The 72,089-nt window shown below is 47.0% G+C and overlaps 1 protein-coding gene across 1 annotated transcript; it reads right to left on the bottom strand.

The window, feature by feature from the left end:
* Positions 1-34,202: 34,202 nt before the first annotated feature.
* LOC120839914 lies at positions 34,203-69,176 on the bottom strand. Its single transcript, XM_040210315.3, has 2 exons — positions 69,002-69,176; positions 34,203-35,036 (listed from the first exon to the last, which is right to left on the bottom strand). The coding sequence occupies exons 1-2, from the start codon at positions 69,174-69,176 to the stop codon at positions 34,207-34,209; spliced, it is 1,005 nt and encodes a 334-aa protein (XP_040066249.2). The 3' UTR covers positions 34,203-34,206.
* Between the last annotated feature and the right edge of the window lie 2,913 nt (positions 69,177-72,089).

The raw sequence follows: 72,089 nt of genomic DNA, 5'->3' as shown, positions 1-72,089 counted from the left end.
TAAGACAAGAGAAGGTCAGCAATGGCGGCTGTAATCTGGCGCGTGTGTAAAGCGTCTATAGCATGACTCTTTTAGAAGCTCCGCAAGCACGGTACCCGATGCAGAACGCTGTGATCCTGGGTTCAATCCCCATCCCTGCCCGTTTCGACCTGGGTGAACACTGTACCTGCATGCGTGTGGCCTTGTATTACTACTGCGTGATGCACATTAAAGACCCCAAGTTAGCGGTTGCACTCCTCTGGCTAAATGCCTAATCTACAGCTGAGACACCAGACACCCATTGGGGCTGACGAACGTCCGGTTGTGTAAACATGCACCACGTTAATATTATGCACCCGAGCAAGAAACGCGCTTTCCAAACATCGTGCGCTCGAGCCCGTGCTTTTCACAAGGCTGCACAGAGCTATTGAAATGAAAGTACAAATAAACGAGAAGCTCCGGACGCGAAATGTCAGACATGGCATCGAGGCGCCCGAGGCAGAAAATCGAGTTCCAAAGCGAGAGCGTCTTAAAACAGCTTCTCATTGACTAGTCCCTTCGTTAAACAAAGATGAGGATCTTCTCAATTTCGGCTATTACAGCGGAACGTGACGTACGCCTTTCAACAATCCTTGAGCGACTTGCTTCTAGGAAAAGCCTTGTAGAGCTTACAGAAAGGCGACACTTTCGCTAATTTTACTAATTCATAGTGCAGATTACAGAAGTCAAACCCTCTCCCCCTCCCCCCCCCCCTTCCCCCCCCCCCCCAAAAAAAAAATAAATAAATAAAAGGCTGAAACACAGGCACAAGAGGAGGGACACACAGTTAAACATACCGTCTGCGACGTTTGCGTCTCACCAGCTGACCGACGCTCTTACTATTACTTCAGTACTTGTACCTTAGCTGAGTTGTATACGTATTCCGGAAAATCCAAGTCAACCTAAGATGGGGCGAAACAATATTTACGTTAGTAACCAAAATTAACTATCTAAAGTTTAAAAAGTATTAGTGTTATCTACAACAGCGTATCTTAATGGCATGTTCCAATAGTAAGCTTTAGGAAGACACTTCTGGCGAACTATAGAGCAGTACGTGAACGTAAAAGAGCCCTTGAGAGTTTATTGCACAATGAGCGCGTTATCGCACTCAGCGTGGTCGGCTAAGGCACCGAAACGACCCAACTACTCACTCTCAAAGTCACAAGTCGCGCAGCGTAAACATAGTTTCCGGGTTGACAATAAGGTGTTTATTGGTCAAGATATGGCGTGCGACATTTATTCCAAGTGGATTTGGGTTAGGGAGGACTCTGGGCGGGGGCTCTTTGCTCCAAAACAAAACGGTAGAAAACCAAGGGGCTTACACCTCTTTACACCGACCAAAAGGGGCGAGACATCGTTTGCTAAAGTTTGCCGCATTAATCAGCGGCGATAAAAAGCGGAGTTGCACGCTGTCTTGCTGCCGCTGTTACCAATCGTGACCGGCAGCGGAAATGACGACGCCAGAAGGGGCCTCTACTGGCTTCCGGTTGTCGTTAAATGGCACGGCGAAGGGCGATTTGCGGGCCCGGCGCGATAGCTGGATAAATGGCGGTTTTATTGCAGTGGACGTCGGGTCTGTTATAAGGAGAAAGAAAAAAAAAAAGAAGAAAGGTTAGAAGTACGTGAAACTGCCGGGGCAGCGACGTTAAAATTGCTGGTTAGGTGCTAAAGAAATGTATCGTTGCTGACGAAAAAAAGAAAAAGAAAGGTGCTATCCTGTTTAATTTGGTAGTTGCATAGCTTTGCTGACGTTTATTCATTCCAAGAAAATCTAACCCGTTGACTTTGCTTAAATACACTCAATAGGTTTAACGTGTAAATCGACCGACCTTACTAAGCCTTCGGCGCATGCCTGAAGGCGCCATTACTTTAGTTCACAGGAGGCAGGAGACGGTGCCCGAGATGGTTCGTTCCTTCTCATGCTCTACACGCGCAGAGCTCCAGCGAGGTTGTCATACGTGCAAACAGACCAAAGTTCCCTCGATGCAATGCGGCAGCGGTGGCGCAACCGAACTGATCGGTCCACGTTGCAAGAAACACATTTGGGTGATGCCAATCGCCGCTCTCTCCGGGCAGGAGGCGCGAACAGACTGTGTTCGGATCTAGTCTCGAACCACGACTGGTTTGTTTCTCGCCGAGGTAGAGGGCGCTACGACCAAGAGGCCCACGGGGAAGCAGAAGAACATGTAGGAGATGCCCGATTTCACGATCGGCGAACGGCGCGGTGATGGCAATAAGATGAGCAGACGTCTGAGGAACAAACTCTTCATGCTGATGTAATGTAAAAGAAGTGCTCATATAATAGGAAAGAAGCTGATAAATGAATGCCCTGATTCGGGCGCCACCTATCTACGTTCAAGAGAGGCGCCAGGCGCGCCGAACATAATCTGGGCGCTTCGTTCGATCAAGTGGCATCACCTAAAATGTGTTTCTTGCATCGTGGATCGGTCTATTGGGAGCCCGACCTTCAAAGTATACAAGGAAGCGTCAAACTCGCGACAGTAATTAGCTCAAGCATGGCCTCTTATCACGTATTAGTAGCAGAAAGGACTGCCCGGATATAAATATACTCTAGAAAAAGAAGAAGAAGCAGAACAACTACAACACACACACACACACACACACACACACACACACACACACACGCACACACACACACGCACACGCACACGCACACGCACACACACACACGCGCGCGCGCTCACACACATACACAAATATATATATATATATATATATATATATATATATATATATATATATATATATATATATTGCCGCGCGCAAGGCTGAGAAAGCAACGCTCGGTCACGGTCCTCCAGAAAGTTCCCGTTTATTCATGTACCGCACGTAACTTCTATCATTTATCCCTGCTTTTGTTTTCTAGAAAGTGCGTGTTCATTCTCGCCCGATCACGCGACGCTCGAACCGCTTTCGCCGAATCTTCGAGATAGCGGCGCACTCTAGATAAGAGGCCGCCCACGACCTTGTCGAGTGAGTCTCGCCCTAGCGCTCGATTCTGCTGACACGCCGACTTCGACGCCCGCGACGCTCTGCTTTCTTCTGTTTCCTTCTTTATTTTTGGCACAAGTTCGCCACATTTAACGTTTATTTATTTCTGTTTATTTCTTGTTTATTGGTCACGACTCACCACCCGTGACATTCTGGTGGAGGTGCGGGGTACCGCATGTTCGTGCAGCGCAGCCCTCCGAGTTCCCGCAGTACAAGTCCGAATCCAGGCTCCCGAGGACCCAACGAAGACCAGATCAAGACTCGATCAAGTCGCCGCACCCAAGGGCTAAACCCGGAATACGGACTTCTACCACCCAGGACCAGGCAGCCGACGATGGCCAACCAGTCGCAGACCCCCGCCGCTCCTGCCGTCGTTGCCTCGACGTGTGCCTGCTGCCTCGACGTGGCCTGTCGGCCACGTCGAGGATCTCCGAAACTACGCCGAAATCGCCGCCATTACTGATGAATCCTCGCCACCTCAGCAAGACGGTACGTCGCCAGCGCAACTCGACATCGACCCTAAGCTTCCGGACCCGAAACGACGGCAGCTGATTAACCTCCTCGCCGAATACCGTGACTGCTTTGCGACGTCGTCGAAGGTACGCCAAACAGCCGTTGCGAAGCACCGCATCATTACCGAGGACGACGCGCGCCCTGTGCATCGATCACCGTACAGAGTCTCCGTTAAAGAAAGGGAGGTAATCCAGGAGCAAGTTCAAGAGATGCTGAACGACGACATAATCCAACCATCAAGCAGTCCGTGGGCCTCTCCAGTCGTACTGGTTAAGAAGAAGGACGGAACGCTTCGGTTCTGCGTGGACTACCGGCAGCTGAACGCGGTGACGAAGAAAGACGTCTACCCACTCCCCCGAATCGACGACACGTTAGACCGGCTGCGCCACTCTCGATACTTCTCATCGATGGACCTGAAGAGCGGCTACTGGCAGATCGAAGTCGACGAACGGGACCGAGAGAAGACAGCTTTCGTCACGCCGGATGGGCTGTACGAGTTCAAGGTAATGCCCTTCGGACTATGTACGGCGCCAGCAACTTTCCAGCGTGTTATGGACACCGTACTGGCAGGACTGAAGTGGCAGAGCTGTCTGGTCTACCTCGATGACGTCGTGGTGTCTTCCAGCGACTTCGACGAGCACTTGCGACGACTCCGAGCTGTTCTTCAAGCCATACGGACCGCTGGACTCACCCTCAAGCCGTCAAAGTGTCGGTTCGCCTATGACGAACTGAAGTTTCTAGGTCACGTGGTTAGCAACGAAGGCGTACGCCCAGACCCTGAGAAGACTCGCGCCGTCGCGTCATTTCCAGTGCCGACAGACAAAAAGGCCGTGCGAAGATTCCTTGGACTTTGCGCCTACTATCGTCGCTTCGTTCGGGATTTCGCACGGATTTCCGCACCGCTCACAAACCTCACGAAGGACGCCGAGAGGTTCGAATGGGCCGAGAAACAACAGCGGGCATTCGACGAGCTGAAGCGACGACTCCAGACGCCTCCGGTTCTTGGACATTTCGATTAGGATGCGGACACCGAGATTCACACTGACGCAAGTAACGCAGGACTTGGCGCGGTACTAGTTCAAGTACAAGAAGGCACCGAACGAGTCATCGCCTACGCAAGTCGTACACTGTCCAAGGCAGAGAGAAATTACTCCACGACTGAGAAAGAATGCCTTGCGGTCGTCTGGGCAATCGCGAAGTTTCGTCCGTACTTGTACGGAAGCCCGTTCCGCGTAGTCACGGACCACCACTCGCTCTGCTGGCTTGCGAACCTCAAGGACCCGTCAGGACGCCTCGCTCGGTGGAGCCTCCGGCTACAAGAGTTCAACATGACTGTGGTTTACAAGTCAGGACACAAGCACAGCGACGCTGACTGCCTGTCCAGGGCCCCTGTCGAAACACCTTCCGGCAGCAGCGACGACGATGATGACGAGTGCTTTCTAGGGGCAGTGAACACCGATGACATGGCACGACGTCAACGAGACGATCCAGAGCTGCGAGCCTTAATCGAGCACCTGGAAGGGCGCGGCGGTACCGTACCCCGTGTTTTCTCACGAGCCGTGCCGACCTTCACCATTCGACAAGGTGTACTCTACAAAGAGAACTTTGGGAACAACAACTCGCCGTGGCTGCTGGTAATCCCGACCGACCTTCGAGGGGAGATCTTTCAAGCATGTCACGACGACCCGACGTCCGGACACCTTGGATACAGCCGGACACTGGCCCGTATTCGTGAAAAGTATTACTGGCCCAAGCTCCCCAAGACCGTCCACCTGTACACACAATCATGCCACGAGTGCCAGCGACGCAAGAAACCTCCGACGAGGCCGGCCGGACTCCTGCAGCCTATTCCTCCTCCAACTGCACCCTTCCAGCAGATCGGAATGGATCTACTTGGTCCTTTTCCGCCTTCGACGTCGGGGAACCGCTGGATCATCGTCGCCACAGATTATCTCACACGGTACGCCGAAACGAAAGCTCTTCCTTCGGGGACTGCTGTGGAAGTTGCCAAGTTTTTCATTGAGTCCATCGTCCTCCGGCACGGCGCTCCAGAAGTTCTGATTACAGATCGCGGATCATCGTTCATGGCACAACTGACCCAAGAAATCTTCCGACTCAGTCACACCAGCCATCGTCGTACAACTGCGTACCACCCGCAGACCAACGGGCTGACGGAGCGACTCAACAAGACAATCGCCGATATGATCTCTATGTACGTCGACGTAGAGCACAAGACGTGGGACGAGGTGCTGCCCTACGTCACGTTCGCCTACAATACGGCGGTTCAAGAGACCACTGGATTCACCCCTTTCCAGCTGGTACGTGGTCGGAAGGTAACGACCATGCTGGACGCCATGCTGCCCCATGAGCCATCTGACAACAAGAGCGACGACGCCCAGGCGGTTGCTCAACGCGCCGAAGAAGTTCGCCAGCTCGCCCGACTCCCGATTCAAGACCAGCAATGCGTCGACGCCGGCCGCTACAACCTTCGTCGCAGGGACGTCCACTTCCAGCCCGGAGATAGGGTGTGGGTATGGACGCCCATCCGTCGCCGCGGCCTCAGTGAGAAACTGCTGAAACGGTACTTTGGACCATACAAGGTACTTCGTCGCCACGGCGAGCTGAACTACGAGGTGATGCCCGACGGAACACGAACATCGTCACGCCGCCCACCACGACCTGAGGTCGTCCACGTCGTGCGCCTGAAGCCGTACTACGCTCGATAGGACTGTGGACCTTTTGTGCTCCAAAAGACTCTTTAGTTTATCGTTCTTTTTTTATTTTGATTTGTTTTACACTGCATCGGGGCGATGCACTTTTAAAGGGGGGAGTAATGCCGCGCGCAAGGCTGAGAAAGCAACGCTCGGTCACGGTCCTCCAGAAAGTTCCCGTTTATTCATGTACCGCACGTAACTTCTATCATTTATCCCTGCTTTTGTTTTCTAGAAAGTGCGTGTTCATTCTCGCCCGATCACGCGACGCTCGAACCGCTTTCGCCGAATCTTCGAGATAGCGGCGCACTCTAGATAAGAGGCCGCCCGCGACCTTGTCGAGTGAGTCTCGCCCTAGCGTTCGATTCTGCTGACACGCCGACTTCGACGCCCGCGACGCTCTGCTTTCTTCTGTTTCCTTCTTTATTTTTGGCACAAGTTCGCCACATTAAACGTTTATTTATTTCTGTTTATTTCTTGTTTATTGGTCACGACTCACCACCCGTGACAATATATATATATATATATATATATATATATATAGATATATATATACCGGGTGTTTTTGCGAAGATTTTCAAAAATCCTAAAAATTAGGGCGCTTGAAAAAACAAGAAACACTTTTCAGGAACAAACTACCAGCCACGGTGGACGTCAGGAATTGCCCAAAACGTACTAATTAACCAGCTAATGAATTAAAATGTGTTAATTAACTTTTTAATTAGTGGGAATAGACATATGATTCCAATTAGAAAATTGCTCAGTGATATTGAAAACCATTAAATCAGTCATTTTCAGAAAGACTTTGAGCGCGTGATAAGAGTAATAGCGCACTAAAGTTACCACACGTGGAGCAGGTACAAGGCTGGGGCTAGATAAGAGGCGGAAAAATCGCGCGGGCGCCTTATATATATATATATATATATATATATATATATATATAATCGATAGTGTTTTTATGTTTGATGTGTGACCTAATTGCCAACAAGATTATATTTGCCCGGCACCAAGGAGTTTTTAATGCAATAATATAAAACTCTTTACATGAATAATTAAGTGCATAGAAATAGCAGAGTCGTAACAGAGATACATTTTACGAACTCACGAGTCACAGATATCGCGAGAGAACTTATAGGCCAGTGTTTTAAGAACTTATAGCCAGGTAAAACGGTGTAATCATTGAATCTAGCATTAAGAGGCACAGCAGCGTTCCATCATGCACGAACTGTGTATAGTTAACGAGCGTCTGTCAGTATCTGTCTGCGCGCGGTAATAGAGTGTCTGAAACACTTAAAATGGATCAAACTAAAAAAAAAAAAACCTGCTCGCGATTTAAGTTATATTAAAACGATAAGAATGCTTTCTCTGTAGCTTTTTTGGTCTCGTTGTTTCCTTTAAAGAAAATTATGGAAACCAAAGTAGTAATTCTGCCAGCTCAGCGCCCGCGCAAGCAACGCGAGCAAGCAAACGCACAATCGAAACGGGATCGAAAAAAAAATATTGGATTTCGCTCACCAAAGGCGCTGTTGAAACTTGATAGCTACAGGGTAGGCAGGCCTATTCGCCAGTGGGAAAACTCTGAACTGAACGGAACGGTGCTTTTCTGATTTATGCTTGACTCTTGTGGCTTTCGTGATTGCGTGTTGTTGGCGGTCGGCGCGATGCAACAGTTTTCGCGATAAGTATATTGTTACTGTCGCATGTGCGTGTTGCCCAGGTCCCAGGTCGCTCTGAATGCAACCTACGCTACCGCGTGAATCAGACATTGTGCGTATAACAACGCTTATCAGAACCGCAGTCCTTCCATCACTTCCCCGAAAAAGGTCGAGCCTCATGAAGCCCGCACACACCCACGCATCGGCGCAGGTTTGTAACGTACCCTAGTTATTAAAATTCGAGGCAAACCATTTTTGAGTCCAATGCTCGCCTGCTGAAGCCCGAGTGCTGTGCGTTGAGCTGGCACATGACACTGCACGACCTGTCGTAGGCCGCCATATTTGTCCGATGGTGGCGACCTCTAAAGGTCATTGAAGTTGCGAATACCTAAAACCCCTTGATGTACAGGGAGTTCTCAAGAAAAGAGAACATTGTTTTTTTGGTCCAGGTAAATAGACTATGCTTCGCAGAAAGCTCCAACTTCATTGGTTGGGATAAAACGCGAAAGTTCGAGAAGATGACGTTGCCCGGATTAAAAGATAATTGAGAAACACGAAATTTCTCTATGAACCCAAATCTACCTAAGCCTAATATCTTCAATACAAAAAATGATATCGTAAACACTCGTGGAATTCATATCAACGAAAAACACTCGTGAGCAAGAAAGAGAGTACTGCTCTCTTTCTTGCTGGTAAGTTTGTTTTACCAAAATAGTTGTTGCAGGCGCCCACAATGTAGTTTTTTTTTGTTTAGCCGAAATTAGGATTAGGTTGACGTCGGCTAATAGGGAAAGTTCGTTTTCTCCATTACCTGTTGATCCACAGAACGTCCTAACTTTCGTATCTTATCTCAGCCGTAGCGTCGCATTCTCACGGAGTTTGAGAATTCCGCGATGCATAGTTTATTTACCCGGGCCGAAAAACGCGGTTCTATTTTCTAGGAAACTCCCTGTACTTTGTGCTCGTTTTGGAAGTAGGGTTAAACCATGGTGGGTCAAACGCGCACATTCACGAGGCCCGTTCCTCGTGCAGCCGTCGGAAGCAAAAGGCGGGGCAGCACTGGCTCGCTTTACGTGCCCCGCACGTTGGTAAATAACTGTTGTCGGTACTTGTGAGAAACGCGAAGCGTCAACTTTATCAAAACCTTTTTACATATAGACGCTCTCAGGCAGCTGTGCATGGCCGCCGCCATAACCGACCTTAAGTTTTTGTTCCCGCTTATTTCGTTCGCTCCACTTCATCATTACCACAGCAGGACAGGTTATTGTCATTTTAAGTGTTACTTCGTCCTTCTCTTCAGCATAGGCCTTTGTGGGGGGCTCGTCAATGGTCGCTTCAGTGGCTCGGCATCTCGGTAAGACAAGAGAAGGTCGGCTATGGCGGCTCAATCTGGCGCGCGCTGAAAGCGTCTATACTGGGTGCTTCGCCGAACGTCGACCATAACGTTTCTGCGCTGGACTACACATTGCCAGAGTGCACAGGCAAACAATTAGTGCAGTATTGGCACTCGCAAAGGGGTCAATTTAGGGAGATAGGTATCGTTTCAGTTAACGAAATATTTTATTATATACGTGTAATAAACTTTTTAATTAGTAACAATAAAAATGGGGCTTAAAATTAGAATGGGCTCGGCATCATCGAAAACCACTAGATTTGTCACTTTTATTAAAACTGGAGGGTGCGAGAAACATGGTAATGGGGGTGTAAAAGTACTGCTTCTTTTAAAGGGGCAAGGCTGGCGTGGCGGCGATGTGGATAATAGGAAAGTAAAAAACCCACGCGGGCGCGTCGAAGTTCATTGATTTTTAAAACAAAATAAAACACGAAAAAGTACGGGCTTTAAATGTTTCTAAAACATTCAGATTTAGGAGTTTTCAACGATGTCCAGAAGGTTTCGATTTGTAACTATATGCTGCTGTTTTTTTTTTTTTTTTCCTCGTTAAAGTTATTTTTGCCGAACGAATTAAGAACTTGCTTTTCCTAAACATGCTAAACGTAGCGTGCCATGAGCGAATTCCGCGTTTTAATTTACGCCATGAGTGCGGCGCTGTAATCGAATCTGGCTCGCTTTGACCTCTGTTCCGGTGGACGCTAAAAAAAGTTTGTTTCGGGCTAGATTGTTATTTTACATCTTGAGTTAAAAACAGAGCAACTAGGGAATGACCAAGAACAGACGGGACTCAGCGCTGAGTCCTGTTTGTTTTTATCCTTCGTCCTTGTCCAGTCGCGCTGTCTTTACCTCCAGATGTCCGGTGGACGCGAAGGTGTCTTCGTTTCGAGGAGCAGATTTCCAACTGCAGCGCTCATAGTCGTTCTGTATTCGCTATCACTGACTGAATTGATCACGCACACTAAATTCGCAGCAGTTCTGCGTTTTTTTTTTTTTTTTTTTTGTGTGTGTGCCCGGTTGAATTAGTTTGTGATAGCGAACCCCCGAAACAAAGGGGCGCCGTGACCATGCTCTTTTGGCAATTCCCAAGTTCCAGATATGTTGGAACCGCGGTGTGGCAATCACGTTCCCCAGTTCCTGGATGATAGAATTCAACGTAAATATTTTCGCAAACGTTTCTTTTAAATGAAATGTTATTGCTAAGGTATAATGACGCTCCTATATTTGACAAAATTTGGATCACTCAGGCATTCGAAACCTGGCCGCTTTATGCTGTTTCACGTTAATCACACCTACATGACGACAGACATTATAGGCACCGGCGCGAACCCCTTTAGACAGCGGAACTTGCGTAAAGCGTCGGCTGCGGTCGTACTCGGAGTGAAAAGGAGTATGATAGTAATGCTTCTCTAGAGTGAGACGGAGTAGAACACGACCACGATTTCGCGTAAGAATCTGAACTTGGTGACCTCACTCGAAGTACGAGTTCTAAGCGAGTGAATGTCTTTTCTCGCCTTTTTAGCCCTTTATCCCGGGATGTAAGAGGTCTGCCTCTAGTGTCTGGGATGGACAGGTATTAGCATCAAAGCACAAGGAAACCAGGACCAGTACCGTATTTTTTTCGGACTATAGTTTGCGGACTATACATGTTTTAACATATCCCTTTCACCCGGGGCAAACTATATCTACAAATACGGTCTATACAAGATTTTTGTTCTTGGTCGTTCACTCTGATAAGAGGAGAAGTATTTCGTGAATAACAGTATATTAATGGTGATTTATGTAGGACTCAGGCTTCTTTGCGAGCTAATACGGCAGGATCCGGTCCAAGGTGTGCTGCGTATGATACTTTTTGAGTTCGGATTGCTACACTTGGGCGTGCGATCTATGCACGGCGTGCGAACAATGCACGGGAAGGAGGGGACTATAATTGTAAAGCCTTTTAGATTTGACACGAAAGGTGCCCCTGCGGAGTATACGCCGGGTGCTGACTATGCGGAGGGCAAGTTCGTCTGCTTCTTGCGCAGGGAAGAGTGGTGACGTCAGAGCGCCGAGCCCTGATTGGCTGATTGAGACCCCCTATCTGAGCGTCGTCTGCTCCTTCGCAACGTCGTCTGCTCGCAACGTCGTCTGTGTCTGTCTTACCTTTTCTGCGACTTTCGGAAGTGCAGGTCTTTACGAGCGACCTCGACTTTGCCTTTCAGAGAGGGCAGACGAAATAACTCGAGCGGTACGTTGTTTTTGTCTAACAACTAGCAGACGCGCATCAAGGAGGGAAGTCAAAGGACTCACTGGCGACGTGTCCCGAGACGCCGAAGTTTGTTTGCTAAAAACCGAGAGTGAAGGTGATTAGTGTCCGCAAGCTCCCTCCCAAATACTTTTTCTCTCCTTTCGTGTGCGGCAAGACTCCTCACTCTTTAACGGCGTCGGAGGGTTGGCCCGGTTGGCACAGTTAACGTCGTCTGCTTTACGTCTGCTAGTCAAGGCGATGGCTGCTTTACCTTTCCTGCGTCTGTCGGAGATTCACCGCCTTCTCACCGCCGAGAACGCGGCCTTCGAAAAGAAATTGTGTTTGTCCTTTGTGCCTGTTGCTCCCCTTCTCCGGGGATTATTTTCGTCAATCTTGTCCAGCTCGCTTGCACCTTTGCATTTAATTGCATTATAACAATAATTACTTCTTGGTGTCAACGAGTCAAAGACATAACTCCCGAGATACGTTCGACACCGCTCGGGTAGCTCGATTGATCTTGCTCGGATTCTCTTCCACAGATTAGCACAGGTTTTCAAACTTTTAGCACTTGGGTTTACGCCAAACATACATACCCCAATACGCTAACTGACAAGAGCCCTTTTAGTCGAGCGAGAAAGTTGTGATAACTAGCAGAGATCGAGCACTTTTGGGCTATAATGTGCTCACAGTACCGATCGCACAGCCGCATTTGTTTATTTATCGTCACTTCATCGGCAGTCATTTGTCTTTAGGTGATTAAATTTGAACAACTCATTAAACGCGAGGTAGCATTTACGAAACTCGTGCAACTTAACGTTTTAACATAGCGATGAACATGGTGTTTACTTCTTACCTGAGCGAGCGACCTGCCGCGGCATGCTGCTCTTGGGGCGTTGCAGCCGCTGCTGTGGAAGGTCCGTCTTGGACAGTCCACTTAGAGCCGCGTAAAGTGTGGTAGCCACCACGTGTGACTGCACCTTGCGGCCCCGCAATGGCATCCGCGGTGACTCTCTAAAATGTCACTTTTATCGGAGAGCGTCATCGTTACCGCGTAGCTACAATTCTTAAACGACGCCTGGACATTCGCAACTGGAGTGAAATGCTTCACCTCAAAAGAAAGGACGTATCTTTCAAGGTATTTCCTTTCGCCTTTTCGATGGCTGCGTTCTCGGCGGTGAAAAAGCAGTGAATCTCCGACAGACGCAGGAAAGGTAAAGCAGCCATCGCCTTGACTAGCAGACGTAAAGCAGACGACGTTAATGCGCCAACCCGCCGACGCCGTTAAAGAGTAAAGAGTCTCGCCGCACACGAAAGGAGGTAAAAAGTATTTGGGAGGGAACTTGCGGACACTAACCACCCTCACTCTCGGTTCTTAGCAAACAAACCTCGGCGCCTCGGGACACCTCGCCAGTGAGTCCTTTGGCTTCTCTCCTTGATGCGCGTCTGTTAGTTAGACAAAAACAACGTACCGATCGAGTTATTTCGTCTGCCCTCTCTGAAAGGCGAAGTCGAGCTCGCTCGTAAAGATCTGCACTTCCGAAAGTCGCAGGAAAGGTAAGAGAGACGCAGACGACGTTGCGAGCAGACGACGTTGCAAAGGAGCAGACGACGCTCAGACAGGGGGGTCGCGATCAGCCAATCAGGGCTCGGCATTCTGACGTCACCGCTACCCCCTGCGGAAGAAGCAGACGAACTTGACCTCCACACAGTCCTGAAAATTCGGCACTGACAGAATCGGCAGTGCCGGCACTAATTTCACCTTAGGAATGTCAACGAGACAGTGTGAAGAGGGCGATAATCCACGTGACAAGTCTTCCCCTCCTCCCCCCCTCCTCTCTGTCACGTTTCCAGCTGAACTTGAAAGCACACATAAATGATAACAAGAGTGGTGGCTTTACTGATAAGAGAAAAAGACTTTTAGAACACTAACATTGACAATGTAACCTCTCCCCCCCCCCCCCCCCCAAAAAAAAAAAAAAAAAAAAGAAAGAAAAAGAAAAAAAGAAGACAGCAGGTACAGCACAGAATGGCACCGAACGAATAAGAGGATCGATTTTGATATAAACGAAAAGAAAGCACACCAGAACGCCATCTCCGAAACAATCCTAGATATAAAACAAATTCACGCCAAAACTGGGGCTTTTAGCATCCAAGGTAGCATCGCCAAAAACACGACCAATCGTCTCGCGATGAAAAAGAAATAGCAAACCTAATTTTACGCCGTCACACTAAAAAAGCGGGACGGAACTGGGCTGAGAAAGGGCGGGCATCCTCTGGTAGGGAATTCAAATTCACTTTAGCGAAAAATGGCATTTTTTTGCGCTTCGTTCTATTTTCCTTAATGCAACGCGCGCTGTTGAGAAACTGGAGGACGAAGGTAATAACATACTCTGCTAGCACACTTCGTGTCACGCGAGCGGGGAAATTGAATTTTCGCTGTTCTACTCGTATTACCTTAAAAGCAGCAGTCGGTTAACAGCGAAATTCTAGAATGGCACTGAAAATTGAGTACACTTGGGTGTACTTATATATATATATATATATATATATATATATATATGGGTGTTTTTGCGAAGACTTTCAAAAATCCTAAAAATTAGGGCGATTGAAAAAAGAAGAAACTCTCTTCGGGAACAAACTACCAGCCACGGCGGACGTCAGGAATTGCCAAAAACCTACTAATTAGCCAGATAATTAATTAAAATTTGTTAATTAACTTTTTAATTAGTGGAAATAGACATATGATTCCAATTAGAAAGTTGCTGAGCGTTATCGAAACCCACTAAATCAGTCATTTTCATAAAGACTTTAAGCGCTTGAGAAGAGTAGTAGTGCACTAAAATTACCACTTTTGGAGCAGGTACAAGGCTGGGGCTAGATAAGAGGCGGAAAAATCGTGCGGGCGCCTTACCGCAACCGCTAGCCTTGTACCTGCTCCACGAGTGGTAACTTTAGTGCGCTACTACTCGTCTCACGCGCTCAAAGTTTTTCTGAAAATGACTGATTTAGTGGTTTTCGATAACGCTCAGCAACTTTCTAATTGGAACCATATGTCTGTTCTCCTAAATAAAAAGTTAATTAACAAGTTTTAATTAATTATCTGGCTAATTAGTAGGATTTTGGCAATTCCTGACGTCCGCCGTGGCTGGTAGTTTGTTCCCGAAGAGAGTTTCTTTTTTTTTTTTAAATCGCCCCAAGTTTTAGGATTTTTGAAAGTCTTCGCAAAAACACCCGGTATATATATATATATATATATATATGTGTGTGTGTGTGTGTGTGTGTGTGTGTGTGTGTGTGTGTGTGTGTGTGTGTGTCTGTGTAAGTTTAACTGCAGCCTTACTGTGGGCAGAATTCTTCAGTAGAATAGACAGGAGATATAACCTGATCTATAGGAAGCAAGCTGATTTTTTTTTCTTTAAAGGCAGGGTTTGATTAATCTTGTGTGCAAGTTAAACTTATTTGGGTAAAAGTTTTAATTTTTCAGAGGATTAACTTTCGGTGTATTAACATATTTGGCAGCAAAAGTAAATCGGGTCAGATATGCTCCGAATACGGCTTGTCGATTATACATTTCAATTTATATGACAGGCGTACGCAGCGAAAACAATGCATATCAGGGGAAATGTTTCGTGGAACATCTCCTACGTTTGTTAGAGCCTGCGACATGCTCCTTACCTCGCACAGATTTTGTACTTTTGTACACTGCTCGCAATAGTATGAAAGTACCGAGGCGCCCCCCCCCCCCCCCCCCCCCCCCCCCCCCGGGCTGGGCTTTATTCTTCACTTTCACGAGCGTTGGCGAGCGGAAAAGTGCTTCCCAAGGCCATGCCCTCACGGCACCGCCTACCCACGACGCTGCTCATCTGTCCACAGAAACTGTGGATACTGCACACGCGCAGGACTGCGTTTTCTAGAAAGGCGGCCGCATCTGCGCATCTAGCGCACCATCTCTTCTTGTCGTCACATTAAAAATTAAACACGATTCGGTGTACACGGCATTGAGCAGCGATCGCACCGCTATTACATCGTGCGAATTGTAGACTTCGGCTAGGTGGCGCAAGCTACCGCCCGTTACAAAGGGTATAGCTATTAACGTCCATCCATCCATCGAGACTACTTACACTGTCTGAGGTGTAGGCGGAGCGAAAGTTCGTCTGCTTCTTGGGCAGGGATCGCGCAGGCGTAAGAACGACGCCGAGCTCCGATTGGCTCTGATGGAGGGATAGTGGGTAGACCTCAATGTTAGCTGCCTTGAGGTCTACCCACTGTCCTTCCAATCGGAGCGAATCAGTGCTCGGCGTCCTGACGTCACCGCAACCCCTGCTCAAGAAACAGACGAACTTGCTCTGCCCCTGTCTTCCTTGCAGGACGCTTGCGTCACATTGGTCGTACCAAAAACCGTCTGCAGTCACGTTCGAAGAGTACGTGTGTAAGAAGGAAACATGCCTTGGAACAAGCTTGAAGCGTTTACGCAGATGTACTTCTCTCATGATGGCTCTAAAAAACGTCTGTGTGTCTACTTTCACGCACAACACTCGGAGAACCAATCAGTGCAACCCACGGAGGGAGCTCAGCGAATGACGATGCCCGAAACATCTGTTTAGACCAAAAAGCGCTGACTGAGTTGGGACATTCAGCAATGCAAGCGTGGCGTTTTGCATTGCTTAATGTCACAACTCAGACTGCGTTTTTCGGTCTAAGCATATGTTTCGGCATCGTCATTCGCTGAGCGGCCTCTGTAAGTTGCAATGTAAACATTGTCGATGTGGTAAGACGACGGACAGGTGTTATTTTGACGTGAGACTCTCAGTGATTTGCACTTATTAATATTGGGTTTCATTTCCCATTTAGCACACCAGCGCGACATATTGTTAAGGTCCGTCTGTAGTGATTGAAGATCAGAATCATTAGTTATTTCAGAGTAAATGACGCAATCGTCGACGAAGAGACCAATGGTTGATGAGACATGTACTGGAAGGTCATTAATGAAGATCAGGAACAAAACAGGACCTAAAACAAAACCTTGTGGGACACTAAAAGGCACCAGTGCGGGTTATTGTCATTGACATGAACAAATTGGGAGCGATTAGATAGAAAGGAGTTAATCCAAGCCAATAATTGACTATCAGTCTTGAGTGTACTAACTTCATACAAAAGGAGCCTATGTGAAACACTGTCGAATGTTTTAGCGAAGTCCAAGAATATGCGATCAACCTGAGATGAACGATCCAGTGAGGTATGGATATTGTGAGTAAGTGTTAAAAGTTGGGATTCACATGAAAACTGTTTCCCGAAGCCGTGTTGAGCAGGGGCGAAAAATGCATGCGCGTTAAGAAATTTGACGGTTTTTTTAGTACTGTCGCAGATTTGTATCTTTGTATTATTTTCAAGTTTATTTCCTTTTGGTTTTACTTCTGATATTATTTGCATAAGCATTTAGGAGACTGATTTCGCACCTGTGAATATTGTCACGAATGATTCGGAAGCCTGGATTCGGATCTTATAGATTTCTGAGCCATTATAATTTCAACTCAATGTATATAATTTACAATACCATGATGTTTGTATGTGAATGCAGTCGTATTAGCGCGTGTGGATTAATATTTGTAAAATATTTATATACGACTAATTGCCACTTTTTTGTTAGCCGAACTAACAGAGGTCTGTCAACCAAAGCCGTCTGCCGTCTTGCAGCATAGGAACTAATTTATTATTATTTATTAAAAATGTAAGAACGTAGTACTTCATTGACACAAACTGTAAACTTCTATCATAAATTTAACGAAATTCATAAAAGTAAGTGCAATACGTGACATTTATGCAGCGATGCCTAAGCCTCCGCAAACATTGGGGCAAGAAATTAACAAATACGTTGCATTCTGTACAACTCGTTTAAAGTTATATGGCCCAAGCCCGGTCGATCTCAGAACCAAGTAATTGTAAAGTAAAGTATTTATCTTTTTGAAAAGTAATTTGTAATTGTAATTAATTACTTTTCACGTAGAGACATGTACAAATTACTCAAAAAAGGTAGTTAAGTTACTGAGTATCGACGCCAAAAGTAATTGGAGTAGAGTAGAAATTACGCATTTGTAATAGTAATTTAGTAAAGTACTAACTACTCTAAAAAGTAGCGAGTTACTTTGAAGTTACTTTCGAAGTTACTTTTTTTATATTTTTGGGGAAGCAAAATGAACAGGAGTTTTAATCAATGAAAAACCCTGCGAGCCTAAAATAAATGCTGTCTATGTGTAGCTTGTCACTTTTTTGTTAGCCGAACTAACAAAGGTCTGTCAACCAAAGCCGTCTGCCGTCTTCCAGCATAGGAACTAATTTATTATTATTTATTAAAAATGTAAGAACGTAGTACTTCATTGACCCAAACTGTAAACTTCTATCATAAATTTAACAAAATTCATAAAAGGTAAGTGCAATACGTGACATTTATGCAGCGATGCCTAAGCCTCCGCAAACATTGGGGCAAGAAATGAACAAATACGTTGCATTTTGTACAACTCGTTTAAAGTTATATGGCCCAAGCCCGGTCGCTCTCAGAACCAAGTAATTGTAAAGTAAAGTATTTATCTTTTTGAAAAGTAATTTGTAATTGTAATTAATTACTTTTCACGTAGAGACATGTACAAATTACTCAAAAAAGGTAGTTAAGTTAAGTTACTGAGTATCGACGCCAAAAGTAATTGGAGTAGAGTAGAAATTACGCATTTGTAATAGTAATTTAGTAAAGTACTAACTACTCTAAAAAGTAGCGAGTTACTTTGAAGTTACTTTCGAAGTTACTTTTTTATATTTTTGTGGAAGCAAAATGAACAGGGGTTTTAATCAATGAAAACCCTGCGAGCCTAAAATAAATGCTGTCTATGTGTAGCTTGCGTTTTCGCCAATATAGTTTATTCGCTCGCAGAAGCAATTGACTTTCAAAGTTCTTGATAGGAGAATTTTCCCCTTTTCCTTCTAAAGACGTCCCCAGCCAAGCTAAATAGACGTTCCACCGTGGCACTGAATGGAACGGCAGCGTTGAATTTGAGAAACAGGCTGTGCAGGGTCGGGTAAGCGAGTGTGGGCGTCTTTAGGTCCGTTCACACTCGACCGAGAGAGACCAAACCGGTTTTTAAGCCTCTTGCGATCTCTTAGGACCAGCTCCGCTCAGCGCATCCGGTCCCAAGAAGTCTTTCTCGGTCGTACTCGGTTGCAAGTGTGTGAACGCGCCTTTAGGTGTCCATAACGAAACATGTGAGGTTTGCCTCGGGTAGAGGGTCTTTTATAACAAACTTTCCTCCTTTTTTCTTTTTTTTTCGTCAAGTTGAGATTGTTATGACTGGCCCATCTTTATTCCGACGTCGTTCTGAGAGTACGCTTAGAGAGTGCACCAGACCGTCAAGGGTTCAAGTCTCGCGCCACGACGATGAGATCATCCGGGCGACTGCGCGTTCCGTTGCAGAAGATGCAACGGACAGAAGATGAACCGAAGTATACTTCGCCGCTGACGCCGGGTCCAACAAAAGGATCTCCCAAGGGTAACTCGCAATCCCCGCCGGCGACTACAATATTCTGACGCGCCTGACACGCCTGACAAGTAAATCGTTTTTAACAAAGAGGAGGTCTCCCAGGCATGGATGGTCGGAAGGACGCAAAGGATTACGTGAACAAGCATCGTCGCTCGTATACAGTTGCAGCTGGAAGCGGGAACGTGCTCACATGAACGGATTATCCGTGCCAGGGTTTGTGCGCGGGGGAGTCCGGCTTTGCAAAGGCGTATGCGCTGACGACAAGGCGACCATAAGAACAGGCGCCCAGCTGCGAGGTCATTCTAGTGGCGCCTCCCGTGGAACCTACCGCTTGAGTCAGAACTCACTAAAGACAGACAAGAACCCTCGGAGTGTCCCCGTCTTTCACGGTTACAGCTGGAGACGCGGCGCCTGCGTGCATTATCGGATTAGGTCAATACCCGACCAAGGCTTGTTAAGCATCTCTTCCTGCGTTCGTTCGTGCCGGTGTTATGTTTTGGCGGCTCGTCGCCACCTAGACCCAAGGACGCCTTCCCGAACAAGGGGGCCCCTTGTTAGGGAATGCCACTTCATCTGCCGGCGTCTTATTCATTTCTGCGCTCAAACTTGCGTGATGGGCAAAATTAGCACTAAATAATCTAGAAAGTAGTTCGTAATTTGAGTAGAAGTTACCTGAAAAAGTAGTTAAATTAAACTACTAATTACCCAAATCAAGTTGTAATTGAAAGTTACCAAGCTACTCGAAAAAGTAGTTAAACTACACTAGTTTCAGTAGAGTAGTTGAACTACATCCAAGTCTGCGTGGTAGTAATTGTAATAGTAGTTAAACTACTTTTGAAGCAAGGTAATTGTAATTGTAATTAAGTTACATTTTGAAAGTAATCTCCCTATGTACTATATATATATATATCCGCAAGGTGTTTCTTTCTAAGTGTAACAAATTAAAAAACAACTAAAAAAACAAGCCATTAAAGGGGTAGTGAAACGAAATTTTAGCGCCGATCTTGTTGCATAAATATGGGCTAGGGACAGGCACCACCTCGGAAATATAAATATTGTGCTGTAAAACACAGGAAAACTAATTTTAAACATAATTAAACGATTTCAAATTCTCATCTGGTGGATGGGGGGAAGTTCTCGTGACATCACTTGTGCCAAAATAGCAGCGCCGTTCTGCGGCAATACGGCGTGCCGGCAGAATTCGCCTAGGCCTGAAAGCGTTTGCAAAGCCTTGGCGGAGAAAGCCAAAGCGTAGTTGGCCACAGTGAGCTCGTTCTCGTTGCGGCTCTTTGCACGACACGGCCCGAGCATGCTTCTGGCACGGCCGGTATTAGTTGCTGCGAGTCGCGAGCTGCAAGCCGACGTTAAAAAGGATATGTTTGAACTAAGAGGGTGTCAGCAAGAGCCACGCAAATGCCAAATACCTGTTCACACTGGGAGCGGACACGCGCGTTTGATCGAAGTGCTGGATTCGCTCTGTTGGACCGCGTTTCGGTAGGCGCTTCTGGACCGATCTTTTACGATTGCAACTCGATACTGACATGACACTCGGCAAAGAAAGGTTAGACCGACATCGCGTAGCTCCCACGAACTGCTATAGCTCGGCACTGACGTAGCGTCGAGTCAGAATAAAAATGGCATACTAATAACTGAGTGTACATACCGAGTTGCCAAGGTAATCCGTATGGCGTTCATTTGAGCTCTATATCACACAAAACAAGGAGATAGAATCAATGAGAGTCCCTTTTCGACGACAGCGTTCGTCACCGCTGTCTCGGAAAACAAGGAGATCGAGATGACAAGGGGAAATTTAGTTCAGGGATCAAACTACTCATCCGGTAAGGGTCCACAAGGGTCGCGCGGGCATATTCCATTCAGCAGGCCAGCCGGTCATGGACAGACGGTCTTGGCCAAGGACCGCCGGAGCAACGGTGCGCCGAGTCGATGTTGCTGCTAGGCCTACTATATTCTGCCGAGCTCGCTCGGTCGGCAGAATCGTGGCTGTTGTAGATCTTCTCGTGTGTTTGTGGATCCTGCGTTCTCGATCGTCGTGGTCTGTTTTAAGTACTCCTTCCTTTTTTCTTGCTGGTTGAAGTCGGGACGCACGAGAAGAGCACGAAGAAAAATAAATGTCCGTTGGTGGCCGATACCAAGTAACTGAGCGACGCTGTCGGCCTTGTTGATTTGATCGTAAAAAGTGCGTAAGACAGCTTCGGAGCTGTCGTAGGATTCTGTCGTAACCTGCGCAAAGGTTACGACAATTTCGTTTCGAGAGCACGGGTTTTCTCTCAAATTTGCCGTACGCACTTTTTTCGTCGTGAATTCGCTTTGAGAATCCGGCCTCAGAGCTGGTTTTGTCAGTGCTGCCGTGGTTGCCGACTTGCCGTGGTCCCGTGGTGCAGCGTGCGTGCAGCCCTTGCACATCTCAAACGGCCACGTTGTCACAGGTGGTAAATCGTCGACGCGCCACCAAGTGGCAACGCTCGTAACCACAACATTCACGCCGTAGCCTTTCCCGACCGGCACAAGTGACGTCACGAATGCGCCCAATATCCCAAGACGCATCGGGCTCTCCGATGGCCGATTTTTGAGCGCGCGCCCAATCGGGCCCATCAGGGTGAAAAATATAGCCATCCGTTCAAAATACAAACGCGCGATTATGATTTATGAATATCATTGATCATATTGAACCTATTTCTGACCATAATAGGTGTATTTCAAGTTTCGCTTCAGTATCCCTTTAAAGCTACACTTAGGCGGGTCATGCATGCGAGTTATACACCTTTTCCGCGTAGTCGTCGCCATCTTGCGTATTGCAGCGACAGCCGCGCCGTCTGGCGTACGGTTGTTGTGCGCCCATTTTGGCATGCGGAGAGCAGCGTTGTTCCTAGCTCCCGCGTTGTCCCCATTGACCCCGTGCATCGTATCTTCATTGTTTTCCCTTTAGTGAGTTCTTAATTTGTTTGTTATTGAAAGTGTGAATTATTCTTGCGTTCTGGCGTGTTTATTCGCCTTCATGGCGCCCGTTGTTGCGCCAACAGCGCCGAGAGGTTCGTCGCCAGCGTCGCCGGTAATCGAAATCGGAGGCATGTTCACTTTTCCTGAGGACGTTTTCCAGTGTTTACCCTTCGCGTGTTATTGTTTGTGAAGAATGACAGCCTTCTGCGAATGACTAACGGAGGGTTTCTATGCGCGAGCGAGGGCGACCCTGGGCAGAGAAGTATCATCGTTTAATCGTAGAAATACTCACAATGGGGAGTTGGCGACGCGGGCCGAACGGTTTATTTTTATGGTGCACCGTCGAAGTACGATCGCTAGTTACTGGGACATTTCTACTTCGTATAACGCCCAGATGCGTCGGAACTATTCAGGAGATGGGAGTGAAAGGGGGGAGGGGAAAGGACGACGACGATTTTGCGCCCTCTTTTCGTATTGTTTCCATTAACGTATTCTTAACGGGCGTCGCTACCGAGCAACACACAAAATTATAGTGCACATCCTCGTAGGAATCAACGGAATGAAAACAAAACTTGAGTAGCCAATAACAATCATTACACCCAGGGTCTTACATTTGCACCACAAGCTGCAAAATTCGTTCTACATTCGACTTGTCGAGGCCTATTACTGCACTTGTAGATGTCCGTTTCTATACTGCCTATTTGCTTTTTTTATGTGCTGATATTGCATCGCTTCCCCGCTGATATCAGCGAGGAAGCGATGCTAAGTGTATACGTTACAGCCGCATTCGCTTCGCGACTTCTTGTGTTCAGTGCACAATTTGTCGCGCGCTATCTTCCGTTTTCGGAAATCGCCGCTGCAGCCAACGTCTGCGCAGTGGCAGCCCGATGACCAAATATGCGCGGACATGATACATCGACGTATTAACCCACCTTATTACAACTCACTTCTCTGTCAAGGGCTTCAAAACCCATTTAACGCGCACCACTTCAGCACCTTGTCAGCCGTCTAGGCCTGCTCCCGCATACCGGAAGTGTTAGAACCGGAAGAACTATTCCCGCTGTGCGCCGAGTCGCCGAGTCGGGGCTACGCACGTTACGCGCTGGGTCGAGGTTAGACGGAAAAGGTGTATACGGCCAGGGTGATAAGTGTAGGAATATAATCGTAACGATCAGTCAGCTAATTAATTAAAATTTGTTAATTAACTTTTTAACTAGTGTAAATAGAGATATGGTTCCAATTAGAAACTTACTGAGCGTCACCAGAAACCATTAAATCAACTTTTTTTAGAAATTTATAATGCAAAAAATACATTTTACGCCGCTCTAGACAAAAAAAAAAAAAAAGAAGAAAAAAAGAACGCTCATTTTGGTCGCGTTTGTAGGTTTCGCTTTCTTATCGGTGCAAATATTTGCGGCGGCGGTCCGCCCTCCCAGTGGTCACGGCGCGAAGCCACCGCCTCGCCTCCCTCAAATGATGGAGGGAACTATCAACTATGGCACACGTGTCTTGCGCGTCTCGGCCACTGGAGAGGAGGATCGCGGGCGCAGTGATGCGCCCCGATAACAAACCGAAAATGAGAAACGCGTCCAAACCGAGCGTTTTTATGGAACAATGTAAAATGCTGCCCCTGCCTTATATCTTTCTAAAATAGGTCATTTAGCGGTTTGCAATGGCGCTCAGTTAGTTTCAACTTGGAACCATATGTCTAATTTAATAATAAAAAAAGTTAATTAACAAATTTTAATTAAATAGCCAACTGATCGTCACGATTAGCCTGCTATACTGTATGTCTCCCTATTCGTATAACTCACATGCACAAACCCTCAAAGGTGTACCCTTCACGGCGTTTTGTATTTTTAATTGCTACACTTAAAATTTTAGATTTATTATACTTCAAGGTTGCTTTAGAACCACCAGAAACCGGACAAATAAGGAATCACAATTAATTCATAAATGTAATACATCACAACCTAAGGGCCTTAACATTTGTAAAGAAACTTTAGTGTCCTTTTTTCTTGGTATTGACAATAGATCTGCTAATCAATGCCGCACTGTCTTTTCCTTTTTTTTTCTCGGTTGATCGTTTGATACGACACGAGTGAACATTCTAAATAATGGTCAACTTATGACATCAGGTATTATTTGCTTTATGCCAACCACATGTTCGAAAACTGGTTTTACCTACATTAACTCTTATAATTTTTTTCTAGTTTTATTGTATAAAACCGTTAAGCGAGATATTTATTTGGTAGATATTTTTCACGACGTAAGTATATTTTTCTCAATTTTTTTTTCATCGCATGACGATTTCAATCTAAGGTCAGAAAACGAAGTTATTAAAGGAGCGGTGCAACGATATTCAATTGGAATGTTTCTCGCTTGACACGAGCTTACTGGCACACCTGGAACTCAAGGATACTCACACGCAACGCCATTGGCCAAGAAACTCCTTTGTTGCGGTGTAATTTCAAGGACAAAAGCGATCATTTTCATTCAATCTCTCCTTTGCAAAATTTGATGACGTAACTCGGGGATCGCAGTACACCCAAGTGACGATATTTGAATGCGGTTCATAGACTGGACCCGAGCACTGCGTGGGCACTCGACTTGGGCTCGTGATAATTGGTAGCTCGAGAAGCATTCGGGTTGTGACCCGTGTCCAATCGCTGCAACGACGACAACAGCCGAGCCATAACAATGTCTGGAACTCAGCGCGTGTCCTGCGCTTTGCCAACCCTAGCGCGTGGCTATGATCAACACTGGCGGCATAGAATCGGCTCCAGATCACGTGGCCGCTTGTTCTCGTTGCGAGTTGAGGGGGTGAACGCTGCTCGTTTTTCTTTAATTTTTTTTATGACTTCTATTGCGTGGGGTGAAAAACGAACGCGTGTTTCATAGGTCATTAACGTTAGGGATCCGTTTTAAGCGGTATTTGCGCAAAGTACAAAAATTGTTGCATCGCTCCTTTAAGGTTTTCAACGGACTGAAGAAGGACCTGTCAGGCTTTCTCCTCGATCGCCACACAAGATTTCTACCATCAAGTACAATTTCTGGTTCGAAGTTTATTACTCGCAAGTGCTGGTTTTCACCCAGTTCAGTTCCTCTTTCTCTACATACACACACAGACAGACACATACACTGACACACAATCAATAATTTAAAAAAAAGACTTTGAGCACGCCAGAAGCGCAGTAGTTCGCTAACGTTACCACTCCTGCAGAAGGAACAAAGCTACCGATGCGATAAAACACCCGCGCGATTTTTCTGTCTCTTACCGTAGCCCCTGCCTTGTACCTGCTGTACGAGCTTAGAGCACTACTGCGCTTCTCACGGGCTCAAAGCCTTTCTGAAGAGGACTGACATAGGGGCTTTAAATTTCGCTCAGCAAGTTTCTAACTGAAACCATATGTATATTTTCAATCAATAAAAAGATAAGTACAAATTTTAGTCAACTACTCACCAAACTGTGACGGTTGTTCGCCCCTCGAATATTCGCCGAGCTGAAGAAACATGTACAGAAGACGGCATTCACGTAGCAATAAAACACAGTAAAAAAAAAAAAAAAACCTGCTTTGAGTAAAAAATATTACCCGCTGTATAAAGGTACACTAAACCTTACCGTTGACCCGTATAGAAAATGAGAAAACACTTTGAGATACCTAAACAGGAATAAAGAAGGAGTTCATATAGAAGGGGTCACAAAAGAGAGAAGAGCGCGAAAGTGAAAAGTGAAAAGCACGTGAAAAAGTGAGCATTGCAAATAACTGAGACCTGGGATATATCGGTTATTCACGTCTTCAGCAAAAAGAAAAGAAGAAGGGAGCTAACGCGCCATGGAAACTTGGGCGGTCAATGGAAAGCAGCCACCGGACGACGTTGATGGACCACTCAGCACCGGATCTTTTATTCAGACGCCACGGGAGTAAGGTCCGGGACATCGAACCTTACCGCCTCAGCTTACGCCGACAGAGCTCGTCTGCTTCGAGCAAGCAACGGGCGGCTCGACGCTGCAATCCGATCTCGAGAAGATCCGAACACCGCACACCGCGTTTCTCGCCCCCAATCGGGTTGGAACCGGGGCGGACACACCAGCGCTCTATTGATCTCTTCGAAGCCCCTTGATGCACTCGGCTCATCAATCATCGGTGAGTTCAACTAATAAGAGGGGCGATTGGCGTCATGTTCCAGTAGCCACGCGGTTTCGGTGACAAAATGGTCGAAAGCCCTTTTGGAGCATGATACCGATCGTAATTATGGTTGGATAATGGGGCCCCCGTGGAATTTGCGGTGACTGCAGTGGTGTTTTGAAGAAATTACGGTTCGCTGCGGTAGTCTACGTTCGGTGACTTCTGAGAGTATACCACTACCCCCTCTTCCCCTTCCCCCCTTCGCCCCCCCCCCCCCCCCCTCCCCCCTTCTCCTCGAAGTTGAGCCGGGATAGATCTGGCAGGATGCATGTTGCATCATGCCCGATGCAAGAAGAAAAAAAGAGAATTACTAATTCATTAGTGCGAAATCATTAAAACTGCGTCATCGGTGTCATTTTCGTCACGTCACACTTTCGCGCCCGTAACGGGAGGGGTGGATAAACAGCCGCGTACATGGTGCCTATCAAAATACTCGAGATCATCTCATCTGGCCCTTTTTGCACGCAAAATTTCAAAAGAACCTATCGTTTTCCCTCTCGCCTCCTTTTCTTTCGGATAGTGGAATTCAGTCGATTCACAAAGTGCCGTCTCAAAGTTCGCGACACCTGGCTGATTGCTTGTTAAACCAGCGATGGCCCGTGCCCGTGGCCCCGGGGGTGACTGCTTGCTGACCCAGGCTTCTATCGCACACTGCGGCCCACGGCGCGAGGCGACTGATGGCTTGGGGAAATGTTCGGTGGACCGAACTGCCCCCCCCCCCCCCCCCTCCCCCCTTTGCAGCGATTGCTGCGGCGCTACTCGGAGTCGGAGGGCAAGAAGATGGGGGACCGGATGAGATAGATGCCCCCGGCCCCGAGGCGCCGCGTCACCGGACTTGGTCGTCCGAAATGGATCCGCGCTGACAGTGAAATATGGAAGGAGTTTTCTCTTTCTCTTTCCATTCGCGTCTCCGGTTGGCCCTTTCTCCGTCGCTTCCTGTCGCGGGTGTCCCTCTTCTTGATCCCTCCGAAAACGAAGCGCCAGAGCCTCAGGGGCAAAGTTCTCCAAGTTCTCTCGGGTTTCGCGACTGTTTGTAGTAGAAATGGGCCAAGTTCTGTCAGCCTCCATTAATTTTTTTTACTTTGCTTTACTAAAAAGAAGAGCGACTCTTTTGTTTTATTTGTTTTTCTTTTGTCTTCGATACGTGTATGTAAGAACTGTTGGTTGTTTTCGTTTGGCACAATGGATTGGTTGAGAGGGTGAGCATCCCACGGAAAACTTTTACTTAGATCTTGCTACGAAGAGATAAAAAAGGAAAACAAGGTAAAAAGTAGCCAGGTTTCGACTTGGTTCGGTTGTCGGTAGACGAGAGTTCACGGTTCGGTGGCGTTCGGAATGGGGATGTTGCCTTGTCCTCGGATGTGTGTGCGTACACGTGAAAGAGTGCGTCGTCTACAGATAAGTGTACTACGCCATAGCTTGAGAAAGGCGCGCTTTTCTTTTTTTTTTTTTGTCTTGGTAATTATTCTTTTTACTCCGTTCCTTGGTTTATTCGCGACGCTCTTCGGTTTCAGGAGAAAGCCTGCAACGGGATGCACGCCGCCCGGTCGAAGGTGAGGACTTTCCTCTCGATTGGCTGCAAAGGAGCGCTGCGAAAGTTTGCTGCGAATCTCGGAGAAGGAAACTTACGCCGTTCGCTTTCGTTTTGTTTTGGTTTCTTATGTTGCACGGAAACTGTCTTTAGAACACCCAAAGTAATCGTAACTTCCAGAAAGAAAAAAAAAAAAAGAAACCCTTCCAAAGGGATGCAACTTTGCGCTTAAAAATATAAAATTTTGCATGTTTTTTTTTTTTGTAAAGGTGAAAACTATAAAAGCTTTTACTGACGTAAGAACGCAATTTATTTAGATGATCTCATTTGTGCTTTTGTTTATTAGTTAGCATGCTCTAATTCTTCTTTGGCCCCAAAGCTGGTGAAGTGCCTGTGAAACAGGGGTGCTAAAACGCATCGCGTTAGTGGCGAAAATTACGAAAGGCGTGGCGTTGCACTTTCGCCGTTGCTCGATCAGTACCATGTTTCTAGCATCGACGGTGCTCTGTCGGCATAGACACTCTTTCCCCACCTCTTTTTTCTTTGCGTACACTGTTTTTCATTAATTTAGGCTTTTTCACTCTTGCGCGTATAGTGTGGCGACGCCACGATTGTCCTAAGAGAGCAGATGGCCTTCTTCAAAGGATGTCACTACTTTTACATGATTTGCAGTGTCGTCACGTCAGCGGTCATTGTGGTGGCCCTGCTGCTAAGTGCGTGCATTCTTCAGCATACGTTTTGCACCACCTTGTTTTTCAATGCGTTAGCATTAGTACCCACATGGCAGGGAAAAGCTGATAGTCTTAATTGGCATGACCATATTAACTACTTAGTTGTGAAAGCAAATCGTTCTTTAGGATTCATCAGGCGGAAGTTGTTTTTAGCTCCTCCCGAAACTCGTTTGCCAGCTTTTAAGTCCTTTGTCAGATCGCAGCTCGAATACGCCAGCATCATCCCAGGTAGCACACCGCGTCGGCCGGTATCGGGACTACGCCGGCCGGTCCCGGTAACAGGATGGCGGCGCCCGGCCATTGGCGCCGGTGAGCTACCGGCCACGGCCGGCGTCGGGGTTTCGTCTTGCTCACTGGCCAGTTCCGCCGAAGAAGTTACAGTGACTGGCCGGCATCGGGTTTTTGCTGTCTTTGCTGGCCAGTCTTTCTATGGAGGTTCCAGTAACTGGCCGGCATCGGCACTTTGCTGTCTTTGATGGCCAGTATTTACACGGAAGTTCAGTGACTGGCCGGCATCGGCGCTTTGCTGTTCAGGCTGGCGAGCCCCGCCATGGAAGTTCCGTTTACTGACCGACATCGTTTTATCTTTTCTTTTTTTTTTTTGCCGTTTTTACTATGCAGTCAAGTCCTCCAGATTTTGACGAACTGTGGCAATTCATGAATAGCGAGTGGAAATATTTGCGTAGATCAATCCTTCGCAAATAACTGCCGACGCTGGTGTATTTGATCCCAGCATGGCAGGGCTGACGTGTTTTATCGCGAAAACGCGAGAAAAAATAATGCGGCGTGGAACATTTGCAGTTCAGGATTCGAGACTCTGACCACCTACGCTATGAAGAATAAATTACACAACACCGAACGACACCTTTTCAGGAAGCTAGTTTAATTTGATGCACTATACTTAAGGTCGGTGGTATACGCACGTGTTTGGCACTGATAAGAAAAATAAAATAAAAACGGTATAGCGGAAAATCCGAGTGAAGAACAACAACCACAATTAACAAACACGTGGCATGATTGAGCACGCGCTTTGAGTTACAAAAACAATAATTTGCATTACATTGCAGAATCTGGACAAGAAAGAGATGTGTGTTTTGCTTATGACGCTGCGAGATGTACACAACTTTCCTGAGATCATGTTATTGGTGATTTTAATTGAGTGTGAAAATATGCTATTTCAGGCAAGAATCGACTGTTTTCTGTGGTAGCTACGACCATCTAACAGAAATATTTCAAATGTTCACATAGCCAGATGATCTGTCCCCGATAGCTTATGTTATACGACATACCGCACCAAAAAAAAAGTAAATATAAAAACATTTTTTTTTAACACGATAAAACGGGAAACACAAAGGCGTTGTGGGTGTTTACACTGCCGGGTTTGTGAATGTGACCCCTTGGCGCTACAAAACGTAAATGTTATCACACCGAACGATACCGTTTCTGAAAGCTAGTTTATTTATCCGCACTGTTCTTCGATCTCAGGAATAAAAACATTATAGGCCTAATAAAAAAGTAAAATTGCGGAGCACAACCTCAATAAGTAAAACCAGGGGGCAGGCGATGGATATCACTGATGTGCCAGAACAAAATTAAGTACTACTCTCCGGAAGCCAGAAAATTAAGAGATGTGCTCAATACGTAGCGCGCTATGAGCTCAGGTAAATAACTGCCTTAAAATAGCGGTATTTTTGTTTTAATAGTGGCTAAAGGTGACCGCCTTCAGACAAACTTCGGCTGCATCACTGTGGCAGTTTGACCATTTACATACACATTTTCCCATTTTTCTCTCAATATTCCCATTATTATTAGCTTCTTTACTTCGTTGAAAGCACTTGCGCTGTTTGCGTACTACACCAACCAACCTATTAGCACGGAGGGAGCGATTTATCCCGGCAAACAGGAGGGCCACGGTTTGTGCATTGCATCAACTCAAATTTGGGCTCGCACTTTCTATTTTCACATTCTGCGTGACTTTTACCCTAAAGTAGGGGGCCGGCGACTGCAAAAAACACAGCAAATATTTAAAATAATAAAAACAAAAAAAAAAACGCGATAAAAAAAAATTAGAAAACTTTCTCTCTAGTGGGATTCGAACCACCGACCACTACGTTACCAGCAGGACGCGTTAACAACCAAAGCCAAACCGACATTTTTTTTTTCTTTATTGCATGGTAGTTACAGCAACATTCATGTCATTCTAACAGCACTGCACAGCTTTTTTGCACAGCGTATTAAAAATCACGCATTTCGAGGAGTGATTTTAAAATACTAGTCCACTCCGGCTCAGGTTCACAGTTCAAATACACACTCTGTACTTGTTTTACAAGGTTGAAGAAATATATCCGCACTTCTTTTGCGTCGAGGTCAGCATGTCGAACAGCCATACGTGATCTCCAAATGCTGCACAAAGCTAACAACATAATCATGTCATAAGGGACTTCATTATCATTATCCACTCTAAGGAAACGTATCCCTGTTGGGGTAACAGGTAATTCTTTCTTTAGAGTGCGTTGGAGGACATCCCAGAAAAATACCGCGTCCCAACAAAAAATAAACACATGTTCAATAGTCTCAGGTTTTTTACATAGAAGGCAATTTACCGACCATGGCACATAGATCCCTCTTTCTTTAAGCCAAACCTTAACTGGCAAGGTATTCGTGTGTAATTTATAAAAGAAAGTCTTAACAGCCGCGGGAACACACATCCTTTTTACACGTCTAAGCACATCGTGGCCATGTTGGGACACACCTCGATACAAGGGCATAGGGAAAACACTCACAACTAAATCGCGATAGAGCGCTTTTTTACTGACATCACAAAGGTAATTCAAAGAAAAACGTGCTGTCAGAAACCCCATCGTGTCAACAACTTCTTTAAAAAAACTAGTGATTCTTGTTGGCTCGCCGCCATGAGAAGAAACAAGAAAAGATGGCAAATGTGGTGACACTTTTGTTTGAATCAGTGTGCGAATGAACGGGTGCTCTTGGTCTCTCAAAAAAAAAAGAAGCGCGACACAAGTTGCTTGACAAAAAGGTGGGAAAGCCCCACGCCACCGTTACAAACTCGATGAAAAAGATTGTCTCGTCTCATCGGCTCATACTTCGAGTTCCAAATAAACGTGGCGAAAATTCGATGAAATTTTTGAACATTGGTTCGCGCACAATGGATGACCTGAAGAACATACCAGAGCTTCGCAATCAGAAAAACGTTACAAACAGTCGCTCGGGCAAAAATGGACAGCTCGCGTTGCTTCCAACGAGAAGCACGCCTGTCCAGGTCGATAGCGACACCCGACCAGTACGTTTGGCTATTCCGGAAACTTTGCAATGGCACCCCGAGGTACTTGCACGGCACTGTGTCCCAGCATACACCCTCAAATTCTGAGGGTGTAGTGGCCCAAGCACCATGCCAGAAACCACGGCACTTTTCCCAGTTTATAACAGCACCAGTAGCGTGGCAAAACCTTTCAGCCAAAGTTATGACTTCGGTAACGCTTTCTTTGTCCCTACAAAAAACAGCAATGTCATCGGCGTAACTCATTATTTTTACTTCTGCATTATAAAATTGGAAACCTCGGACGCGTTGACTATTTTTTACGCTTAAACAGAAAAGCTCTAAATACAAATCAAACAAAAGGGGAGACATAGGGCATCCTTGTCGTACCGATTATCGTACGTTAATAACAGAACTGAGCTCTTTGTTCACTATAAGCCTTGTTGTACAGTCCTTATAGGCCATCTTTACACCTTTTAGGATGGCGTCACCAACATTGACATGACTCAAAACATCAAAGAGTACATCATGGCTAACACGGTCGAATGCCTTATCTAGATCTATCTGTAGCACTGCAACCTGCGTGGTGCTGTCACTGCAGGCCTCCAGGACGCTACGAGCCACATGCACATTTGTCAAGATAGTCCTCCCCTGTATCCCACACGTTTGATGCTCGCTTATTATCTCACATGCGACACCTTGAAGACGACGCGCCAGAATTTTCGCGAAGATCTTGTAATCGGTATTGCATAGCGTTATTGGGCGATAACCGGTGACGCTGCGCAGTTTCACGGGGTCATCAGATTTCGGTATCAGGACAGTGTAGGCACGAGAAAACGAAAAGGGCAAACATTCTCTTTCATAGGCAGTATGTATGACGTTCAAAAAAACACTAGCTATTAGGCTCTTAAAGTTCTTGTAAAATTCTGCGCCCAATCCATCCGGTCCCGGCGTCTTAGAGTTCGGCAGGTCGTCGATTGCGCGCTCCACTTCTTGGATCGTAATTTCTTGCTCAAGCTTTTCGCGTTCATCATTCGATAGCCTTGGCAGTTTTTCTAAAAGCTGGGCATAAATGTCCGTATGACACCCTTGCGTTTTGTTAGCAAAAAGCTGTGCGTAATGCTCGAGGAAGGCCTGTGCTATTTTCTCGGGATCCGTAGTAATCATTTGCTTGAATTCAATTTCGGCTATTTCGTTCCGAAGTGCGTAACGCTTCTCGTCTGCCAAGGCACGCTTAGTGGGCTGCTCGCCCATTGTGTATTTTTCTGCACGGGCGCGCACTACTGCACCACGATAGCGCTCGCGGTGGAGCTGATCTAATTTTTCTCTGACATACCCGACGTCTTTTACCCCATTACCGGGTCTTTCGCACTCTGCTTTACATAGCTCTATCAAGTCCTTGTTTAAACTGCGTTCCTCACACCGGCCGTTGTACGAAAGAATTGATGACCTCTCAATGGCGATTGCCTTAATTTCTTGTTTTGCCAGTTCCCATTTCTCGAAAATGTCCACTCCCGGCTCTTTAAAAGCATCTTTCAAAAACTGTTCTACATTTTTTAGAAAGACGTTGTCTTTCAGAAGCTTTATGTTTAGTTTCCATAAGTTCCAATTAAACTTTTTCTTTTCAGGTGCTCTGTCACCTATCGTCGCGATAACCAGACTGTGGTCTGAGAAAAAGACTGGAGTGACACGGTACTTTCCTAAATGTTCTGCTAGAGGGGCAGAAACATGCACCCTGTCCAAACGCGCACTGGACGACGCTTGAAAATGGGTAAAGCGCATTTCCTTCTTCGCGTTTTTTACAGTGCCCACATCAATCAGGTCATAATCCTCCAACATTTCGCCCAAAAGTAGTTCACTCTTATCAGCGTTCCGTCTTATTGGCGATCTATCCAACTGTCGTACAACACAATTAAAGTCACCCACAAGGACTAGAGCTCTATCGCAATCAAGATACCGACGTAAACCGCCAAAAAATAAAACGCGGTCAGTGGTCACATTTGGGGCGTAAATGCAAATAAGCCTGAATTGATTTGACGTTAGCACAAAATCACACATAATGAAACGTCCTTCAGTGTCCGTTGTAACGCATAACTGCGACAACGGTACCGACTTTTTCAGCAGCAGGAAACAGCCTGCCGAATGACCAACTGCATGCGTCACACAGATTTCGTAGTTAGGCATGAAAGGTCTGACTGCTTCCTCTACCTGTTCCGCCTCAGCCAATTTAGTTTCTTGCAACGCCAAGAAATCGGGTTGCTCTTTCGACAATAATCGCTGTATTTGGTACTGCTTTTTTCTAGTGCATAAACCACGAACATTCAGCGTTGCAACTGTAATGGCTGATTGGGACTCACAAATCATGCGCTGTGCTTCGGTGCAGACACTAAAAACCTAAGCAGTCAGGGTCCAAGTTGTCTTGATGCAGCAATCTTAAACACCAGGAAACCACGCAAAGAACGCCTTACTTGCTTTCCCTGCGCCGACGTTCCTCTTTAGGATCGTTGGGCGCGGGCTGGTAACGCCCCTTCTTCGTGCGTTCCATCCAGGGGTGTAGTTGGCGTTCTCCGTTTCCTGCTGCCGTATCGTCATCGAAGGCTCGCTTAGTTGACTCGCTGGTGTTGTCCATATCTGAAGGTCCGTTGGTGCTTGCGTCGTTCGATTCCTTGTCTGCTCCGGCATCAGAGGGTTTCACGTCGGCACCGCTGGGAGGTGCGCCTTCCGGTTGACCTCCGTTCTCTCTCGCTGCCCCCAAGGAGCTGCTTCCTTCACTCTTGCGTTCTTTGGCAGGGGTTGAAACTTCTGGCGCCAAGCCCTGGATAGTACGCTCCGCTTCCTCGGCATCCATGGCGTGGTCATTGGTCTCGGCCGTTGCCGTCCCGGCCCCGCTGGCCACCCTGGCGTACGACCTGACACATTCGGTGCCATAATGCCCGAAGCGAAAACACTCCGAGCACTTCGGCGCCCTGCATTCTCGTCGAATATGACCTGTGCGCTTACAGCGTAAGCACAAGGGCGCCCGACCAGGGATCACAACAAGTACGTTACCACCTTGGATCCGAAGCTGGTGTGGCATGGTATCGGCCGTGCCGCCTTCGTTCAGTGTCATCCGCGCACACCTTGTCGTTGATTCGATCCCTTGGAAGCCTTCAACATTCCACTTCTCCCGGCTCACTTCCAGGACCTTGCCATACGGCTCCAATTCCTTACGCACAACGTCGTCCGGCACATCATACGGGATCCAGTGGAGACGAAGCCGTACCTCCGTGATGCTGGGATCCACGACGAGGCACCGAAGACCCTTCACCTGCAGTTCTTTGGCGTCCACGAGTCGTCTCTTTGCTTCTGCCGTTCGAAGGGTAGCCATCCAAACATGATTCATTTGGTACGCACCAAGTGCTGCGATGTCGCCGAGTACGCCGCACCTGGCCATCTCTTGTCGAAAATCCTGGATACGGTAGGGGCGCCCTTTCAAATCGCAATGCAGAAGCACCGATGTTTCACTCGTAATTCCTGTAGGCATCTGTGGTAAAACAATTTTATAGTCATCGTTCGTCGATTCACCGGAGTGATTAGAACCGCGGCCAGCAAGGGCCGTTGCAGACGCTTCCACGGAGCTCATGTTTCGAACGTCTTGCACGTTCGGCGCGCGCGCTCGATCCCCGCCAAACCGACATACTGAACGACTCATGTTTTAAAAGATTATAGGTCTGCTGAAGTCGGTTGGATACATTGTGCGGTTAGTTTCGTATTTAATTTTTTGCTACATGTTCAGGACGCATTTATATTATTGTGGCAATGTTTACAAGCTAAATAAGTTATTATTACTGTGTATACTAATGTTTTTTTTTTAATTTGCATTGCTGGTCGTTTTATTGCAAGCGTGTTGAAGATAGTTTCCGTAAAGTCGCTAGATATCCATTAGAGCCAACCAATGCAATCCAATCCAATCCACAGCCCTTTTTTGCACGTTTGGCCGGGCGTGTGGGTTTTCATGCTTCTGTATTCAGGTCAATTCACCGATTAGTCGTGATGCGTGGAGTTTATCTTAGTTTCAAATGTGTCTAAACAAGAAGGAAGCGACTGTGAGCCGTGGAACTACGTCAAATCTGCTCAACAGCCAAGATCATGGTATGGTCATTCCAAAGTAAGTTCCTTTCTTTGTCTGTTAGGGCTAGATTATTCTTTCCTCCGTTCAAAATCCTTGTCGCTTGCTTTTACCAGTATTACTAATTGTGCGCGAATGGGGTAATGCGAGGCTGTTTTTCTTCGCTCACAAATAGGCTGCATAATCGCTCGAGGTCCATCAGTAGCGGCGGAACTTTTGGGGAGATGGAGGGGGGGGGGGGGGGGGGGGGGGGAACCGCGGCAGCGCTTGGGCAGCGGCGGGCGCGCGGGGAGGATTCCACGTCAAAATGTCCAACGAGTCGAAATGTCCAACGGGTGAGAACGTCCAATATTGGACATTTCCTCTCGGTGGACATTTCGTCTCGTTGAACATTTTGACCTGCTTGGACATTTCGTCTCGTTGGACATTTTGACTCTTTGGACATTTTGACCCGATTGAACATTTCGTCTCGTTGGACATTTTGACTCGGGACATTTCGACCCGATTGGACATTTCGTCTCGTTGAACATTTTGACTCTTTGGACATTTTCACTCAATTGGACATTTTGAATCAGTGGACGTTTTCACCCGATAGACATTTTGACCTCTTTGTATCGTTGGCACTGCATAATGCTGAGGCGGACGTCTTTAGAATTCCGAATACTTACACGCGCCCCGGGTTTTCGCTAAAGCGGTAGTAATGTGATGACTCAAAGAAATCTGACAAACTTTTTCTGGAAAAAACAAATATTTCTAATCGCAAAAAAAAAAAAAAAGTTTTATACGTTGCGGACGCTGAAAGTCCGCTAAAATGTAACCCTAGCGGTTGGAAGAAAATGTCAAATTTCAGATTTGTGCTCTGGTTAAAAGGGGGGGGGGGAGGTGATTTTTTTTTTTTAATTAACGAATGGGGCCCGTTTCCGGTGACGGACGCTATTCATCTTCATGTATTCGCGGGCTCTGTTGACCACCATTTCAGCACTGAAAATTTCTAAGCATTGCCTAAAATGAATCAGACTACGCTATGTTCCGAAAAATTGGGTAATTGCTGCAACCGCTGGAGTTATATACTGGCGGGGTTGGTGCTGACCGCAATATCCAGCTCATTTTTGCGATGCTTAAAACAGGGTTTCCTTCCTTAACCTGCAAATTAGGAGACACCTAAGGCAATATAATTAAACGTGATGAATAACGGCAGCAAATTCAATAATAGATTTTGTAATTAGGATAAGGTGATTGAAGCAAAGATAAAATATCGCTAACTAAAACTTTAGATTAGGTAGTTGGTTCATGACTAAAAGGAATGAAACACGCAAAAAGACAGGAACGAAAAAAAAAAAGAAAGGTTGTGTTCTATGTCTTCAAAAAATTTTCGTCTGTATCTTTTTGCCTCTACAATGTTATGTTATATTGAGCCAATTTTAATGTAGAAAAACCAGGGAGGGTGCTTCGTGCACAGGTCTACGAGGTTCACATGCGGACGTTTGCAGCAGAAGCGTTTAAAACGAGACTCAAGAAGAAATTACTCATTGCACGTGCATTCGTCATTACCTTATTTTAGTCGTCCACCCCGAATCTTTCCCCCGGATAGGGCGAGCACATGAATAGGCAGTGTGCACGAAGAAACCCAGCATGCTTCAGATTCGGCATCGCATACTTTGTTCGCTGCCATCCTACACTCTAAGAAAAAATGAAGGAAAAAAGTAGCAACGGCGCGTCTTCCTCCCTTCTACCGACGCGCTCCCAAGCGGACACGAGAAGAAGGGAGGAACGAAACGTTTTTCTCCTTTTCCAGGCAGACGGGAGAAAGCTTTCGCCTTCCCGACTCACCTTCTTTCGGTTTCGTTTTTCGAGCAGGTCGCGCACGTTGTTTAATAGATAGCTGTTGAAGTGATTGAGCTTCAGCGGCAGCAAAGGCCGCCTGTAATTCCGTCTTCTAGTCTAAACGTGCAGAACATTTCGGTTGCATTGACGTTTTTATCACTAATTTTATCAAACGAGCAAACGAAGCCGCTAGAAACAGCGAAGTTCCGGAGCAGTGCCAGCAGCACCGGCAGCACCACGTACACTGGGCGATGGCCGTCTCCGGATTGCGGGACTCGCGCGGCACAGAACTACAGCACTGCAGTCACTACAGTAGCGAAACCACGCGGAACTGTGTCGACGTTTTCGACGTTATGGAAACCGCAGGAACTGCGTCCAAGACAGGCAGGTTTTGCTGCCGGCTGCCTGGGTGCCTTCCCCCCTGAGTTCGGTTCTGTTTTCCGGCGCCGGGTGCAACCGGCGTTCAACGTGGTTCTGTGTTTGTGCGTGTCAGCAACATAGCAGCAACATCGTGATGGCAGTGTTGTGGGTTGTGAACAGAAGACTGGAATTATCGCCGATGTGACCGTGTGTTCGCGTATCAGTGGTGTAACAATAAGATCAGATCGTAAACTGTTGGGCATTGATGCCGCTGGTCGGGCCGTGATCGGAGGGAGCGGGGTGTCGCAGGTTGACATTCCGCTTTACATTAAAAAGTTTAATACCACTTCAGGGATTACGTGCAATCGATCAACGTGCGGATAGTCATGTTGTAGTCAGAGGCTGGTCTGAACAGTAAAAGCTCCTATCGTACAGTGGCCAATGTGACTGTCGCAATTGTCTCGTCCCCGAGAGCGATTGCGCTCTCGGGGACTGAACAGTACGAAATCGTGACGGAAAGTACGTATATTTACAGTATGGAATTTCGGCATTAAAAAACAATTGTAGGTAAAATCGAAATAAAAAAAGCTACCCTTTATTTTGCTGTTTAAATATACTACGGTTCCTGGAGAAACGGCCCTCCGTGGCGCGCTGGGATGAGCGCTAGAAGCTTTCGGGCTCGCCACGGCGTAGCTCCGTACACTTAACACCTGCCGCAAGTCGCGGCTTTGACTGCATTCAAGTTGATCGAAAAGCGATTTCTTAGCCCGTGAAGCATCACTTCGAGCTGAGTGAATATCCGCTCTACAGAGATTAATTCAAGACTGCAATTGCAGCTTTGCGCGAACAGCACAACTAGAAAAACAAACACTACAATAGAAATACAGGCTACGACGTGCCGTGTGGGGAAACAAACTCATGGCTTCGAACCGCATTGGAGCGGCTTGATTTATTGCTTTCAAATAATGACGGCGTGACCGAGCGTTCACTTTTTAATAAGAGATTCATCCCCTGAGCCGTTCAATATACTCTTATTTATTTATTTATTTATTCAAAATACCTCAAAGGCCCGGTGGGCATTACATGAGGGGGGGGGGGGGGGGGGGTTATTTTCCAACAAAGGCATACAGTACAACGCAAAAACATCGAAACAAAATAATAACTGAAATTAGAACATACTGATGTGCGACAAATGACGACAATAAGCACAGGACAATAACTAAAAGTAGTTGAATCAGTCATGGTAAACACTTTGGGACAAAATAACATAATACAATGCTAATAACAACGGAGCACCGAAGAATGTCAGCTTGCATACTAGCCGGGGATGAGAAAGAAGTTAGTAAGTGCACTGCGAAACATTTTTGCATCAGATATGGTGACAATGTCGTCGGGAAGACCGTTCCAGTGTTTGATGGCTTGAGGAAGTGCTGAGTTATTAAATGCTAACGTTGAACCAAAAAGGCGTTTAAAGCTTTTGCTGTTATTTTGACGATGTGACACTCTATTCGGTGGTTCTAAAAGTGATGAGCTGGAAAGACCGGGGTTATAATGCAACCGATGAAGTAAGCAAAGAAGTGCGATTAGTCGACGAGTCTCGAGGGGATGAATAGAGTTATTTTGCTTAAGAAGGGAGACGCTGGCAAATCGGGAATAAGATGATGATATGAATCGGGCGGCACGGTTTTGGACAGATTCTAACTGGTTAATTAAGTACTTCTGATGAGGATTCCAGATAGGTGAAGCGTATTCTAGTTTTGGGCGTACGTAGGTATTATAGGCTAGATGGCGTAGATGCGCGGGTGCGGCTTTTAGGTTTCGCTTTAGGTACCCGAGAGTACGTGACGATTCAGCAGTTGTAATGTTAATGTGGGTAACCCAAGACAGATTCGAGGTCAGATGCACGCCGAGGTACTTGTAAGATGAGACAGCAGGTAGAGAAGCGTTATTTAGGGCATAACAGAAAGATGAGACTGAGCGTTTCCTAGTGAATGAAACCAGGTTACATTTATTTACGTTTAGTTGCATTTCCCATTTTACACACCAGTCGAGGACCTTGTTAATATCACTGTGTAGGATGTCATGGTCAGTTTGGTTGTTAATTTTTCTATACAACACACAATCGTCAGCGAAAAGCCGGATTGTAGATGACACGGTGTTTGGAAGATCGTTAATGTAAATCAGAAAAAGAAGGGGCCCAAGGACTGTGCCCTGTGGGACACCAGAGGTTACATCGGTAGTCGTAGAGTGAAAGTTGCCAACTACAGTAAATTGCTGTCTAAGGGTTAAAAAATTACGTAACCAAGAGAGCGTGAGGGAATCCAGGTTTAGAGCAGAAAGTTTGGATATTAGGCGACAGTGGGGTACCCGGTCAAATGCTTTAGAGAAGTCTAGGAAAATAGCGTCGGTTTGAGAGCCGGAGTCCATGTTAGTATGAATATCGTGGGTGAACTCGAGCAGTTGTGCTTCGCATGAGTAGCCCTTCCGAAATCCATATTGGTACTTGTAAAAGAAGTTGTTGCTTTCAAGGTGTCGTATGGAATGGGAAAATACTATATGTTCTAACAATTTTGACACGACACTGGTTAGGGATATGGGGCGATAGTTAGCTACAGATGATTTATTGCCAGACTTAAAGACTGGAACGATCTTCCCAATTTTCCAGTCCTCAGGAATGGAACAAGAAGACAAAGATTGTTGAAATAACAGCCACAGTAGCTGCGAAGAAATTTCACTGGTATTTTTCAGGATTTTAGAACAGATGTTATCAGCACCAGACGACGTGGATATATCAAGGTTACTTATAAGTTGACTAATACCGGAACTTGTGATAGAAATGGGATTCATGAATGGGTAATCAAAATCTGCCACAGGTGGAACGTTCGTTTGGTCCTCTCTAGTAAATATTGATGCGAAGAATTCGTTAAAAACGGAGGGACAGAGAGCATCAGCTACAGGGTTCCCGGTATTATCGGATAAGGAAATAACCTGGTGAGATTAATGCGGTGATATTATTTTCCAGAATTTTTTGGGGTTGTTAGTTAGAAGGGAGGGTAAGTCGGAGCCGTAATATTTTTCTTTGGCCAGGATAATAGTGGAGTCGTATTCTACCTCGCAATTTTTATAGTTTGCCCACGCCTCAGAAACATTTGACCGTTTAGCAAGGCGAAATAGTCTTTTCTTTTTTCGGCTTAGGATTTTAAGGGATTTATTGAACCATGGTTGGTTGCTATTGGAGTGAATGTGGACTAATGGGACAAATGCATCGATTAGTTAAGATATTTTAGTCTTAAACAGGTGCCAGTTTTCTTCAACAGTTCTATTTTGAAATCCATCAGCATAAAATGGAAAAAAGAGAGAAAGTGCTTCGTTAATTGAGGGAAAGTCGGCTTTGTTATAATCACGAATTTGCTTAGTCATTGCTCGCTCTATATCGGTATGAAGATTAATGCTGACATTGATCAACTTATGATCACTGAAACCGGTAAAAAGTGACAATGAATGAACAGACTCGGGATTTGATGTAAGAACTAAGTCCAAAATATTGTCGCCACCAGGGTGTTGGAACGAAATGTTTTTCGTTCCGTTTTTATTTTCGTTCCATACGAAAAATTTCCGTTCCGTTTCCGCTCCGGAACGAACAAATAATGCTCCGTAACGGTTCGTAACGGTTTCTTTCTATAAAAAAAATCGCAACAAAAATTAAAAGGAACGTAACGTTTATTTTTACACAAAAATAGATAATTCAGGCGCTCCAGAGGAATCTGCGGAAACGACACAGCTTCTGAGATCATGTTCATTGCCTTGAGAATGAGATAATGATCAAGGCACCGAGCATGACCTCAGAAGCAGCACGTCATCAAGTGTGCTCGGTGAAAGGCAGGACCTCTGGTCCGATAAAGTAAATTTCAGCGCCGAGAAGGCCCTGAAGGCCCATAGGGATGAAGAAGTACACTTTTGCAACAGAGTCTCAGACTGCCGTATCCGTAGAAAAACAAATGATGGACTTCTACAACGCCGGGTCACAAACTTCCCGCGCTTGCCGTGATCGGTTGTCTGTCTGTGTCGTCCGAAGAAAGCATGGAGGGAGAGGGCGCAAGTGCCAAGGAGAGCATTGCGAGCGTGTGGAGGCGTCGCGCCACCGCGCTCTCATTGGTGGGAAGCAATGGCGCCTTGAGTCATGTTTTTTGTTTCTCGTTGTATTTTTTGTCTTTGTTTTTGCTATGCTTGTTCGCCCGGAGTTTAGACGGGGGGGGGGGGGGGGGGGGGGCGATGGCTTGCTTGTCTTCTCTTTAATTATGGTACAAACCAACGGCAGTCTCTTCGCTGCGTGAAACGAATTACTGAAATACCTGATATTTTCCCTTGAACCGAAAACCGATAAGAAAATTTTTCGGTTTCACTCCGGAACAAAATAATAAATAACGTTTCGATTACGTTTTCGTTCCGCCAAAAAATATCGTTTTTTTCGTTTTTCGTTTTTGGTTTTCGTTTTGTTCCGATACCCTGGTCGCCACGTGTCGGTTCATTCACAATTTGTACCAGGTTAAAGTTTTGACATACATCCAGGAAGTTTATTTCCTGCTGACCATGTGAAGTTTGAGTGGACCAATCAATAAGTGGAAAGTTGAAGTCTTCAAATAAAAACAGGTTCGCGTTTGGAAAGGCCTGGTGTAGGGCATAAAGTTGATCATGAAGTATGTTGATAAATTCGGGGCCACTGTCAGGGGGACGATAACACACACCCAGGATGTTCTTTTGGAATGAGGAATATAAGCTAACCCAGATTATCTCTAAACTACAATCATTTGGAATCTCGTATGAAGGAATCTGTTTTTTAACGGCAATCAGCACGCCACCACCTCGCCTGTCCGGTCTGTCTCGACGATAGAAGTTAAACTCAGAACCATTATTAAGGATTTCTTTATTTTTAATATCAGGTTTCAGCCATGTCTCAGTAAGAATCGCGATGTCAGTATCAGTGTCGTAAAGATAGGAAGAGAATGAATCGCGTTTTGGTATCACACTTCGAATATTTGTGAATGATACAGTAAGTGCAGGGGGGCTTATGACGGGGAGAGAATTCGTCGAAACAGCACGTCGTGGGATCGGTGGCTTATTTTTCGTGAGCTATCTTGGCATGAGTTCAACGCAATCTGAGTCAGGGTTGTACATATAGATAGTGTTATCAATTTTTAGTTTGTCAAATGATAGCCTAAAAGAAACGTTTTTATTCTTAGCGAATTCGATTAGTTTCCTCCTTGCGTGGCGGACTGAGATAGAAAAGTCTTCTCCAACAGAAAAGGGTGTTCCTTTCAACTTAAAACCTGAAGACAGGATGCGGTCTTTTTCTTTGAATCTGGAAAACTTTACAATGATAGGGCGTTTCTTCTCAGTGTTAAACTTTCCAATTCGGTGGGCTCTTTCGATACTATCTGGGTGGATGCTGATTTCGAAATGATGAGAACAAAAATCGATCACCTTCCCTTCGGACGAGGCCCATGTCTCATTTGCATCATCGATGATACCATAAAATAGCAGGTTAGACCGACGAAGCCGATTTTCAGCGTCATCGCATCTATATGCCACATCATGCAACTTTGAAGAAATGACAGTGAGTTCACCTTCGGAGGCAGGGGTATTCTGCGTGGCTTTGCATCTCGTCAGTTCCGCCTCCAACTCAGCAACTTTCGCAGTTAGTCTTTGTATCTGCCCGTCCGAGACTTTTTGTTGTTCCTTTAGGGTTTTTATTTCCGAGATAATTCCTGCCTGACCATCTTCTATTCTCTGAACGGTAGCCAATATTTTTTCCTGTATGCCCGGGCTGTCAGTGACAGGTCCGGGGTTAGATTCTACATCGCCCGCCACTAGCAGCTGGGAGTGAGACAACATGGAAGCAAAGAAAGATTCAAATAATGCATAAACACAATGAAGAAAGGCTAGGGTGTCGGTGGGGCATGACACAGCAATCAGACAGTAATTACTAGATCGGCAACTAAGACTGGTGGTCCGATAACTAACCTGCAACAGCAGAAACGGTGAGCGCTCCATCTTGCGCGTGTCATGCCCCAAGAAGAATGCGTTCGGGGCGTCCTTATATACGGCCCCGCCGGTGGCAGACGATCCAGGTTGCCTGCACAGTGTCGCCCAAACATCCAGAACTGGGTTTGGTGTCGTCGTTGTGTTGAAGAAGTCGGTAGTGGATCTGGCCGTGTCGCGTAGTCCAGGCTTGGCGCCGCCGCACAGTGAACTCAGAAAGACGAGAACCTGCAACAGCAGAAACGGTGAGCGCTCCATCTTGCGCGTGTCATGCCCCAAGAAAAATGCGTTCGGGGCGTCCTTATATACGGCCCCGCCGGTGGCAGACGATCCAGGTTGCCTGCACAGTGTCGCCCAAGCATCCAGAACTGGGTTTGGTGTCGTCGTTGTGTTGAAGAAGTCGGTAGTGGATCTGGCCGTGTCGCGTAGTCCAGGCTTGGCGCCGCCGCACAGTGAACTCAGAAAGACGAGAACCTGCAACAGCAGAAACGGTGAGCGCTCCATCTTGCGCGTGTCATGTTAGAGGTATAATATTGCTGGGAAAAAATCAACATGCTGGGTATATGTTTTATTGCTTAGGGAGTCACCGAAAAGTTCCGTACGTTCAAAACGACCAGTATAAAAGACGGAAACCCAGAGCACGGGTGTAGTGTTCGGGTCAGTGTGGTGTTCCGTTGTATTGATATTTGTGTGCGCCGTGCATGTGCTCAATGCATGTTCACCTGATGGTCGTAATAAGCGTAATGTGTGTACAGTAGAGGATCCCCAAGCGCAGTAGTGGTGTAGTGGCTTGAGTTCTAGAAGCAAATTATTTCTTGTAAAACATGAATTTGGCGGTACCTAGCGCCATCTAGCCTAGCTACTTGCAATTACTCTGCTTGACCCCGCCATCTGGTGGCTATCGATTTAACCTTCTTTCACGCTACGCGATAAACGGCGGCTTCGAGTTTGTTCTTCCCAGAGCGGCTTTTGGTTTCGCGGTTTGAGTTTGCCCTTCTCCGTGATGTGCGGTTGACGAAGGAATTGTGACTCAAGGAATACCATAGGTAAGACGCAAAGTGCGCGAAGTAACTGGGTATCGGTTGTCTCCGTTTAACATCGCAGTGCTGTCGACGAGAAGACTGAGTAACTGCTTCCGAAACGCAAGTTTCTGTACCTGTGGGGGGAATCTGGCTTCGGAAATAAACACAGTTTGCGGAAAGCTCGTGTTACGCTTTCATTTGCTGCTGCTCTCGTCCCGTACAAGAGACGTAGCGTCCTCGTCAAGCCTTATTGGGCTCGATTTGCTCGGTTCGGGGCCGCCATATTGAGATGCAAGCGACGGAGGAACTTTGCTCTCCCGCTTCAGGGCCGAAAGTTTCTCCCTTTCTAAAGGAACATAGGTTACAAGACCGTTCCTCCCCTAAGGGAGGACTATCCGTACCCTTTTTTTCTAAGAGTGTAGCTCCCTTCCCTCGATAAAAGGAACAGATGACTGCACCCTCGTTATAATTAAAGTCACTTCTAGTGGCATTATTCAGAAGGCCTTGGACAGGGGTCGGCGCATTCTGTGCCTCCCGCAGTTCTTCGCGCGTTTCTATTTCATATCTGACTCGATCATACTTGATATAAGCAACATTAAACAGGGTTGCAAGAACTTTCATAATAAGCATTCTTAACGCAAGCCATACAGCGTGTATACAGCATAGAACGGATTAAAAAAATGTCACGTAGTTCAATATAAGTCTGTTCATTCCACATGCAAAAATAGTGTCGCCTTTTCAAGCGCCGTTAGTCAGTTCAATGTGAGACTGGGAGCGCGCCACTGCTGGCAACTCTGTCGATGTAATTCCGGACATCAACAAACGTGGGCGGGTGAGAGCTGATGAAAGATGCAAAGGTGTCCATTTCTTGGTGCAATTTGTTGTTCCTGGTTTGGATGACGTGGGATTTCGGCTGAGCCATGGCCAGAGGGTCAAGCAGTAGCGCTTGAATCCTGTTTTGCGCTGCATGCTGAGCCGACTTCAGGAATTGCAGAAACTCTGCCAGGTCGGGATGTCTGCTTGGCAGGCGGCTATGCAGACCGTTGTGCCAGCCCTCCACGTTGTTGGTTATCCTGGCACCTCGGTTGCCGAATTACCCCCAGATGTTCTTGAGCAGGCTGCTGGTAAGCCCGAACCCTCTCAAGTACCTCTCGAATTGGTCCAGGCGCGCAGCGTTCAGCGGCTGAAGGCTTGGCTTGTCTGAGAGCAGGTCGCTGGCAAATTCCAAGCGGAAGGCGTCTGGAACGAAGGGGAGGTGCCTCACTCTTGTGAACCACGCGTGGACTGCAGGGTTATCCCTGCAGAGTGTCTTAAGGCCCAGCTCGTCCCGCCTTGCGTTAATAGCCCTTGCAAAGTGGAAGGCTCACCTCAGATCTGTTGCGATGCAAAAAACGTAGAATGTAAGGAAGCATGTTAATTAGGCAAACACCATGCCCCGTTTTTGTATACCAACTTTAAAAAATTCACATTTTCATCTTCTCAACTCGAGAGTAAAGCACGAGGAATGACGCATTGTCCTAAATATGCATTTTAGTTTTGCGTGTAGGCGCTCGTCACTTGCTATTTCAGAAGTCTCGTTTCAAAGATTTCAAGGAGCACGATGAATTGTTTATGCGAATTATTGATTATTCAAAGTGATATGCATGCTACTCCACGTCTAAAGAGCAATGGCACGTGCTCAATGCTTCGATAAGTGGCGGCTCTACATTTCTTAAGTTCACCCTATGCAACGCTACACAAAACATGAGAATTGGGAGTGTGCCCCGCTCTACGAAAACGTAAATAATTCACCTGTGGCCGTCCTGAACACGTTGATTGCAGCTTGAATTGCTGCGGACTCGCAATCGAACACCCACGTAGCCGTCGTTGGTAATGTGCCAATAGAGAGTTTTAGTAGATCGTTCCCTTGGCTCCGATAACGATATCCGATACTCCGCCACCGCCTTCCTTGCGCATGCATAGTATCGTTATCGGGGCTATCGGAGGTATCGGAACGATCTACTAAAACTCTCTAATATGTCCGAATCTTCGCTCCATTGATGCCTGCAGGCACCGAAACACGACTTCTTATGCTTGCACATCAAAGGCTTGCATCAGTGCGTAAAGCACAGGGTGTGCTTCTCCTTTGATAAAGGTGTGGAGGGTGTAGAGCTGTCCTGGGCGGTGAAACTCCGGGAGGGGGGGTTGTACTTGTAGTTCCCGTCGCCCAGAACTTGTTCTGCGCCCACCAGGGCATCGATGTCCTTCTCGGCGTAGAAGACCAGTGTCCGCCGTCCTTGAGTCTTGTCTTCAAGTTGGAGAAACACTTGCGAATCCGTAGTAACACGGAGCTCAGGTAGAATGGTGTCAAGAGTGTTTCCTTTCAACGCCGCGTGGTGTCTATTCCGTGAAAGGCACCGTCGCTTGGTAGAAAATCCGTAGCCACTATTGAGTTGTGCTTGAATTTCCCCTCGAACGGTGTCGTCATAATCGGCAAACCTTTCAGGAATAGAGGAGACGGCTTCGTTAAATGCTTCTCTCGGTCTTTTTCGGCTGCTGCGGACGTTTGTCCGTACTTCATACATGAAGCGTTTCGAGAGAACGATGTAAGTATTGGAGTCTCCAGACGAGTTGCAGCTGTGGGATGTCGACGGCCGATCTGGATCGGTGGCCAGCATGCCGTTTGTTAGTGTCAGGTGAGCCACTGGGCACCTCTCAGTTGGTCCGACTTGCTGACTCAGGCGGTAGCAGGCGATACACCTATAGTAGACTGTGCTGGGATATTTTGGGTGTGCTGACTTGTGAGAAAATTCGAGCACAGCGTTCTCCCATCGTTTACTTCGATACTGCATCACAGGTCGACTTGAGCGCTTATGTGACGTCACAAACGACGGGACCCCGAAGCCGGGCTCCATGTCGACACGAAAGCAGTCGACTAATGCTGATCTGATGTCGTCGCTGTACCTTTCGTTGAATCTGCAGATAATAATAAGAATATATCACATTAAAATTTTTATTGAACCATTCGAAAACTAATTATTCGCGTAGAACTCAAGCAACATTTCACTAATCAACAAGACGTAATTAATACCCTACTTCTGTTTGACTTGCGCACAGGCAACTGATAATCTCCGAGTGTAGACACTGGTTGGTAAAACAATTGTCTTGGTTATTAAAAAAAAGAAACAAATTTTCCACTCACCAGATCCTAGAAGAAGGTGTCGAATCGAGAAGCTATTGTAACTTGTTTGTTCAGGTAGCGAGACTCGAGATCTTGTTCTGAACAGTTTATGTCTTGAATAATGCAGACGTGCGCGAAAATAAGGCAAACCGTGCGCAAACAAGGTCGAATCTTGTCGTACCGAGATGCCCCTTTTGTGGTAAACGGGGTCACCGGCCGATGGGACCCAGTGTCCCTGACAGTGGGGCGAAATCCTGGGAACAAAATTGTGCCTCCACTGACCTTGGGCGACAAAAGAATTCAGCGTCTTTTGTGTTAAACAGGGTCTTTCGTGTTAAAGGGATACTGAACCAAAGAATTTAGTGCCTATAATAAGTGGCGCACGTTCTTTCCACGAGCCAGAAGCCGCCGGTGTGCGCGAGCACACGCAACGAAAATGACGTCAAAGACCTCCATTCGCGCTTGAGAGGACAGTGAAATGCATGGGCTTCGGGCCAAAGGAGAATAAAGACAGGCTTTTCATCTCTACAAGTGAAAGCTACGTGCTTGTTAGACCAATTAATCGCTTACCTTTTACACCAGACACCACTGTGTAGACGAAAAACTTGTCTTTATTCTCCTTTGGCCCGAAGCCCATACATTTCACTGTCATATTAACCGCGAATGGATGTCTTTGACGTCATTTTTGTTGCGTGTGCTCGCGCACACCGGCGGCTGCTGGCTCGTGGAAAGAACGTGCGCCACTTATTATGGGCACTAAATTCCTTGGTTCAGTATCCCTTTAAACGGGGTCACTGGACGATCGGACCCAGTGTCCCCGACAGTGGGGCTAAATCCTTGAACAAAATTGTATCTCCACTGACCTTGACCTACAAAAAAGAAATCAAAAGTGTTTAGCACTTTTTGTGTTAAACCGAGGGTTGTGGGTAGTCAATCAACCAAGATTGAGCGCTTTGACGTGGACATTTCGACCTTTTTTGGATATTCGTCTCGATGGACATTTCGACTCGATGGAGATTTCGACCCGATTGAACATTTCGTCTCGATGGACATTTTGACCCGATTGGACATTTCGTCTCGATGGACATTTTGACTCGATGGACATTCTGACCCGATTGGACATTTCGTCTCGATGGACATTTTGACACGGGTGTCACGTGGCCTATTGGACATTTTGACACGATGGACATTTCGTCTCGTTGGACATTTTGACCAAAAGTCCGCGGGGAGGGGGGGAGGGGGGGGGGGGAAGGGAACCCCCGCATTGTAAAATGCAACGTGACTGGCACTCTCGCTATCGGCGCTCGGGAAAAATGGCGCCGGGTGTCGCGATTTCGCCGCCCCGATTACTGGTCAGTTGTGCTACTCGTTTTCCGCTGCAGCTGTACTAGGCTAAGAATTTAGCGACGAAAGTGCAAATACTGAGGGCCTTGGAGGGCGGCGTCTTTTGACAACTTATGGAAAGTTACGACGTCAAGAGAAGCACTTTGGCCACGTACGTAAAAACTTTGGCCGATATCCTACGGGCCTTTGAGAGCGAGAAGTTCAACGCGAAAAGAAAGCGGCCTTGGAAGGTGGTGCACCCGAAACTAAAAGAGGCCTTGCTGTGCTACATTGTCAGCGCACGGGATGCGTAGCTCCGACAGTGCGAGTGCGGTGGAGCACTCGACCGCGCTAAGGAAAGTTGCCGTCTTCGCCCAAGCGTCGTCCAGAAAGCAGGCGGTAATAACAGATTTTTTCTCAAAATAAAGGTGTGTCACAGGGCAACATTTTCGGGCAGCTTTCTTTGTCCTTTCCATATTTTTACTTTCGGTTAATTCGGACATTTTTGCCGGTCCCATGAGATCCGAATTAACAAGGTTTTACTGTAGTGGCACGGCAGATTCTATACTTGTTTTGCTTCAGTCTTTGTAAGGGGGACGCTGTAATCCAATTCTACTCATCTCTGATGTACTAGATAGCACCATATTTGCAGAGATAGTCTTCAGATTTTGTAGTTCCAGCAAAATATATTTCAGCTTATAAAATATTTGTTATTTGGCTTGTAAATTTTCAAGCAGATCTAGATTGAAGGCAGCAAATATCTTACCTGCAGTCATGGTATGTGTCCGAAGTATATTGCATTAAAATAATTGACCCAACCTCTTATTTTTGTTTTCAGTGCCTCTAGCGAATTGTGGATGCTAGGATTGCTTTTGTTTGTTTCACATTATCTACAACACTTTTTTCATCTTTATACTCAGTGCAGCCCTTGCCGAACGGAAGCTAGCATCGACTAGGCCAATTCGTTCCTGCATCATCAGCCAAGCCGAGGATCAGGTCCATGGCAGTCTGCGAAGGTTGTTGATGGTAAGCTGCCTTATATATACAGCTGTGTAATAGCAGCTTGTCCTGGAAGACAATTTGAAATGCGTGTTTATGTTTTAGAAAGTGAAATTTGCATGGGCGTACTTGCAACGTGAAACCTCACCAAGCCTGTTCTGATCTTTCATCCTTTTGAGATTTCAGTACAGCCGTTTCTGCTGCACACATACTGCCTCCTTTGGCCAAGTAGAGAGTTGATCCATATGAAGGTAAGCAGGTGATTATCAACTGCTCAGTGCTGTCCGTGGTGACGTTCTCTCCTTATCAGATGACTTACCATGCTTTGTTCGCAAGGCATTTTAAAAGGAGAGCAAGTCCGCTGGTGCATGATGCTCCCAGTACTGAACAGTCGACGATCGCTTGTTCACACTCGTAAAGATCACGACTGTACTTCAAGCTCGGCAAGTGTGACACTTATGTGATTCAGCCAGTGGCTGTGCAGTATAAAACGCGCCCAATTGGCAACTTTAATGCAGTCTCGTGTAGTCCCATTGATGTTTTCTTTTGGCATGCATGTTATGTGTTCACACTTTTTTTTCCCTCGCTTATCGATAGTCCAGCTGTCTGCAGAGAGTGAGTGTGAAACATGCCAACAAGCCTCTAAAGCAGTATGCAGTGCAATTTTGGTCTATTGTGCAAGCAAGGAAGAAGACTGCTCGTTTGGCTGTTGAGGCTGTGACATAGACATTAGATAGTTTTATCTGAGTATTGTTAGACCCGCTCCACTCAAAAGGAAAGCACCTGCATGCACACAACGCTCAGTCAGCAACGACCAACCGGAGCGCAGATGCCGATGGAGAAGACAATTCCTGCACCCCTATGGCCACTGCCGACTGAGCGTTACGTGCATGCCTGGTTAATTTCCCGCTCAGTGGCTGAGCTGAGCGGGCCGTAAAAAGCGCTCAGCTAAAACTTTTTCTGATAGGGGGTGGCTGACGCATAGATATTTCAGACAGAGGGATGGCCGACACTGCTCACATCAATTCTCAGTGTGAGCAGCTCTCATCGCAATACGGAAATTATGATTAAAACTTCCTCTACCCGTTTCTGAAGGTTTTGGGACATGTGCTCCTGGCAGTATTGTCGGGCTAGACATCATTACACCCAGATCCACTCTAATAAATTCTAAGAGGATGAAGTCAGTTGCCACATAACTTGTGCAAAACTAAATCTGGAACTCACTCCTCCTTCCTGTTTTCCACTGTATTGAGAACCTTGTCCCAGTATGTGATGGGTATGTGAAGAAAATTGACCAGATAAACAATATCGCTTAGAAAATAGATGTCCCATACATATTAATCTGCATCTACCAGCCACTGTACACTACCTCACTACTGATTTGGCATCTTTCAATTGATATTCCTGAACTGTTCGCACCTGTAGACATCTTAATGATGATAACGAGGGAATGTTTCATCTCATGGGATGTCATATGCTTAAAGTAAGTGAGGCTTGCGGGCATTTTAAAGGGCTAGGGCATGCCGATGGAAAACACTCAATGTGAGTTTGATGGTGGACGCTGATAATATATACTAGGTTTTGTGTAAGTCGCTATTTTTTATTTCATGAAGTCTGCAGATGACTTTTAGTCGTCAAGTTGCCATTATGTGGGAACCGGGGTGTCATACTCTGCAATGCATTACATGTTTACCTGTATCTACCCAATCTCATTAGTATGTGTACAACGGTGAGCTGTATATGTCAAGGATATGATTTGTCATTGTCTCAGTAATGCTAATGAATCGCTATGTTTACCTAAAAATGCTGAATGTGGATATCGGGGACTGCACACCTATCGTAACAAACGTCAGTGTTAAACAACATGCCAACTACTCTACCAAGCTCGCCCGTCTCTCGACATGCCCTTTTGAATTAAGATAGATGATTTCCACAAGCCTTTCTCTGAAGTGGGCCTTTTTCATACAAATAGCTGACCTTGATTATGAGATAACTGGACCATTTTCGCCCCTTGGTCATCCAGTGTGTTGTTACAGGTGTGTCCCTTAGGGATTCTTGTTTTGATATAGTTTCCAGATTGAAAATAAAATAAAGACAATTAGTGCATTAGCTACAAAAAAATTTCCTTTTACAGGGCTGCTTGTCTCATGCCCCTCACCCCAGTTTGGAATTTCTGGATTGTCACGTCCAGCTGGTATTGATTTACCCTGTCCTTCTACTGTGGTGTCGACTCTCTTTACAGGTGCTGTAATGAAGGACTTGCCTTCTCGGGTGCATGGTCCACTTGCATCACAAGCTGCATGAGAAGTGTGAAGAAAATTTCCTAGGCCCGTGACATGCAGCCTCTTTCATTCAGCGCACTCCTCTGGCGACAAGCGCATGATTACCAGCCGACTGTAGCTTCACTGCAACTGACAATAAACAATGACGGTAACAATTTTGTATGTTTCATTTATTGTTTACACACATTACGTGTTAAAATAACCCTTGTTATGAACTACATCATTTCTATTCAGGTGTGAATTGCACACAAAACCAAATGTTAGCATGGAAAACAAGACCGTGAACTGTATGGTTTTAGCCCGCTAGCCTGGGGTCTTGCTGGTATCTTGCGGTACTGCTGGTACTATGCCGGGGATTTGTGCTGGCAGCAGCCCGGGAACTCGCTGGGAAAAAAGACCGGGAACCGTATGGCTTGAGGCCGCTAGCCTGCGGTCTTGCTGGTATCTTACCGTATTACTGGTACTACGCTGGGGGTTTGTGCTGGCAGCATCCCGGGAACTCACTGGGACGCCCAGTGCCGGGTGTCCCAGCCAGTCCCAGTCGCTGGCCAGTGACTGGAAATCTCACTGGCCCGTTGTCGCCCCACGGGGCGTTTCCAGCGTCGGGCCAGTAGGATCTTGCCGGCAGACCGGTACCGCCCCATTCCCAAACCAGCGAGTTGTGCTACTTGGGATATGGTCTCCCCACCAGGACTACCTGATTGACCAAATTGAAAGAATTCAAAACAAAGCCGCGCGCTTCATATTTAGTGACTATTCACCTTACACGAGCGTTTCGGCACTGAAACAAAGGGCTAATTTACCTTTATTAAAAGTCAGGCGCAAAGTCTCCCGTCTTACCTTCATTCACAATATTTATTACTATAATGTTATAATGTTAGCCTTAAGGAACTCTTACTACCCCCCCCCCCCCCCCCCCCCTGATCGCATCTTTCCCAGACATGATCACCCTCACAAAATTCGTTTATCAAATTGTCGCACTAACCAGTTTCACAACTCGCCATTACAGCTTGCCATTGCAGAATGGAACTCTTTGCCCCACCACGTTGTAGATATCATAGATAAAAATGAATTCAAATCATCATGTGAACGTTTGTTTCACTTTTCCATGGAATGAATCGCGGGATGGTGTTTTTCTTGTTTTTCATGTGCAAAGATGGTCTTTTTTCTCTCTTTTTGTAGCCTGGTTGGCACGTTGTTTCCTGTTTGTGTAAGAGTGTATTCCTTTCGAGTGGGTATATTGCATTGTTTCTTGTTTATTAAGCAAATTTGTACGATATGTATCGTTTCAATATTTTTGTCGAAAACCTTGTACTCCCCCCTCATACGATGCCCGAAAGGGCGCTTTGAAATAAATAAAAAAAAAAAAAAGAGGGCGTCCGTCTGCGGACAAAACCATGGAAAGGGAAGCGCGCCGCGCAGGGAGGAGGAGTGTAGCGGAGAAAACAAGGGGGAGAGGCGTGCGACATCAAGAGGCGGAAGCCAATTCGCGCGCCGATACTGGGGCGAGTCTGAACTTGCAGGTCTGTGGAGCGCGTATGCCTTGGTTTGTGCTGCAAAATGAAGTGCAAACAGAGTACTGGCGCTATTCCAAGTAGTCGGCAGAAGAAGACGAATTGTGAATGAAGGAGAGGGGCTGCCCAAACCGGTGAACAGCGAAAGCACCATCAGGCAACGGATGCCGCTGCTAAGCGTGCAAGGCGGGCGAGTGAGAACCCCAAGGTCGGAAAAAATTAAATGGACATCCATTCGTGGATCCTTGGAGAATGCGTTAGCATGACCCTTGGGAAACACCCCAAACGTCGGCCTTTGCTAAATGCTAACACTGACTCCGTAACGAAGCCAAAAAGAGGAAGCAAATGATAGAGAAATCAAATGAGAAAGCCTAAAAAGAAAGCCAAAACAAAAAGAGTGAAGCGGTCAGCGTTAGCGTTTCTCACAGGAGGACGTGTGTGGCGTTTCTCAAGGGTCATGCTAACGCATTCCCTAAGAATCTACCAATGAACCGTTTTTTAATATTTTTTTCTCAAGAAAACCAAGTAGGAATGACCACCAGCATGTTGGCGATAATGTTGCGTGCTTTAGGTGCGAGGGGTGCTCATAAAGCTCCAGGATAAAAGACGCATCAATTTGTGCTGGCAATCTATTTGCCAGGGACGTTCTTTTCCACGCCTACTGGTGGGACGGTGCAGATTTTAGAAAGAAAATAGCTGCGAATCTCCAAAAAAATTCATTTTTTGAAGAGACGTCCTTCTAGTGGAAGGCGTTTTTTTTTTTTTTTTTCCTGATAAGTGGTGGTTGGATCTCTAGTTTGAGCAGCTTATGTGCGACTTTGAACAGAGGGGTCACCGTTGTAGCACTTGATGCGGTACATCTTAAAATAAAACAAGTAAACCCACGGGGACAACAGCAGCGTGATTTAGTAGTTTGTGTCTCTGACCGAGCACCTGGCTGATGTAGTCGGGAGCTGATGCGGCATCCTTCGCCATTCTGCACTTGATCCTCGAACACTGCTAATACAGTTTCGGTAGAACCAGTCAGCACCATAGTACACTCGAGAGCTTAAAGGGATGCTGAACTGAGAGTCGAATTTCAGAAAGCAACCCACCATCGATAGGCGCGACGCTACAAATCCCAAAACGTTACTCATAAAGCGGTATCTCCAACGGATCGTGGTATTTGTCTAAAAGAAGGGCGCTCTCGTACAAGCCGAAAAGACGCGTGACCTCGCGATTCTAATTTCCCTTTCTTTTTGCTTTGACTCCGCGAGGGCGCGGAGAGGAAAGGGAGCGAGGCCATTTCTCCTCCTTCTCAACCCTTCTGCGATAAGATGACGTCAACATTCTTCCTCGTCCACTCCTCTATTTTTCGGAAATACTGCCATCCGCTCGAGATATGTCTATATGAGTGATGCTGCGTGGTTTTTGGCGCCCTGTTGAACACTTCTGCTAGCTTATTTTGTGAAATCCGAATTTCGGTTCAGCATCCCTTTAAGTCGCTCTTTAATCGGAAGAAATGATTGTACAGATGTGCACGACGTTTTAACACCAATCAGGCCTGGTCCTGCTTTTCTGTTTCTTTCACACTGTACAAGTCAGCCGTCGAGAAAGCGAAAGCATAATTCTACCAGCTGGATCTTGCCGTTATACTCAAAAGTAACCCTCAAAAAGTTTGGCGCACAATTAATTCCAATTATCGTAAGCAAGTCTCTTTAGTGAATGACAATATAATTTATCTAACTGATGAGGACACTGCTGAAACGTTCTGTGACGCATTTTCTGACCTGTTTAATAATACTATCGTTACATCGTCGCCAGATATTTTATCACTGTCCGTGCCACCTATGCATCCATTTACTTTTTCAGAACACGACATTAGCAAATTAATAGACTCCCTCAAAACGTCATCGTCATCAGGAGCTGAAGACATAAACAGCAAATATTGAAAACGACTAAGCCGCTACCTTCTGACATCATTATTTCAACAATCCTAAGATACCGGCGACGTTCCCGACGACTGGAAAGAAGGTAAGGTCGTTCCGGTTCACAAACGTGACGATGGGCACTCCCCTCTAAATTACCGGCCCATATCATTAACTTCTGTATGCTCTTGGCTCATGGCACCTGTCGTTCGTTCTCAAGTTTTTGCAATTCCTGGAACAGAATAAGTTCTTTTTCCCCAATTAGCATGGCTCTATAGGGAACACCGTTCATGCGAAACGCAGCTGACCACTTTCTGTCACAGTATTCACTCTTCTCTAGAAACCGTGCAAGTTCATGCCATTTTTCTCGATTTTTCTAAAGCTTTTGATCGCGTTTCCCATAAACCTCTACTAACAAGGCTGTTCACACTGTCTCTTGACTCTTCTATTCTAGCCTGGATTGAACGCTTTCTCACCTCTCGAAGCTGGCGTGTGCAAATTAACAACTGCCGTTCCCGAACAGCTCCTGTAACCTCCAGTATACCGCAAGGGTTTGTTCTTGGGCCCCTTCTTTTTCCCGTGTATATTAATGACCTCCCTCTTTCATTGTATTATAACGTTCGTCTATTTCCTGATGATTGTGTAGTCTAAACAGCCATAGCTAACACAGATGACTTGCTTAACCTACAGGCTGATTCAGACCAGATTAACGATTGGTGTTCAAAGTGGCAGATGTTACTAAACAGATCAAAATCCAAATACCTCTCCTTCTATTGAACTCGTCAACATTCTCACTCTTCCTACTCTGTTGGTAATCTTAATATTGATTCCGTGTCGACTTACAAGTATCTTGGCGTTGACTTCACTCGTGACTTTTCTTTGAAAACCCCTATTAATGCTATCATTTCCAACTCAAACCGCACTCTTGGTCTCTTGCGCCTCAATCTTTGTCTCGCGTCCCCATCTGTGAAGAGGCTTGCATATGTCACATTGGCACGTCCAAAATTAGAATGTGCATCGTCAGTCTGGGACCCCCATCTTAAATACCTTGTATCCGACCTAGAATCAATTCAAAATCGTGCCGCTTGCTTTATAACGTCTCAATACTCTAGGTTTGTTACTGAACTTAAACAACATTTATCACTTACTCACTTATGTTCACGCAGGCGCGTCACTAAATTATGTATTTTCCACAAGTTATACTCTGATGATCATCTACACAAGTCATTCATCTAGCCACCTCATCGTAATTCAACCCGTATTGGTCAATATGCAAAAGTTGGCCTTCCTTTCATTCGAAATACAGCATTCCTTAAATCTTTTTTCCCGGCAACATTTGTGGAATGGAACGGCCTGCCCGAAGCTATCGTCTTCGTTCAAGACATTCATTCGTTCCGCCAAGTGTTAACCTCGCTATTTTGTTTATCCCACTCCCTTATGTAATACCCTGACTCAGTGTTCTAAAGGTATTTAAATAAACAAATAAATAAAGATGACGTAAAGAATCCAGTCCACAGGCCTTGTGTTAGATAAAAGCCGAGCGCCATGATGCGATCACATCGCCAATATAGGCGCATTAATTTGGCTCTCTCTGCACAGCGAACGCGATTGCACATCTTGGATTTTTATGGGTTAAAATGATTTTAAGTTACTTTCATAAACAAACCTGCTAAACAAAAAAAAAAAAAAAACGCCTTGAAGGTAAAACATTTTTCATGCGTTCAATCACTGACCATATGCGAACACGCCAAATTTGACCTGGCGTAAGATAATTTGCGCGACGTTTCTCTATCGAAATTCATTACAGAAAGGCTCGATTTCATTGTTAGTTAACTAAACTTGGGGGGCTGATCGGTGCGTGATGCTCGGGAAATATGTAATCGCAAGCAGAGTCCCCTTCTTCGTGTCCGTCTCTGTTCGCGCTTACAAGTTTCCGGAGCACCTTTAATTTGCTGGTCAGCCCCCACTACTAAACTTCATTTGGAGACCATAACACTGCGTAGGTCGAATAATAGACGACTCCGTTCTTTTACTTAAACCAACGTCACCTCGGGCTAGATTTATGTCCCGGTGCCGCCGCGGCGGATGAGGAATGACGGCTCCTAACAATGCTCGGTTTTTGCTGTCATCGGAAGCCTTTGATCGATTCGTCTCCATGGGCTTTTCTTTCCGTCCCTGATTTTTTTATTTTGGTGATGTCGGGCAGCTTACTATAGTTGTTTATGGTCCTTATTGTTTTCTTTCCTCCTTTTCCTATTCCCTTCGATCGCGGTGGGGGTGATGACTTTCCTAGAAAGAGTTGAAGTATATATTTAAAAAAAAAGAAAAGAAGTCAGGAGCGTTCGTTTACCTAAAGCTCGCAGTTCTGATATATAGATGCCACAAACTGTTGATAGACATGTTCGTCGATAACACTGTTTACAGACTGTTTTTTTTTTTTCCGTTGGCGCGCACGTGTATTGCTGCCTTCATATCGGTATTTTAAACAGCGTAACCGTCTGGTGGTCATCTGGAGATAGCCTTTCGCTGTTCCTTGCACGGAAAGGTGCAGAAACAAAAAAATATGAGAGACGCTAAAATGAAAAAGCGCGAAGACATGTGTGTCTTCCCCGCGCGTTCAAACCTAAATGGGTTCGCTCGATTTACCGAGGATTCGTGTGCAGAAATACGTCGAGTGGTGGAGTTTTTATTTAAAATTGGCTGTAATAGCAACTTCCATTTTTGGTCATTGGACCTTATTTATTTATTTTTGATTGTTTTGATTGGTTTAAACAGGTTATGGCACTTGACGGTGCAGGTTGAGACACGATTTTTTAAAACTTTTTTTTATATTATTTCAATTGGAACTTTTAATAGCAATTGTATTGACTGCACGTGGCGAAAAGATTGTGAAGGCACGACGTCAGATCGCGTTCAACAGAAGCTGACTAAAATCGTCGCTGTGACTGTCCTTTCGCGATTGGACAACACAGCTGCTTTCACCGACGGGAAAAAGAATCTGTTAGCGGGTGAACCTTGAAGATATTTGACGACCTCACAAGTAGCCATTATCACAGACATCGAGAGCAGCCACGTAAGATAGCTGAACCCGTCCCAGGTTTGAGCACCCGCACCGCGGTCTCATTCTTGATTCGCTGATTAGTTCCGTCCGCTTATCAAGTGACGCCTGTCACTTTAAAATTCCTGCCTTCCCCTCCTCATAGTCCCATGCCTCCTTCCCCTGTCATGATTGAAAAACTTTATTAAGATTTTGGAATGCATGCATCTTCTATAGATCCTTTCTCTCACTCACTTATCGAGGTAAGTCTCGTCCTGTGATATTATTTCTAAAAATTGTAAGAGCGCGCCCCTGAAACATCTCGCCACAAATAGTCAGTCGTAAGTGAAGTACTACCTATAGATTGCCATACGTTAAACACACACACACAAAAAAAAAAAATGGGCGACTGATGAATTTCTTGCAAAGGTTCCAGCTCGACAGAGAACTTCCACCGTGCCCACTTGTCAACGAGAAAATGCGCTCCGCACAGTGTTCGACAGAGCTGAAGTAGACTCGACAATCGAATTCTTCGAGGAGCCCGACTCGCTCGAGCGTACGTCGGGTCGACACGGATCTGTATACACCGGCAACAAGGAGCTCTTCATTCCGCCCTCCCTACTTTCCCTCGCGCTCCCGTGATTCGAGGACTGGGACCGCTCCCGGAACGGCATCCGGAACGAGTGGAGGGAGAATTCGAGTCGGCTTTAGGCTTTGACAAATGAGCTCGGCTTTCTGTTTACCTCGTCCGAAGCGCCAGGAGGCGGACTGTTTGGCTTGGCACCTTTGGCGACTCCCCGCCTTCTGCAGATGTCCCTTTGTTTCGTGGAGCTGCATCCGCGATTGAGTTGGTGGTGGGAAATTCGGTGTCCGTGACGTCCTCGTGTTCACTTTAAAGTCGAGCTGGCGGAAGTTTAGGATGCGGTTGTTTCCTTCGCGTGGAATGGCGTTCACGATGCTCCGCCCGCGGACTTATTTCGGAAGCCTAGTGTTGTAGCGTACTCAAATACCACAAGGTCGCACTCACACTCCCTATAGTAATAATAATCATAATAATAATAGGGAATGTGTGGATATTTATACAGTGAGTAGTTGGTCAGCCATTTCAAAGTTGCGACGAGTCACTCGCTGTAGATGAGCAATGTAGCCAGTGCAGTACAACCGCTAGCCTGGGGTTTTTAACGTGCACCGCGCAGTAGTGATACACAACCGCACGCTGGTACGATGCTCATCCAGATCGAAACGGGCAGGGGTGGGGATTGAACCCTATACATGATATGTATGGCGACTGAACCCTATATATCATATGTGATGAGCGATCCCACTTGAAAAGAAGAAGAAGAAGACGAAGTTGAGCTCAAGAGCACGGCTCCGATGACCAGTCCCACTGGGGATGAAGAAAAAGAAGCGAAGCAAAAGAGCAGGGGCAGACAAGGGCAGAAGAGGAGAAAGAAGAAGGGTACGGTGACCTGTGATATGACATATGATATACGATTTATTTATTTCAGCTCAGGAGAGCCGCGGCGCCGCAGTTTGGCAAATCGCGATGATGACGATGATGATGTGATTATGAAGAAGGTAAAGAGCGTATAGGGTCTTGTGTGGCCCCTATTCTTAGTGACATTTTTCTGTCCACTGTAGATCAGGCTATTCACATCGCGCTTAGCCCTCTTCCGGTACGGAAAGTTTTTAGATATGTCGATGATTTTTTGATTGTGTATGAGAAAGATGTAGAGAGTGACATTGTAAACCAGGTGTTGCAAACCTTCGTTAGGTGTGGCTTAGGCCTCAAGTTCACCTTCAAACAACCCAAGGCTGGCACCTTGCAATTTTTGGACCTTTCATTATCCGTCCAGCCCAATCACCTCTGCTGGTCCTTTTCTCCCCGATCAAAGAAAGGCATTCTTCCGTACACGTCTTCCCATTCAAAGGTCATAAAAAGAGGAATAGCCGTCTCCATTTTAGGATCGGCCCTGTTTAAGTCCTGTTACCATGCGGTCAAGGAGAGTTGTGAGTCTCAGCTTGAACGCCTAAGGGTGTCTGGGTTCCCACCGCAGGTGCTTGTTGAGGTTTTGGGTTCCCTGTTACGGAAGGTGAAGTTGGTTCACAAGGACAAACCTCATTTACAGAGAAAGCGCCCGGTAGTGGTTCTCTACCTTCATAAATTTTGCCACAATTTAAAACAAGTTGCCAGCAGGTACGAGGTCCCGGTGGTGTTTTCTGCTCCCTACAAGATAGCCAAGTTCTGCTCTGTTGTGTTCATCATGTTTCGTTATCACTTCCTTTTCTTCTCTGTGTTGTCCTATCTGTCATGTTATCATCATTCTGGGATATAATGGGAATGTCTCGTGACATAAAGCAGTCTTCCTGAAAGCTCCGACTGGACTGGTCGTTCTTCACACACGTCCCCACACCCGGGGACTCTACATTCATTTTGGCGACGAGGAGGTCCCTGGGCCTTACCGTTCACCTGGGCAAGCAACGGCTCGGTCTCCGATTTCGTCGGTTGGGCCCCGACGAGGGATCCTGCTGGACAAGCCTTCTTCGTCCCAGCGACAATCAAGATGGCGGCTGAATAGAACGGCCTCCATTCAGAGTCACCTCGACAATGGCGTCCGGTGGCCGACTCCCTCCGGAGTTCTTGACAAAGCCGGGTCCTCCGCCCATTCCATGGGAACAGTGGATTCGGATGTTCGAGCGATATTTGTTGGCCGCTGGTGCTCGAGACTACGACCCAGAGCGTCGGCAAGCCATGCTGCTCAACTGTCTCGGCCAGGCCGGTCAGCAGATATTCGACTTCCTACCAATGCCACAGCTTGCTGTTGAACAGGCGCCAGCAACGTCGGCAACAGCAAGCGGCGGAGCGGCTGTCGGTCAACCTGCGACAGACGTCTACTCAGAGACCGTAATGCTTCTGGAAGCAGAGTTCACACAACCTACGAACGTAACTCTGCAACAGCTTAAATTCCACAGTCGGAAACAAGAAGAGGGTGAGTCGCTCAAAGACTTCCTGTCGGCGCTTCGAGCACTTGCGATTCCGGCCAACTTCGGAAACCAAACCCAAGAGCAGGTTCGGAAGCAGTTTATGGTTGGTGTCGCGTCGACCGAAATTCAGGAGCGTATGGTTCTGGATGCCGCTCTTCCATTTGACGTGGTCATCCAAACTGTTCTGAACCTTGAACGCTCACGACGTGAGGTGCGAGAATGGGCGTCACTGGCAACTCCGCCTGCGAACGCTCAAGCAACTTGTCAGGTTACCACCAGGAATAGGGTCTTTGAAGCAAGATCACCGGCAAGGGAAGACTTTTCAATGCAACGGTCTCTGCCGTCTTCAAGAAATGAGCCACCTCGGGAGGCACAGCGCCGGTACAGTAGTCGTCCTTCCAGGCATCAGCCGGCAGACAGGCGAAGATCGTCCTCCCGCAGCATGCGTGACAGACAGTCCTCGACTGCTCCGTCCTGTACAGCCTGCGGTGGTACCGGTCGCGACCAATCTTATGGAGGTGGACACTCAGGATTCATACAGTCGTCGGACCGCAGAGTGGTCCAGTTTAAACCGTCAACTTGTTCGCGGCAAGACTTCGCGAGACAGCAGTCCCCCCGACGGGATCACACAAGAAGTCATGGGCGCACGTGCTCCAATTGCGGTCACGGCTGGGAAAGTTGCCGGAGCTATGACACCTGCCCAGCACGGAACCTTTACTGCTATAACTGTGGCCGTCGAGGTCATTTCGGCGATGTTTGGAGAAGCGTGCGCAGAGCTTACTCTCAACGGCGCCGGCGTGAAGAAGTTGAACGAATTCTATCAGATTTCGATGACGACGATGAAGCAGGGCTCGTAAATCACATTACGGGAGCCTCTAAAACGCGTATTTTTATCAGCGTCAAAGTGTTTGGGACACCACTGTCGTTCTTGTTAGATACGGGATCGTCCGTTTCTATAATGGACAAGTCCACATTCACACAGCGATTCGCCAGTGATGCAAAAGTCGTGCCACCACCTGTTACATTGCTGAACTTTTCCCGTGAACCCATCAACGTCCTGGGTGCCTTCGCGGCGACAGTAATGTTCAAGACGCGACAGGCACAAGTCTTGTTCTACATCGCGGACAGAGGCACGTCGCTACTTGGCATGGACGCTATAGTGGCACTGGACATTCAAATGAGTGGAGCGACCAAAACGTGCTTCTACACGGAGACCGGCGAACTTGACGAAGCGTCATCGAGCCCGTCAGATCCTTCTCTGTTACAAACACAGACTGCTGACATTGTAGAAGGTCGACAACCAGATTCTTCGATATCAACCGCCGTACCGTCACAACCGGATGACTTTTCGGCGGCGCTGGAGGAAGATTGGGCGGCTCGGCAACAGCCACAAGCACGGGCGACAGTGATGCCACCGTCCGCAGCTACGCCGGCAAAGCCTGCATCTATACAACCAAAACTTCCACCGTGTCTCGAGCACTTTAATCACCTGTTCACCGCTGGCCTGGGTAGAGTCAAGGGAATCGAGTGCAAGGTGAGAATTCGTCCTTCAGTTACACCTGTCAAACATCGCATGAGGCGAATTCCACAAACTGCTCGCCAACCGGTTTCGGAAGAGATTAAGCGTCTCGAAGAAGCAGGGGTCATTGAACGCATCAATGCCTCAGAATGGGTGTCGCCCATTGTGGTAGTACAGAAAAAGGACGGGACCATTCGGATGTGCGTGGACCTCCGTAGCGCAAACAAAGCGGTGGTAATTGACAGCTACCCCCTCCCACACATCGAAGAGCTACTGAATGCGCTTCACGGCGCACATCACTTTTCGAAATTGGACCTTGCAGCAGCATACCACCAAGTGCCCTTACATCCCGACAGCCGTGATATCACAGCGTTTATCACACACGAAGGGCTGTTTCGCTTTAAAAGAGTATGTTTCGGCTTGGCTTCCGCTCCAGCAATTTTTCAAAATATGATGTCCAAGATCCTGCATGGTTGTCAAGGGGTTTTGTTTTACCTCGACGACATTGTCGTGTTCGGCAGGACCCCACATGAACATCTGGAACGTCTGCGGGAAGTGCTACAACGGATTTCTGACGTGGGCCTAAAGCTGAACAACAAGTGTGTTTTCGACGTCACAGAACTTTCATTTCTGGGACACAAAGTTAGTGGAGCCGGAATTGCCCCTTTGCAACCATAGGTGGATGCCCTACAGGCTGCTCCCATTCCAACAGATCTGACGCAACTGAGATCGTTTCTCGGTATGGTTGAATATTATTCTCGTTTCCTACCCCATCTGGCTTCAGAGGTGGAGCATCTGCGTAGGTACCTTCGAAAGGACATGCCTTTCATTTGGGATCAAGATGCGGACCAGAGGTTCCGGCGTGTGAAGAGGTTGCTGTCATCGGCTAAAACTCTCAAGATGTTCAATCCACGCCTGCCCATCATCGTAGCCACGGATGCTTCCGCCTATGGACTGGGAGCAGTGCTGCAGCAGCTTCACGGCAAGGAAGTTCAGACTGTCGCCTTTGCTTCACGTACGCTCACTCCGGCTGAGCGCAAGTACTCCACGGGAGAGCGAGAAGCCCTTGCCTGCTTGTGGGCGTGCGAGAAATGGCACGCCTACCTCTGGGGTCGCCGTTTCACCTTACGCACAGACCACCAGGCTCTCGCGTCGTTGTTGAGCACGCGAGGAACTGGACTTCGTCCACTCCGCATCACTCGGTGGTCGACACGCCTCCTGAAGTATAACTTCCAAGTGGAATACCAGCGGGGCAGCGAAAATCAGGTCGCGGACACACTTTCCAGGCTCCCTGTACCAGCTGACGAAGGTGGCACAGATTTCGACGAAGAGATCGTGTCTTTCACCGCGCTGGAAGACGAATGCATCACAAAGGCTCAGCTTCAACAGGAAACAGCTGACGACCCGGAACTGACCGCCGTGATGTCCTTTATCACCTCGGAATGGCCACCGTGGAGGGAGCCGTCTTCTGACGAAGCCATCTTCTACAGCATTAAAGACACACTCTCTGTGTACGATGGTCTACTGCTACGGGGTGATCAGTTCGTCGTTCCTGCGAGCATGAGAAAATCACTCATCGCGCGAGCGCACGAGGGTCACCCAGGCATCGTCAGGACACAGGCTCGCCTTCGTGATCTCTACTGGTGGCCACGCATGAACGCGGACGTAAAAGCGGCAGTACAAGCATGTGTTGTTTGCAAAACCGCTGACAAAAGCGCGAAGACATCGCCAACACCCTTGCAACCAGTCCCACTGCCAGAGCGGCCGTGGTCGAAGGTCGGAATTGACATTGTCGGTCCCTTCGAGAGAGCACCACCGGCTCTCCGCTATGTAATCACGGTGGTCGATTACTTCTCCAAGTGGCCGGAAGTACACTTCTGCCCTAACGTCACCACTAAGGCGGTGACAAATTTTCTACATATGGTCTTCACGCGCGAGGGGTATCCAGAGAGTGTCGTATGTGACAACGGGCCCCAGTTTACGTCCGAGGAGTTTAAGAGGTTCCTGGCTCATCGTGGTATAAAGCACCAGCTGGTCTCGAACTACCATCCGCAAGCCAATGGGCAAGTTGAAAGATTTAATCGCACATTCAAGTCCTACGTACAGTGTGCTTCACTCGAGAACCGATCGCTACAAGCCGCAGTTCTTGACTACATTTTCATTTACCGGTGTACACCGCACGCGACTACGGGACTTTCTCCCGCTCTTCTCCTCCACGGTCGCAAGCCGCGCAACAGGCTACACATCCTTGGACTCTCGTACACGGAGTTCCTTAAGAACCCTGTTGAGGAAATGCAGCGAATGCGCGACCGCGTACGGCAACGACAAGAGAAGAGCGGGTTCTACACTGACGGAAGACGGGCGGCCAAGACACCGCGTTTTAGAGTGGGTGATTTCGTTAGGGTAAAGAAGCCGGGCCATATACGCAAGGGAAGCCCAGCGTTCACTCCTCCAATGCGAATAATCAAGCAGGTCGGGAGATGGACGTACCAACTTGAGGATGGCAGGGCGTGGAACGCTTCAAAGTTGTCGGTCGTCCCAGAGCCCGAGACGAGCATGCACAACCAGAGCAGGCCAGCAACGAGGAACGATACACTTGTACAGCCCACTTCAAGTGAAGCCAAAAGAGTTCCTCAAGGTGTAACCCCTACCGGAGGTGCAAGCAAGCAAGCAAAACTTTATTTTCTGTAAGGGCCTACGTCCTGGTCCGGACGGCCCGTCCGGCCCACGTCTCGCGGATGGATTCCGCAAGGGGACCGGAGTGATTAGTTAGTACTTCTAGTGCGGTGGATATGTCGGTGCCCGTAGGTGGAGCCAGCCATTCCTCCCAAGAATTGATATGTGAGAGGGTTGGGGGAAGGGTGGGTGGGTTACAAGACCAGTAGGTGTGAGGGATGGAAGGGTATTCTCCGCATTTTGGGCAGGTGGGGGAGCCGGGTCGTTTGTAGATGTGGTGGAAGATGTGGTGCGATGGAAGAGAGTTGGTCTGGGCTTGCCTGACGAGGGAGGATTGTTGCCTAGACATGGTCTTTGGTGGGTGAGGGTAAATGGTCCGCTCTTCACGTTGCTCTTTTAATCTCGACTTCCGCAGGGCTCGGTGAGCGTTCCTTGTTGTGCCTACCGAGTAGATAGCCGGCCATGACGTGACGGGACCCGGGGAGTTTTCGCGGGTGAGACGATGGGCTGTCTCATTTCCCTCCACGCCTTGGTGGCCAGGCGAGATGGTGCCACCATGACTGGCAGCCAACCGCTGCTACTCCCACGCAGTGGCAGCGACAACAGCACCGACCACACATAGAGCCTTCCTTGACTAGTCCGATACGGTGGCAAAGACAACAGCGTCGACCTTATACACCGCCAACCTTCGAGACCCCAAGACAGCCACGTGAACTCAGGATGGAGCCCTGTGCAACGCCGTCGGGACGTGGCTCGGGACAAAGGGGGCAGTTGCCGGTCGGTGAGCCTTTCCCCTCCGGAGAGGCAGCGCATTCGCCAGACAGTGCAATGGAAACGCCCCGACTGCCAGGACTGCAAAGGCCACGTCGAAACCGTCGACCACCGTTGTACTATGGCGATTTTGTTTGATTAACGAAATGTACATAGGAGTCTATGGAAATCGATGCGTGTGAGTTAGCCTGATTATCTTTATAGTTCCTGGCCAGGAACACCTAAGTCTGAATGATGTGAATGTGTTTTGATGTAATAACTGTATTGTTCGCATGCGCGTTAAAACTGTGTTGAAACTGTATTGACATATATGTAACTGATGGTGTGTTGGTTATGTGTCTTCTACGCTATGTCCTATTTCTATCCTTCTCTTTTTCTCGACTGTAATATATTCACTTTTAGTTTTCTTGTCATTTAAGGGGGGGAGAAATGTTGTGTTCATCATGTTTCGTTATCACTTCCTTTTCTTCTCTGTGTTGTCCTATCTGTCATGTTATCATCATTCTGGGATATAATGGGAATGTCTCGTGACATAAAGCAGTCTTCCTGAGAGCTCCGACTGGACTGGTCGTTCTTCACACACGTCCCCACACCCGGGGACTCTACATGCTCTAAAGTGGGTTCTGTTATTGACAACCACTCAGCACCAGGGTGCCTGAAGCGTCACAAGCACAAGTTTGTTCCCTGCTCAGAGGGTGTTGTGTACAGGATCCCCCTAACGTGTGGAGGTTGTTATGTCGGACAGACTGGACGTTGTCTTAATGACCGACTCCGTGAACATTTCTATTCACTTCACGCCACAGTGGGCGGCCTCCTGCCCTTACACTGGCGCACCTGTCAGTGCTCGCCAACTTTTTCGGAGACAACAATATTAGGACGATATATAGATCGGCAAACCACAGAAATTTCAGAAGCCTACCACATCCAAAAATCAGGCCAGCTGTGTGTGAGTCACCCTTCACTATCTTTGTGTGACAGGGAGGTAGACTTCCTAGCCAGGGCATACGAGTGATCTTGGCCGGTCTGTACGTTTTGCAAATGTTTTTGTTTTTTCTTAATGTTTTTTCTTCCTTTTTTACTCCATTTTTGTGTCGTGCCTTTATATTGTAGTTGTTTTCTTCTTTTTTTACCGCAACTGTTTTTCTCGTTTTTCTTCGTTTTACCCTGTGGGTGCGCGTACGTTTCAAACCAAGCGGCGGTCTTCGCGACGGTAGTCTTCGCGGGGCCGTCCTAAGCTGCTGACTTCTAGCAGGCATGTCCCGAGCACCTGGCGAGGGCTTCCAGCTTGCCCAGCATACAGATGATCCCGCCGAATTTACGCTGACGGAGTAAGTCCATCACCCCCGCAATGGAGCTCTTGGAGGTGGCGGTGTTGGCCGGGCGGCGGTCTTTGCGAAAGCGGGCCTTGACGTCTCCCAGCTTGCGGCCGAGCTAGCAAGCCAGCAGCTTGAGCACCCTCTCGATCCAAGACATGGTGGGTGCCACTGGTTTGGTTGGCTGTCTGACAATGAAAAAGCACGTCTCACGGCCCTCTTGACAAATAACAGAGCAAGGGAGAGCCAGGGGCAGCAAAGCCGGACCTCTGTCGACGTGACCAGGCGTCAACAGGCCCGACCCCCAGCCTGCTTCTCACGTAGGCCGGGCACCGATCTGCCTGAATTCGACAAGGCTGCGTGGGGGGCAGCCTTCAACATCCGCTGCCAATGAATGGGACTCTGGGACGTTCATAATACCGGGCCCAAGCTCCACCTTTGATAACAACTGAAGGCCGACCTCTTCGGCTTGCGTCACGCCTTCGGCTTGCGTCACCTCTTCGGCTTCCGGTGTCATCTCTTTGGCTTCCGGTGTCATCTCTTCGGCTTCCGGTGTCATATATTCGGCTTCCGATGTCACCTCTTCGGCTTCCATCGCCACCTCTTGGGACTTTCGTCGCCCCCCGTCTTGGACGAACAGTAGGCTAACAAACACATGACCCCCCGTGTCATCTCTTCGGCTTCCATCGCCAGCTCTTGGACTTTCATCTCCCCCCCCCCCCCCCCCCCGTCTTGGACGAACAGTAGGCTAACAAACACATGACCCCCCGTGTCATCTCTTCGGCTTCCATCGCCAGCTCTTGGACTTTCATCGCCCCCCGTCTTGGACAAACTTTGAGCAAACGAGCACTTGAACACCTTAAAGAACAGGACTAAGAAGTATGACAGTGTTAATAGCTAACAGATATATTTTGCTGCTTTGTTATAGACTATCCCTACCGAAAAATCCGGTATAACTTTCCCTATCCGGAATATGGAACCGGAAATTTGTTACTGGAAACCCGAAATCCAGATTGCAGACAAAGGAATAATTTCTGAGAACCTAAATTCCAGATAGAGTCCAGATAGAATCCAGATAGATTTCCGGTTCCATAATCTGGATAGCGAAAAGTTATACCGGATTTTTCGGTAGGATAGTATACTGTGAATACTTTTTAACGTATCCTTCTGTGGCCTCCGCTATAATCCACCGTTAAAAAGCCTCTGACACGCCAAAAAAAATGTATTTTATTCTAGGCGTTGAAATGACATGTCAGGACATTACAAAAAATTTTTTCACTATAGAAGTGCGTAGTTTTGTTATAAAAAATAGAAATACGAGGCCCAATTCAAAGTTCCCGCCAGTACACTGTGATGTAACAGTGTACCGCAAGGTGTCGGGGCGGTCAGAAGGGAGGCATCGCCGGAAGTCACGTGAGCTGTATCCCTCTTCGTGCTTACCGCGAGCGCGTGTAATATTTTTTTTAATAGTTTTGTTATTCTCCGCACCTCCACGAGCGATCCAAGCAGACAAAGTATCTTTTATTTGCTTTTCATCGCTTAATGTTGCTGTAAACGTAGAAGAGGAGTCAGTGAATTGGCGTGATCAACTACAGTGCCTAGAAGGTGCTCTGTGAGGGACTGTCCCGGTATTTCAGCAACTGAAGAAGAGATCACACTGCATGCGTTTCCGAGAGACGGCAGGCATTTTCAGCCTGGAGAGTATACGATGATTCGACAACCTCGGTGTCCGAAGCTTCAGCAATGCAATTGGACGTGTCTTACGCAAGCAATCCTAATTTCTGCGAGCGTCCTAAATTTTTTTTTCAAAACTTGATAGCTTTTTTTGTGCCCAGTATAGCTCTGTATCATCGGACTGACGGCATGCACCCGTGCACTGGCTTGTACTCGCAACGCTTTTATCATTGACCTCCATCACGTCGATCTACTGACTCTTCGTCCTCAACTTTTACAGCACGCAAACTAACCAACGGTGCAGCGATAAAGAGCTAGTGGAACTGAAACTTCGTTTTCTACAATCGCTCGTACAAAGAGCAGAAAATTAAAAAAAAAGTCGTAGGCACGATTGCGGAGAGTACGAGGAGTGAAACTCACTTGACTTTCTGCGAACCCACTTTTAGTGACGTATGTGGATGCCTCCTTTCTGACCGCCCCTACACCTTAAAGGAGCTGTGCAACGATATTCAATTGGAATGTTTTTCTCTCTACACTAGCTTACTGGCACACCTCGGACTCAAGGATACTCACACGCAACACCATTGGCCAAGAAACTCCTTTGTTGTGGTGTAATTTCAAGGACAAAAGCGATCATTTTCATTCAATCTCTCCTTTGCAAAATTTGATGACGTAACTCGGGGATCGCAGTACACCCAAGTGACGATATTTGAATGCGGTTCACAGATTGGACCCGAGCATTGCGTGGGCACTCGACTTGGGCTCGTGACAATTGCTAGCTCGAGAAGCATTCGGGTTGTGACCCGTGTCCAATCGCTGCAACGACGACAACAGCCGAGCGATAACAATGTCTGGAACTCAGCGCGTGTCCTGCGCTTTGCCAACCCCTGCGCGTGCTATGATCAACACTGGCGGCATATAATCGGCTCCAGATCACGTGGCCGCTTGTTCTGGCTGCGAGTTGAGGGGGTGAACGCCGCTCGTTTTTCTTAAATTTTTTTCTGGGACTTCTATTGCGTGGGGTGAAAAACGAACGCGTGTTTCATAGGTCATTAACGTTAGGGATCCGATTTAAGCGGTATTTGTGCACAGTACAAAAATTGTTGCATCGCTCCTTTAAGGTACACTGTTACGTCACAGTGCACTGGCAGGAACTTTGAATTGGGCCTCCTATTTCTATTTTTTTTATTAAAAAAAACTACGCATCCCTATAGTGAAACAATTTTTTTTGTAATGTCCTGACATGCTATTTCAACGCCTAGCATAAAAAAAAAATATTTTTTTTGGCCTGTCAGAGGCCCTTTAAGCTAGCAACAACCGCATCACATGAGACAAAAGACATGGTGTCTTTGTACAGACACGATGACGGACATATTTGGGGGACTTGCCTCAAGCATCTTCGAAGCAGTTTTGATTCGGACATCTGTATGCTCCCCACATGTCTGCAGACAGTTCGTACATGACCGATGTCACCAACAAACAAGAGAGAAGCACGCCTCAAATAGACTTGTCTTTTGCATGACGTAATGCGGTGTGACCGCGGCAAGAGGAACGTTAGCGAGTCCGCCAGTTATGTCAGGTGCCTAGAGCGGACTCGGAGCGCAGAGAAGGACTCTGCGTCACCTCCCGCGACTGCTTGAGAGCAGTTAGTCGCTGGATGGCTCATGGGTGAGCACAAGATGAATTTTATACTGGATCTTAAGAATGAAACACGCGTCTCATGCCCGAGCCCCCCAAAGCGACAAACAGATACAACAGACACCGACAAGCCTCAAACTCATGCATCATACACGCGAAGGTATCTTTGGCAGGCATGCCACCACTCCTGCTAACT

Source organism: Ixodes scapularis, unplaced genomic scaffold (assembly GCF_016920785.2).
Source record: "Ixodes scapularis isolate PalLabHiFi unplaced genomic scaffold, ASM1692078v2 PGA_scaffold2__306_contigs__length_199485367, whole genome shotgun sequence".
NCBI classification, from domain to species: domain Eukaryota; kingdom Metazoa; phylum Arthropoda; class Arachnida; order Ixodida; family Ixodidae; genus Ixodes; species Ixodes scapularis.
This window is presented reverse-complemented; position numbering and strand designations above follow the sequence as displayed.

Excerpts from the sequence above, each read along its gene's own strand:
- LOC120839914 (XM_040210315.3), bottom strand. The coding sequence starts at position 69,176 with ATGGAAGCCGAAGAGGTGACATCGGAAGCCGAATATATGACACCGGAA. Across the intron at positions 35,037-69,001 it reads AAAGGTGGAGCTTGGGCCCG|GGTGCCTCGTCGTGGATCCC; the intron begins GTATTATGAACG and ends TGAAGGGTCTTC.